This window comes from Triticum urartu, chromosome 3 (genome assembly GCF_003073215.2).
Source record: "Triticum urartu cultivar G1812 chromosome 3, Tu2.1, whole genome shotgun sequence".
Lineage (NCBI taxonomy): Eukaryota > Viridiplantae > Streptophyta > Magnoliopsida > Poales > Poaceae > Triticum > Triticum urartu.
In genome coordinates this window covers 382,735,719-382,803,108 of record NC_053024.1, presented here as the reverse complement: position 1 = coordinate 382,803,108, position 67,390 = coordinate 382,735,719, and the positions used below count along the sequence as shown (strand labels likewise).

Genomic DNA, 67,390 nt, shown 5'->3' with positions numbered 1-67,390 from the left:
ATGATGTATTACGGAACGAGTAAAGAGACTTGCCGGTAACGAGATTGAACTAGGTATTGAGATACCGACGATCAAATCTCGGGCAAGTAACATACCGATGACAAAGGGAACAACGTATGTTGTTATGCGGTCTGACCGATAAAAGATCTTCGTAGAATATGTAGGAGCCAATATGAGCATCCAGGTTCCGCTATTCGTTATTGACCGGAGACGTGTCTCGGTCATGTCTACATTGTTCTCGAACCCATAGGGTCCGCACGCTTAACGTTGCGATGACAGTTTCATTATGAGTTTATATATTTTGATGTACCGAAGGTTGTTCAGAGTCCCGGATATGATCACGGACATGACGAGGAGTCTTGAAATGGTCGAGACATAAAGATCGATATATTGGACGGCTATATTTGGACACCGGAAGTGTTTCGGGTGATTTCGGAGAAAACCGGAGTGCCGGAAGGGTTACCGGAACCCCCCGGGGAAGTATTGGGCCTTAGTGGGCCTTAGGGGAGAGAGAGGGCAGCAGCCCAGGAGGTGGCGCGCCCCCTCCCATGTGGAGTCCGAATTGGACTAGGGGAGGGGGGCGCGGCCCCTCTTTCCCTCTCCCTCTCCCTCTCTTTCCTTCCCCCTTCCCTCTTCCTAGTTGGACTAGGAAAGGGGAGTCCTACTCCTACTAGGAGGAGGACTCCCCCCTCCTTGGCGCGCCTCAAGGGCCGGCCGGCCTCCCCCCTTGCTCCTTTATATACAGGGGCAGGGGGCACCTCTAGACACACAAGTTGATCTTCGTGATCGTTTTCTTAGCCGTGTGCGGTGCCCCCCCCCCCCTCCACCATAATCCTCGATAATATTGTAGCGGTGCTTAGGCGAAGCCCTGCGATGGTAGAACATCAAGATCATCACCACGCCGTCGTGCTGACGGAACTCTTCCCCGACACTTTTCTGGATCGGAGTCCGGGGATCGTCATCGAGCTGAACGTGTGCTAGAACTCGGAGGTGTCGTAGTTTTGGTGCCTGATCGGTCGGGCCGTGAAGACGTACGACTACATCAACCGTGTTGTGCTAACGCTTCCGCTTCCGGTCTACGAGGGTACGTAGATAACACTCTCCCCTCTCGTTGCTATGCATCACCATGATCTTGCATGTGCGTAGGAATTTTTTTGAAATTTCTACGTTCCCCAGTAGTATGTAATATTGAGAAGAAATGGAAGGGTACGAGTACCTCTTCGAAATTGTGGCACCGTCATTAAGCCACGTTTCGAGGGGGAGAATTGAAAGACTTATTAAAAATGACGTACTCCTTCCATTAGACTTCTCTGATGCAGACAAATGCATTGACTGTATAAAAGGCAAATACGCAAAAACGATTAAGAAAGGAGCAGTAAGAGCCACGGGAGTCCTTGAACTCATACACACTGACATATGTGGACCCCTTAATGTTAAGTCTATGGATGGTTTTGATTCGTTCATTACCTTCACAGACAACTTTTCTCGATACGGATATATTTGTCCTATATGTGATCGATCGGAAGCTTTGGACAAATTCAAAGTGTTCAAAGCCGAAGTTGAGAACCAACTAAACGCTAAAATAAAAGTTGTACGATCAGATCACGGGGGAGAGTATTATGGTAGGCATACCCCTTATGGGCAAATTCTAGGACCTTTTGCTAAGTTTCTCTCTGAGAATGGAATTGTTGCCCAGTATTCAATGCCTGGTGAACCTCAACAAAATGGCGTGGCTGAACGCCAAAACCGCACACTTATGGACATGGTGCGAAGCATGCTCAGTCATGCAAGTTTACCAGTCAGCCTATGGATGGAGGCATTAAAGATGGCCGCACATGTGCTAAATCTCGCTCCTACTAAAGCAGCACCGAACACACCTTACGAGATGTGGACGGGAAAGAAACCGAGCTTGAATTACTTACGTGTATGGGGCTGTCCCGCTGAGGCTAGAATTTTCAATCCACAACTTTAGAAATTAGATCCAAAGACAGTTAGTTGTTTCTTCATTGGATACCCTCATAGGGGAAAAGGGATATCATTTCTATTGTCCTGGTCACACCACCAAGTATGTGGAGACTCGACAAGCAGTATTTTTTGAGGATAATGAAGCCACCGAAATAAGGGAGATCAATCTTGAGGAGAAATGGGTGTGTGTTCCATCCCCGAATATCCAAGAGATTGTTTTGCCACTACAAAGTGTAGTGACGTCTCATGCTAATCCTCAATCTAGTACTTCAGGTCCTGAGGCTGATGGTGATCCTGAAACTAATGTCAATCTAGAAGGTGAAGAGGATCACCAGTCGGGTAATGAAGATGACCCTCAGAACAATGATGCTCCTCCACCACCTCCTCCTATGGGCAGGCCACGCCGTGAGAGAAAGAAAGCCATATCAGATGATTATATCACATACTTGCTTGAGGATATGAATAATCTGGGAAAGGTGGAGGATCCAACCTCTTATAAGGAAGCCATTAAAAGCGAAAATTCGTCCAAGTGGTTGGTTGCCATGGAAGACGAGTTGAAGTCTATGGGCTCAAACGATGTTTGGGACTTAGTAGAAGTTCCCAATGGAGCTAAGAAAGTAGGCTGCAAGTGGGTCTACAAAACCAAGTATGATTCCAAAGGGAATGACGAACGGTTCAAGGCAAGGCTAGTGGCAAAAGGGTATACACAGAGAGAAGGCATTGATTATAAGCAAACCTTCTCTCATGTGTCAACCAAGGATTCTTTTAGAATCATAATGGCATTAGTATCTCATTACGACCTAGAACTACACCAAATGGATGTTAAACGGCATTTATGAATGGAGACTTAAAAGAAAACGTTTACATGTCTCAGCCAGAAGGCTTTGTTGTGGAAGGAAAGGAACATTTAGCATGTTTTCTAAAGAAATCAATTTATGGCTTGAAGCAAGCTTCAAGAGAGTGGTACCTCAAGTTTGATAAAATTATCAAAACTTTTGGTTTCACCGAAAACGCTGTGGACAACTGCATATACGTTAAGTTTAAAGGCAGTAGGTTCACATTTTTAGTCCTATACGTTGATGACATATTGTTGGCATGTAGCAATAAGGATACGCTGCATGAGACCAAGAATTTTCTGTCATCCAGTTTTGATATGAAAGATCTTGGTGAAGCCACGTATGTCCTCGGCATCGAGATTCACCGAGATAGGTCCAGAGGAACGTTAGGACTATCTCAAAAGGAATACTTTGAGAGAGTACTAAAAAAATTCAATATGCATAAGTGCTCACCCTCACCTGCTCCTATAGTTAAGGGCGATAAGTTTGGGACATTTCAATGTCCGAGGAACCAGTGTGAAACTAATCAGATGAAGTCGGTTCCTTATGCTTCAGCTGTCGGAAGTATCATGTATGCTCAAGTGTGTACACGCCCAGATTTATGTTTTATAACCGGGATGCTTGGCAGATACCAATCTAATCCAAGACCGGACCACTGGAAGGCCGCAAAGAAAATCTTGCGTTATATGCAAGGAACTAAGGATTTCATGCTTACATATAAAAGAACTGATAACCTAGAAATTATTGGTTATTCAGACTCTGATTTTGCCGGTGTGTGGATAGTAAGAGATCCATGTCAGGTTATATATTCACACTCGCGGGAGGAGCTATATCATGGAAAAGCTCCAAACAAACGTTAACTGCTGGATCTAAGATGCAAGCAGAATTTGTAGCATGTTATGAGGCCACCGGGCAGGCTGTATGGCTAAGGAATTTTATTCCCGGACTTAAAGTGGTTGACAGCATATCTAAACCAATTTTATTGTACTGCGATAATGAACCCGCAGTTTTCTATACGAGTAACAACAGGTCAAGTAGTGTTGCCAGACACATTGACATAAAGTATTGTGTTGTGAAAGATAGAATCCAGGATCAGACAATTGATGTTAAACATATAAGAACGAAGCATATGCTTGCAGATCCGCTAACAAAAGGCTTACCACCCAGTATTTTTCGTGAGCATGTTGCCGGCATGGGATTACTGGAAGCCTTATGATTCTGGAATAAGAGGACCATTACAATAAACCACTCCCCAATTACCAAAACTTTTTCCATTTCGAAATAGGCAGGTGTGCTATAAGTGTTGAGGTTCTAAGGCGTTTCGAGCTGTTGTAACACCTCACTTTGGTACATCATTCTTATGTAGAATGGGCAAATGAAGTTAAGCCTAACGATCAAGGGGGAGAATGTTGGTTTTGATCTGACGGCTTAACAGGTAGTTAGATCTATTAGTCTAACAGGAAAAAAATTAAGGGGATAACGATAAGTGAAGGGGTCCACGTACCAACGTACGTGAGCCTTGATCAGAACTAACGCGTCCTGGTCAGGGGCGCCCAAAAACCAACTCAGGTTTTGGGTCCCCTGTCGCCAGCGCCATATAAAAGGATAAGGGAGAGAGCTGGCCATCTGCAAGATCACAATTCACGTAAAGTTTACTCTCCTCCCGATATTCTCACCCCATCCGATCAGGGGAAGCGTTGCGGCGACGGGAAGACCCAAGCCAGCCGCCGCTACTGTCCCCGGCAAGTGCTGGTGGCGTCCTGAAGGAAACAGGACGTCAAGGAGAACCTCTGCTTTGACTACATCACGCCTGCACCGAGCAGGCGATCATGTCCACTCCCGTGACATGTAAAGGATCCCTAAACCCTTCTCTGTTCATATCAATCAGGTGTTCTAGTTGCAATCAATTCCTACTAATGGCATCCTATAGATGCATAATTAATCCAATAACGAGGAGTAGAAATTATTTATACAAGATCGCATGGCGTGACGGAGCCATGGGAGTTGGGAAGGCACACGGAGCGAACCACTCCCATCCGCCATCCGGGCCGGCAATCGACTCCGCCACTGGGGCACGCTGCCCTCGCCACATCCACGTGACCCCGCGATGACGGACAGCAACCCAGCCCAGTGTTGCTACTACCTATCTTTGGATGGTTGCGTGGAGCGCAGTAATTACCAAAAGCTGTAGGGATGGCAGTTTTGCCCATGAGTATGGGTACTCGCGGGTACCCTACCCGAAAACAGTGGGTATGGGTAACACTTGGAGATATTTTGTACCCACGGGTATAGGTACCCATTACCCGCAAAATATATGGGTAGGGCATGGGTAAAAAACTGTGCCCATGGGTAACCCAATGGATACCTAGAAAAAAAAATGAAAATAACTCCTATAACATGTGGGGTTAACATCCAACTCATATGGTCCTGCCCTAAATCTCCTATTCCTTAAACAAGTCATAGCTCAAAGGCTCATAATCATCTACTCTCCACTCCTCCTACGTCCTATGTGACTCCTCAAGAAGATAAAATATTGACTCTTCACTACCAGACTCTTGTCGAACTCTCGATCCAGCGATCCCCAATTCACACCACCGCATTCCACCGCATAGGTCTTCCACCAACCGTTGCGCATACTCCTCTGATGCCTCCAAGAGGCCACCCATCGAAGGAGGCCGCATCCGTACTATACTACTCTACCATGATCACTTTAATTTTGAACTCATTTCTCTACCTCTTAAAAATTTGAATGCTACATATTGTACTCAATGGATACCCATTGAGTATAAGATACCCGATGGGTATGGGCATGGGTCTCAGTTTATACCCATGGGTACTGAAGTGGGTGGGTATAGAAAGTTTCTGCGGGTATGGATTTGGGTAGAAAGAGGTTGTATCCACCCATATCCTACCCATTGTCATCCCTAAAAAGCTGCGCGTACTATGACATGGCTAAGCTGAAGCTGAAGATGGTAGTACGATGGAGCAGGTGTCGCTATTCTTCATCTGCATCAGTGTTACATCGCTGTTACAGGTCATGCTCTAGTCTCCTCTGATTAACCCAATGAGTGCTTGCTCGTTTCCTGTTATCATGATCACTTATCTTTTTTCCTTTTCTTTTTTGGGGGATTATGATCACTTATCTATGCGCTGGCTGGTTCTACATCGATCACATTGTCAGGGTTACGAAGCAATGGTCCTCTCGCAGGCATCAGCCTCAAGTGACGGATGCTCAACGGTGAGGTGTCACAGCACACGTGGCAATGTATACATATGCAGCAGGGTATGCATGGCTTGCAAGCATCAACCTCCTCAGCGATCATCAAAACCCCAAATTCCTTTCCTCGTTTCCTGGATGTATAGTTACATACGACTCACTTTTGTACAAGTCGGCGCACGCAAACCTAACCAATCACTCCAAACCCAAACACGAGGGGAAAGAAAACCAATTTTCATGTGCCCCAAAATCTCGAGTCAAAACTGTGGTATGTATGTATGTATCATGCGCTATGTACAACACCACAACAATAAAAAGGCGTGTTGATCATCAGTTCTATTTCTCCCAGTCAGGCTTCAAACGAGGAGTAATTGTCTCCTTGCTCAGTGGCGGCGGATCCATATCTGCTATGTCAACGTGCACCATCAACCTGACAATGTGATCCACGGAGAACGGTATGCTACACCAAGAAATAAACGGCGATTTCTGAAGGAATAAGGAGAACAAATTTTAGCATTCCAAACGGAGCTGCTGGAAAAAAAAGCGTGGGAGGGTGATGCTTGAAACTTGAAATCGTCGTCTAGGATCGACAGGGTAGGCCGAAATTTTCCAATAGCCTTTATATTATGCTCCTTCCGTTCCTAAATATTTGTCTTTTTAAAAATTTTAATAAATGACTACATACGAAGCAAAATGAATGAATCTACACCCTAAAATATGTCTATATACATCCGTATATGGTAATCCATTTGAAATCTCTAAAAAGACAAATATTTAAAACGAAGGGAGTAGAAAAATGTGTTTTAAATTAAAAATTAATAAATGTATATGAACATTTTTATGGTTGGCTCACCCTGACCTGTTGAGCTAAGACATACCGGGCAGAAATCATCAGTGATCTCTTTGAGAGACTTGATGTGTTTCTCTTCAAGTATTAAAAGTGTGACGGCCTATAGAATATGCTTCGGCTCAATCTTCTTTCAAGAAGTCTTTGAGCCTGCTTAGATGCTTGAGACTTCTTAAAACATGAATACTATGAATCCAAATTACAATGATTATTCAAGTCATCGAATAAAACTAATAATTCAATACAACAATTATTTCGAATACAACAACGATATTGATCACACATGAATTAAATGAAATGAATGTAAAAATTGGCCGGTGCCTTTGCCAATGGTGCCCAATGCCTTTGGCCATGCCTCTGCCAATGGTGCTTAATGGTCAAACCTCGCCGTCTCTTGCGCTTTCGATTCTCCACCTTCTTCACAGCTAGGACCGCCACGACCATCTGCTGACGATGGCGCTCGAGCTGTGACGCCCGGATGATTAGCTACAGTAAATCCCACGTTAATGATGCCACGTCACCTCGGTTATTGTTGTTAATCTCGCGTTAGTTTGAAACCGATTCAAATTCAAGTTTGAATTAAAGTCAAACGATAAAAGTTCGCAAACATACCAAACTAAAATGTTCCAAGTGTGGCACATATTCCATAATTAAATATGGTGGTGAACCAACATTTCTGTATAATGTTTTAGTACCCTATTATAATTAAAACAGTGAATAAAAACAATTATTAAATGCTTTAATTACTAAGCAACACTAAACTATTAAATTAAAGTGCCAAATTAAGTGTGGCAGAAGCCTAATTATAAATAATAATTTAGGGGTAGCATTATATTTTAAAAATCTAAAAATTAAAATGAAACTAAAAGAAAATAGTAAAGGTTAAAACAAACAAACAAAAAGACCCCCCTTGGCCAACCGACCCAACAGACCGGCCCAGACAGCCACCCGGCTAGCCCACTACCCCCAGGCCTATATCCCCGGTGCCCCCCCCCCGAAACCGTAACTTCCCCCACCCCCACGATCCCACTCCCCCTCTGCTCCCCCCGAATCTGGATCGGGGATGGGGCACCCGACGCCGATGCCCCGGCTCGTCCCCGCCGTCTCGCCGTTCACCGGGCCACCCACCGGACCCCCCTGTCCTCCTGTCCTCTCCGTCTTCCACTCATCACCGAGCCGCACCCGCTCGTCGTCGTCGTGTGCCACCACCGCCGCCTGGAGGCCCCGCCGTCGCCGACCATCGTCGCCGCTCGGATCACCCGCCGCCTCACCGTCCTCCTCCTCGTCTCCTCCTCGCCGGACCACCCCGCGCACGCTGCCCGAACCCTACGGCCCTAGTGAGCGCCTCCCCCCTCTCCTCCTCTTTCCCCTGTCCCCGTGTGCGACGCGCCCACGCGTCTGTCGTCGCGACCGTCCAGCCGCCTGATCCATGCTGCTGTCACCGCAGACCGCCACCCCATCTGCTTCCCGAAACCGCGCCCATCGCGGACCTCTGGCCGCGAACGGCTACGCCCAGCCACGCCTTCACGCGCGCCCTGGCTGCCCTGTGCGCACCTTGGCCGCGCGCCTCGCCCGCCTGTGCTTCCCCAGCTCTACACGCACCCGCAGTCGTCAGCGTGCACGCCACCGAACCTCCTCGTCGCTCGCCGCTTCCCTCGCGGTGCCGTTCGGGTCCGTCCCGCTCGGCCTCCGCCTTCCTGCCGCCGGCCCCGCCTCGGGCTGCCGTGCCCGCTGCCGCCCAGGCTCGGCCTTCGCTCGGGCGCCCGCATGCCCCAGCCACCGAGCGGGCTGGTGCCCGCACCCGTTTGCCAACGCCCGTTTGGCCCCTTTGGGCCATTGACAACGGGGGCCCACCCCCAGAATGGTTTTATAAAAAAAGGGTTTAAAAAATAATAATAATAAATAAAATTAATAATTAATTAATTAATTAAAGAATTAACTAACTAATTAATCCTGATTAGATTAACCTAATCAATTAACTAAACCCTAATTAACCTAACAGAGTATGACAGGTGGGTCTCATTGGACCCACACGTCAGGTTGACCAGGTCAACTGCTGATGTCATGCTGACGTCAGCAAACACTTCTGAATAATGTTGATTTAATTAATTAAATAAATCCTAAAAATAATTTAAATCTTTTAAAATTAATATAAAATAAATCGTAGCTCGGATGGAAAAACTTTATACATGAAAGTTGCTCAGAACGGCGAGACGAATCCGGATACGCAACCCGTTCGTCCGTCACGCATCCCTAGCATAGCGAACACGCAACTTTCCCCCTCCGGTTCATCTGTTCGAAAACGCGAATACTTTTCCGGATGTTTTCCCCCTTCACCGGTACCACCTCGTACCGCGTTAGGGCACACCTAGCATCACGTTTTGTCATGTCATTCATCGTCATGCATTTGTTTGCATTATATTTATTGTTTCTTCCCCCTTTACTCTCGTTAGACACCGAGACCGACACCGCTGCTACCCAGTACGACTACGATGTTAACGACCCCTCTCTCTTACCAGAGCAACCAGGCAAGCCCCCCCCCTTTGATCACCAGATATCGCCTACTCTTCTCTATAGTGCTTGCATTAGAGTAGTGTAGCATGTTACTGCTTTTCGTTATTCCTATCCTGATGCATAGCCTATCCTCGCTACTACTGTTGTTACCATTACCTGCTATCCTACTGCTTAGTATAGGATGCTAGTGTTCCATCAGTGGCCCTACACTCTTGTCCGTCTGCCATGCTATACTACTGGGTCGTGATCACTTCGGGAGGTGATCACGGGCATATACTATATACTTTACACAGTTACATTACCTGTGGTACTGTTCGGAGTTGGGGGCTGAAGGGGCAGGTGGCTCCATCCAGGTAGTGGTGGGCCTGGATTCCCGACGGCCCCCGACTGTTACTTGAGGCGGAGCGACAGGGCAGGTTTAGACCACCTAGGAGAGAGGTGGGCCTGGCCCTGGTCGGCGTTCGCGGATACATAACACGCTTAACGAGATCTTGGTATTTGATCTGAGTCTGGCCACTGGCTTATACGCACTAACCATCTACGCGGGGACAGTTATGGGCACTCGACGTCGTGGTATCAGCCGAAGTCTTCGTGACGTCAGCGACTGAGTGGCGCACGCCGAATTGGACCGTAAGCCTGCTCTTGTATTAAGGGGGCTAGTTCTGCTTCCGGCCGCGTACGTAACATGCAGGTGTGCAATGGGCGATGGGCCCAGACCCCTGCGCCATAGGATTTAGACCGGCATGCTGACCTCTCTGTTGTGCCTAGGTAGGGTTGCGACGTGTTGATCTTCCGAGGCCGGGCATGACCCAGGAAAGTGTGTCCGGCCAAATGGGATCGAGCGTGTTGGGATATGTGGTGCACCCCTGCAGGAAAGTTAATCTATTCGAATAGCCGTGATCTTCGGTAACAGGACGACTTGGAGTGGTACCTTGACCTTATGACAACTAGAACCGGATACTTAATAAAACACACCCTTTCAAGTGCTAGATACAATCGGTGATCGCTCTCTCACAGGGCGACGAGGGGAGGATCATCGGTTAGGATTATGCTATGTGATGATACTTGGAGGACTTCAGTCTACTCTCTTCTACATGCTGCAAGACGGAGGCTGCCAGAAGCGTAGTCTTTGAAAGGACTAGCTATCCCCCCTTATCCTGGCTTTCTGCAGTTCAGTCCACGTATAATAGCCTTATTCCAATTGATACCAATGCATACATATGTAGTATAGCTCCTTGCTTGCGAGTACTTTGGATGAGTACTCACGGTTGCTTTCTCCCTCTTTTCCCCTATCCCTTCTACCTGGTTGTCGCAACCAGATGTTGGAGCCCAGGAGCCAGACGCCACCTTCGACGACGACTCCTACTACACCGGAGGTGCCTACTACTACGTGCTTCCCGCTGACGACGACCAGGAGTAGTTTAGGAGGATCCCAGGTAGGAGGCATGCGTCTCTTTTGATCTGTATCCCAGTTTGTGCTAGCCTTCTTAAGGCAAACTTGTTTAACTTATGTCTGTACTCAGATATTGTTTGCTTCCGCTGACTCGTCTATGATCGAGCTCTTGTATTCGAGCCCTCGAGGCCTCTGGCTTGTAATATGATGATTGTATGACTTATTTTATTTGTAGAGTTGTGTTGTGATATCTTCCCGTGAGTCCCTGATCTTGATCGTACACGTTTGTGTGTATGATTAGTGTACGATTGAATCGGGGGCGTCACACGAGCATTGATTCCACGTCCGAGTGGTCGGACGTGGACGAATCCTCGAGCAAAAATTGCTCAAATCCATCTGGAAAACCACATCAAAGCTCGCATCAACGAAATTTCTGCGGCCGGGCTACAAGGGGAAGGAAAGGGGCTCACCGGGGCGGCGGCGACCGGTGGCGGCTCGGCGAATCCGGTGCGGGGGCCGACCGGTGGCGACTCGGCAAATCCGGGGCGGGCGCGGCTTGAGGCAGTCAATTCGGGGCGGCGGCGACTTCGCAGTGGCTCGGCTCGTCGGATCCGGGGCGGGCGACGCAATTCCGCTGGCAAGAATGGTCGGAATCGCAGGCGGCGGGCGGCCGCGGAAGGGGATGTGGGGAGCGCGCTCTGAAATGTCCCTCCCGCCAACCGCTTTCGCGGGATACAGGGCACCGACGGGGTGAGGAGGGGGGCTGTGTTTTCGCAGGTCGGAGGAGGGATTTTAACACGCTGCTCAAAAAAATTTACAGGTCGAACGCTTTTAAGATTTCTGTTCGGGTCACATTTTTCACCAAAAACCATAAACTGGCGGTTATTTTGCGGGTCAAAGGTGATATAAGGGGTCTGTTAGAGATGCTCTTAGAGCATCTCCAGCCGTTAGCCCCCCAGGAAGCTTAAAAATCGCAGGGCGAGCCGGCGCTAAAATCGGGTCTGGGGGCGATTGGGTTCCAGCCGCCCCCCACAGGTCGCCCCCAGGCGCCGATATCGGCCCATTTTTGACGCAAATGTGCCTGCTTTTCGGCCCACTTTCGGCGAAAAATCGGCCCGATATCGAGGCAAATCGACCCATATTTGTCGTGGTTCGCGCAAATTCAACAAAAGTATTTTTTTATCACATAGTTCATCACAGAAAATCAATAGAAATTAAATAGAAGACAAATCACCGAACACCTGGCGGGCGCAGTGGGCGCAGAGCTGCCGGTATACCGCCCTACGCAGCCGAAGCGCCAGAAAACTCGCCCGGAAGGTGGTGGAGAGGTTGCCGCGACGAAACTTTCTCTTTTTTCCGGCAAGGAATGGCCTATCTAGCGGTGCTGGGCGGTGGGCGGCACCGGGATCGACGGGGTGGTGGCCGAGCGTGCGGGGGTGGGGGGGAATCTAGACGATCGCCTTGACTTTTCACCTGACAGTGTGGCCTAGGCGTGTTTTCCCCTTCCGCCGAAGCCCCCGAGCGCCCCCCCCCTAGTGCGCTGGGTTCGGCCTGGGATCGCCGGGCCCAAAAACGGACCGAGCCGGCGGATTTTTTCGATGTCTTGGGGGCACGACTGGGGTATTTTTTTTTCAATGCCGGCACGAAAAAAGTCCCCAAAACGGGCCGAACCGGCGGATTTCGACGTCTTGGGGCACGACTGGGGTTTTTTTTCGACGTCGGCACGAAAAAAATCGCCTTGGGGGGCCTGTTGGGGGCACGGCGGGAGATGCTCTTACTTTCCTGCTATGATGTGTGTTGTTCTGCCATTGGCATACTTCATGTCGGGTACCTCCTGGTGGTGGGGTTGTTTGCCGGTTCTATCCGGGCTCATTACTTTTCGGGTCCAATGTGTCGGCCACATTTGGTGTGTTGTTCGTCCATGTGTCTGGCGAGTTACTTTTTACCTGAATTCTTAATCGCGCAGCTGCGCCGGATGGACATTGTGAGCGCACACGCGAGCTGTCCGATGTTTGCCCACCTGCTACGTGACAAAACTGCTAAGAAAACGGCCTCCTTCCTCCTCGCTATGTACCTGGCGTTGTCAGGTGGTGGATGTTCACTAAAGATTACCTGCATGCATGTGCTGATGTCATCCCACTTTATTTCGTCTCAATTTTTTTAAACTATAAGGCCTCTTTTGGTTCATAGGATAGGATTATCATAGGAATAGGAATTTTGTAGGAAATGAGATGGCATGTATCTCAAATCCTATGAGTAGGAATAGGAAACGAGATGTCATTTGGTTGACACCAAAGGAATTTTTTCATTGAGTCTAGGCTCATTTTTATTTTCCTATGAAGTGTGGAGGATATGAACCAATCCTATGTAGGAATATGAATCTATTCCTATGAACCAAAGGGCTTTAAAGGAAAAAAATTCTATAAGAATCCTATCCTCTAAAATTCCTATAAAATTCCTCCAAACCAAAGGAGGCCTAACTTTTGATCCGAGTGTCAAAATGAAAATTTGTTTTCACCATTAGGTTTCTCGCGACGAGATCTTCAAAACTAGATCCCATATGTATATGTTTCGATGAAATTTTTTTAAAGCAACTTTGGTTCTAGTCGAGGCAATTTTAGTACTAAACAGAAGCAACTTCCTTGCATCATGTGTACTAGTGAATTTACCTATCAAGTATATCATAGACAACATAAAAATCATGTGGGGCAAATTTTCATCGTATGTAGGCAACTGAGCATCATTCGTAGGCAACTTTAAAATTACATGGAGGCAACCTTCAATACTAAAGAAGCAACTTGCGTTCAACATATATTATGCATATTTTGCATTCAACCTTCAGCGTGTGTGTGTTGGCTAGCCAGTTCGCCGGTGTTGGCTAGTTGAGAAAGTGGGGATAGATGAGAAGTTGCATATGGGGTGATGAGAATTTCATAGAGGACGGATCAGACAATTGCCCACAAAATTACACAAGTTGTTCATAATTTTGGCATGAGTTGCCAGCAAAAACAATTTGAATCTCTGAATATAATAATGGAAAACACACATGAGTTGCTTGTTGAATATACTGGAGTTGCACAAAAACATCCTAAAAGTTGCTAACTTTTTTGTGTGATACTCGAGTGCATAACGATTTTAAAGTTATTGTTCTTGTTTGCCTCCAATAGCCCACCAATGGTGAACTTAGACTTTTCCACATGTGGTTGCTTTTTCTAGATACCAACTCAGAGTACACATGAGTTGTTTGATGAGTGCACTGTAGTTGTATAAATACACCCCAAAAGTTGCTAACTTTTTTTGTGTACCGCTCGAGTGCATAACAATCTCAAAGTTTTCTACCACAACCAGCAAGTATTCTATCATAACTAGCTTCATCTCCATATTGATAGTGCTATAGGAAACTTACTTTCTGAGGTAGCCTGTCCTAAGTTGCCTATCATGATTAGTGAGTAGTCTAACCTTATCCTATGTTGCATAGAATACCTGTTCGATATGGTAAAAAACTTAGTTTCATATATAGGCAACTTAATAACATTGACATGTAACTTTTTAATATATTTTAGGCAACTGAAATAGTAATGGCGGTCAACTGAGCATCTCTGATAGGCAACTTCATAGTGTTTCTAAGCAACTTAGAAAAAAAACAATGATAAGCAACTTCATAATATTATAGTGAACTAATTACAAAGTTAGACAACTGAGAAGCAATGGAAGGTAACTAATTACCAATAGCAGGTAACTAGACATCAATGGTAGGCCAATTTCATAGTATTGTAGGCAACTGGACATCAATGATAGCCAACTAAACATTCAGGATAGGCAACTGAGCAGCTATGGTAGCCAAGTTGTGATAATGTTAGCAAAATTCATTGATACACGTAGTGCAATGAAGTTGCTTATATGTAGCACTAAAGGTGTCTCATATTTTGTGTGATTTTCTTTTTTTTTTACACTAACCAACCTAATAGGTAGTCCTACTAGGAAAAAAAATGAAGTTGCCTTCCTATAACACTAAAGTTGTCTTCATCGGACCCAAGGTTACCTCAAAAACAAGTTCGACAAAACCTATCGATATAAGATCTAGTTTTGAAGAACTCGCCGTGAAAAACTCGGATGTGAAAACGAAACTGAATTTGAACGCTTCAATCAAAAGTTACAGTTTTTTAACTTTTTTTAACACCCAAATAAATAAACGTGCAGACAAGATTATTTTTTTTGATAGATCACATCAGACACGTCAGCTGCTCTTTCCATATTTGAAAAAGCGCTCATTCCCACCAGCAGGCGCTCAGGCGCCCGCTAGCCACGTCCTACTTTTTATGTTTTCCAGCATTGGTTCTTTTGGTTTGCTTTTTTGCAATCTACGATAGGAATGACCTATGTCGCTCGTCGTCCTATAGCGACATCTTTCGAATAAATATTTTTGCTCCGCTATCTTATCTAGGAAGATTCTCAGATTCTCTTGTTATGTGAAACTTGGCATCACACAACAGGCCTTTAGGCGTTCTCCCAGTGACAGATTCTGATGTACTCCCTCCGTCCAGAAATACTTGTCGTTGAAATGAATGCGACAAGTAATTCCGGACGAAGGGAGTAAAAACAGACGATAAACATCTAGATTCAGGGTACACCAAAAATATCAGTCATCAATGTGCAATTCCTTGTAACTATGATCTTTGTTGCAATTTACAACATGTCGAAGATTGAAATGAACGACACAAATGACTGACTAGTAGCCGTGGAAAACCTTTCCAGACGCTAAAAGGACGACGAGCTTTTCCAATAGCAGCTCGGAATCCTGACCAAGGGCATCCGACCCCTGGCATTGCAATATAAACTTGACCTCCCAACAAAAAAGGGGAGCCAAACTGAAGAAATAACCAATCGATCAAACCGAGGACCTAACAATAAATATCAAACAGATCTACCAAATAACCTGACCAGACTAGATTTGATTTGGTAGAAAGAAAAGCCACTGAGTATATACATGATTTGTGCACAGATCGAGTGGGGAAAGGAATGTGGAGGTCGCTAGCGGAAGGACCACATCCGCTTAGTCCTTTCTTTGGTGTAGGAAAGTAAATCCAGAATTCTCCCGGATCAAAGGTGGCATATCAACGTCCGTTACCTCGATTTCTGTCATTGACTTTGAGATGTCATCCACCGAGAATGGAATGCTGTGGTTTGAAGTATCATGAGCAATGTTAGACCAGGGACATTTCTGCCGTAAACTAATTATTGAACTTGGAACACGAAATAACCTTGAATCGTCATCCAACAAGAAAGAACTGCTCACTGCATTGTTCGAGTCTTCTGTCATCATTATTCTCATACTTGAGATGACCTACAACCAATTTGGTTCACTGTCAGAAACGAGAACTAGTAATGGGACATAGATAGCACCACTTGCTGACACAGTAACATATGAAACTTGAATAAACCAGTAATTACCCCTTCCTTCCCATAATATAAGAGCGTTTTTGACACATCAAGTATAACAAGCTTACCTCTGACGAAACAGTGTGGGTGCCATATTTGTCATCCCAATACATTGTACTGATTCGATATAGCTGTTGTATGCTAAGGACCTGAAAGTTTTTGAAGTATGTGTTAAGTCACAAGTCACAACTAATATATGCTTTAATGATTGCCGAAACTTAAGTGAATTCAAAGTCACTTACAGGGCACAAATCGTTGGTGATTTCTTTCAATGTTTTCTTTGGCTTTTGATGAATTACCTGATAATACAAGTACACGTCTCATTAGGTTACATACCTTTTTTACTCACAAAGTTGCAAATAGACATCTAATCAGTGTAGAACACATACAAGGAATCCAACGGCCTGCCTAATATGCTTCAACTCTTCCCAGGAAGAACCTGCATACTGTACACCACATAAAATTAGCACACAAATTAAATATCACCAAGGGAAAAAATCATCAGTACCCACCTCTTCAGTGGCATAAATGCACCACTGCTCTAACTCAGCCAATCCAGCTTTGACATATTCTCCGTTGCTAAATGAACAGCACTCACGTCGGAGGAGAAGACTGCAAGATACAGGATATCTTAAAATCCTAACGGGAAGAAGTAAAATGTACCGCCAGTAGAGCAAGAGCCATCTCTTACCTATTGAACAGCTGGACATTAATAAACGAAAATATCTGAGTGAACACCTTGCTGATTAAGAATGAAGGGACCTGGCGTATCAATAAAATACATGTTAATGCATACTCAAAAATAGTGTGTCCATTTAGGGGTTTTAGCTTGCATACATAATTGGCTTTCAAAACATTCAGGTAGTTTGTTAATATTTTCACAATACTCTGCCAATGTGCGATCAGAGTTTGTTGGGCCAAGGCATTTGCTTGAGAACGAGATCCTTTTATCAAACTTGCACGAGATGTTCTTGGTGCCTGCACAATAAGTAAAAGTAAAAAATAAACCCTGAAGTTCACTGTTTTTCTGCGAAATAAGAGAAATTATAGTGCCAATAAATCATACCTGGATGCAAAGACCAAGCAATGGAGATATCTCTTTCTTCAGATTGTCTCTAATCATTCCATATATCTTCTCGAGGAAAGCTGTAAGTTGTTGCTTGAAAAGCAGAGCAGGATACTTGGCTTCAACTTGACGAAGATCACCTAGTCCTCCAATCAAGCGGCTACCAAGAAAAGGTCGCGCAGCACTTTGTGGTGAAGCTCGAATTCCCTTGTGTATTCAGAAACAACAAAATTAAGATTTGTTCAGACTATAAAATCAGCGAGGGCAGGATAAAGATGTTTTACCGAAAAAACCCTCCCAAACGATGCAGCAGTTGACCTTCGCCTCTGAGGAGTGAGTCCAGCTGCTCCAGTCGTTTTCAGTGTCCGTTGCAGAAGTAGGAGTAATGTGGATGAATTGGAGAGCCAATACGCTAACTTGTCGTTATTGTCCTGGACCTTTGGAAAGGAACAATTCGAACATGACTACATAGCAGTACACATAGAGAATAAATGAAAAAGGAATATATAAACCTATGTTGTTGCAGCATTTTAGATTTTAATTTTTATTATTGCCCCTTCTATTTATATGTGTTATTCAAGGTCTATCATGAAGGCCTAAGATATCAGTTCATTAAATCAAACTAAACAAAATGTGAGTATTTCTCCCAGAAAGAAGGGTTCTTAAAGAAACACGAGATAGGTATGACCTACCTCTATAGCAGAGCCTATTGTTTGAATAATACGGTCAAAAACACCAGTTCTTTCAACTTCAAATGATCTCCAGTGCAGAAGACACCTGTATATAACACAAGCTGCAATAGCCCTACCACTGGAGAATCCCAAATCTTGTGATACACACTTGATTAGCAGGTCTTGGTTTTCCTGGAGCATAAAATTCAAATATATATGATGTTAACCAAAAAATATTTATGATGAAAAAGAAATCTCATTAGAAACATAAATGATACAATTTCAGGATCAAAGAAGAAAAAAAGGTACATAACTCGGGAAGATTAAACAAAGAAAGGAGTGGTCAACAAGTAGCACACCTGTTGCTTCTCGTTAAGTGATTTTTGAGGCTTCTCCTCAGCCTCAAGCTCTTTGCGATTCAGTGAGATGGGGGTTACATCCTGCACAAAGATATTAACATAGGAAAGTTATTTATTATAGCAGTTACTTTTTGAAGTATAAGTCATCTATATGGTTATGTTCTTTCCACTTACTGGTGAAGATTTTACCTCCCCATTCGGAGCATTCACAATCTCCGGAGTTCTCAGCTGACAAAGTCAGTTAATTTGAAATATTATGTCATTTTGATGAAAATAAGAGTATATTTGTACAGAATGCAAGTGCCAGGGATATGACATACTTGGAAAGGAGACTTGGGATAGGCAGCTAATGCTTTCGCAGTAGGAGAAATTGCAACAGCCTGTTGACGAAGCACCTTGTTCTCTGACTCCATGTTAGTTGCTTTCTCTTCCAGCCTGATTACGTTTTCAAGACAATACTATTAAATAGTTATGCAGAATAAAACAAACACTACTGAACCACTAAACAGAAATCATCCTTAACAAGCAAAACATCAAAATACAGCCAAATGAATCAACAATAACTGGTAGTTCTATTTCGATTGTACCTCTGGGCAGTGTCCTGAAGTTGCTCAATCTTTTTCTCTGCGCCTTCGAATTTCTTCATTAGTTCTTCATTTCTCCGTTCAGCTTCAGCATGTTCTTTCTTTGCAGTCTCTGTGGCTTGCCTTTCAGTTTGCAGCAAAGCCTGTAAAATCAAGATACAGCGTAACTTTGACTTTGTCATACAATAACATGATTTCCGATTCCAACCCTGCATCGCCCTTTAGTGCAGAGGCCACGGGGTAATAAAAGCTTCCATTAACTTCAAAATGAACTCACATGTCAATGTTGTCAATGAAAAATGTCGTAACATATGATGACCATGTTTCCAAAACATTAGGGTAAACATACGCGGTATGTTTTACATGGACTGATTCTCCATAATTGTTCAAGACCAACAGACCAAGTACCCGATAAAATAAAACAACCGCATGAGAAGTGTAGAAATAATTCAGTTGACACCATACCTTCAGTTGATCAACTTCAGCTGTTAGCGAGTTAACTTTTTCAGTGTCTTCGACCAATACAGGAGTCTCTTTGATTACTGGAGGTGCTTCTTCAATTGCCTTTCTCGCTGCTTCTCTTTCCTTAGTGGCCATGGTCTTTGCTTCTTCAACTTGAAGCTGTAGGTCATGCAATGTTTCTTGCAGCTTAGCAATTTCCTGAGCTTTTGCTTCCTCAAGGTCAGTCTGCACAAAGGAACATTAAACATAAATCACATGTTACAATGCTCAAATAGGGTCATTGGTACTATGACCGAAATGAACAAATCACAGGTACCCTTAATCGCTTCTCCAGTCCTAAGCGCCATGTTAACTCTTCAACGCGCTTCTCAAGCTTATCTTTGGCCTCTTTGAGGGCTCCAGTTTCTCTTGCGGCCTGCAGATGATTCATGGATAACACAAAAATGACATATGGGCCATGGTAAAAGCATTGAAAGAATGCAAGCGTAAGGGGCATTACCATCTTGAGATTTCTGAGCTCTCTTCTTGCAAGCCTTTGTCTCCACGCACACTGGTAAGTAAGAACTGCTCGCTGCATATTCTTGTAATGTGAATAGTCTCTGTGGCAGCGCCATCGAGCCTGTGTTCAAAATGGAATGTTATAAGCTGCTTTTATATTAACGAGGCAGGGTAGAGAATTGTGAAGTTTTGGAAACTTGATGAACGTCAAGCCATGAAATGCTTCGTAAAAAATGAAGAATATAACTAATAGCAATTTGATCAAAACAGAGCGTACTTGGATATGGACAGCTGCTTTAGTTTCCTTTCTGAATCTGAATTCTTTGCGAGCAGACATTGCCCTTAAGCCAGTTTGCAGCGTGACTGTAGCTGCTTGCAGTAGTAAATAAGATTCGCGTGCTTTGTGACGACGCACATTTTTTTGTATTTTGACTGCTGCTGCTTCTCGCCTCATGCATTCGTACAAATTACGAACCAAGGTCCCTGAGTTACAACAGGGAAAATGAAGAGCACATGAAATCTGTAGAGTGCTACAGCAACTCCATTACAGGATATGGCACCAGCATCACTCTGCTCTACATAACCATCGGCGCCCGCGCACACACACACACACATATTATATATATAGAGAGAGAGAGAAGGGTGGTACCTCTAACAAAAGATTGTAGATGCGTTGCTGATCTTCTAACCAAAACAAACTGTTTCCGTGCAATATATGTACGCATTAGTCTCTGTATAATTCTTGCTGCTTTCCCTAACACTTCTGCCCTCCGTGCATCCAAATCAGCCATTTGTCCAGCTCTCAGGAATACCTTTGTTTTTCCTATCTGTAAGTCAACCAAATGGACCATGTAAGAATTAAGAACGGCTTGAGTCTACGTACAACTTATTTTACATGACAAAATTTCTGAAATTGAAGTAGATAATACAATCAAATCTACAGCAACAGTGTTTAGCTAAACGATGAAATGACTAGTAATGTTGAGAAAAGTGAGTTCATTCAACATGCCAACACCCATGTGCTGCAATCCACATCTGGAAGATGGATCCTTTTTCATTGATGTCAAGATGTTGCCACAGATAGGACAGTAAATAAGGATCACACATAAGAAACATCTCAGATATTGTTCTTGGAGTTCAATTTCAAAATTTTATGTAAATGAAAGAACATCGAGTCATATAAAGGGAAATTATATTTCAGTTCACCAACATCATCGTGTCGTGCTAAAATGTCCCCTGATTGAAATCCTAAGATAAATGGTAGTACTAAATATCACAAAAAGTCAGATGAAATGGGTGATGGATCCTAGTAGTAGTTCGGGTTCCATGTCCTACCTGGTAGTTCTCCAACTTCATTTTTTCCAGAATCTTTTGGCATGCAATCTTATCGTCGTTACTGGACATAAGAATGTACAAGCAAAAAACATATACTAATCAATAACTTGAAAATAGAATTAAATGACAAATAAATGAGTAGAAGGCTCTATTGTGATTTCTGTGTGAATTGCTTACCTTCCTTCTAGAAGTTCAGGGCCAAGAACACCAAAGCGATTAACAAATTCATAGAATGTTTTTCTTGTGGGGTATCCAGCACAGCTTATCCTGATAGCTTCAAGAACACCCTGCAAAGTAGGTATTAGTTCAACATATGGCAACGATAAGAATAATAAAAGAGTATACGACTCTTACTCCACATCGTAGTTGTTGTATAACATTTGTGTTCTCAAAAATGGCTGGCTTGAGGAGATTGTTTGGCTTCACACATCTAATATAATGGGGTTCAGTAGAGCTCAAGGTCTCCATGAGAGACTGAAGTTGCAGCTGAGAATCAAACAGAAAGAATGTCAACGGAAAGGAAGTCAAGAGCACTATAAGGACTAAGGAGAATCAAGATATTTACAATCTCTATTTAAAGGACTGGATCATGAGAAATTGTTACTATTTTCGAAGAGTTAACAGTTAATAAAGACTTAGGCACTCGTCATAGTCGCATAGACACTTTGAACTTTCTAATTGGCGCTACTAAATACATGCAAACCAACATTTCTGTCACTAACTCAGGAAGGGAGGAACTATGTAGGGGCGTCATCATACGCTGCAATCAAGGCAACCAAAGGATCAAGTACAACAAATGTATGAAGGGCATCTGAGCAACAATGGACATACAAGATCGTATACAATACACCAAACTTTCCGATAAACAGCACCAATGTAGTGGTACAGATATACAAATTTTAAACACACCCACATGCATTAAGTTCTAAGTGTTGTGCAGGTATAGTACTCGATTTATTAAATTACAATATTTTGATGCGCATTCCAGATTCAATATTCACAAGCTTACAAATTTTCATGCACTTAATATTTCAATATAGACCAAATTCATGACATGTACCCATAGGAGTACAGCACATACAGTTAACAGTTTCATAGTCATATGTGCTCAGCTGCTCGCAGTAGACCTGAGAAAAAGTGAACCGGCCCTTCAGGCTTGGCCCAGCCCCAGCCCAGCCCAGGCCCAGGTTTAGACCGAGCATGGGCAAAAAAATGTTGGGGACAACATCTCTATTAGCCCATCTTGGTACAGTTTTATTCATTTTTGGGTACAAGCCTGTGGGTTACCTATCCAACTGCCTTAACAAGACAGCCTGGCAGCTCAAGTGCCCCAAATCAAATCAGGCCTAAACCCAGCCAGATCAAAAATTTGACCAGCTCTAGTTCAAAGTAACATATCAAATCGCAAAAAAGTCCATCTTGCATGAAAAGGCTGTCAAATCTGCCCAAAACAACTTCATACTGCCAAGTATGACAGCTGCAAGAAATTCAGCAGGGACATGTCCAAGGTTAATACAGATGAGAGTGCAACGTGGATATCATCTTTAACAGTGACAAAGTGACAGTGGCATCCATAGGTTCTTCAGAGTCTAAGATAATCTACCGGCAACTGGTGCTTAATGAATTATACCCTAAATAGCTTCTCAAAGAAACGAGGATTTCATTTAATGCAACAAAGTGATATACACCAATAAAAATTAAATCAAGTAGAACTTCACCTTAAAACGTGACCCAATAGATGAAAATTTTGAAGACTTTGATGATTCTTCAGGGAGTGAAGGGAATAAACTAGCTACAAAAGGACATGAAGAAGCATTCAGCAAATCCTGATGTTCCGCCACTACATAATCTTTGTTCTTGTCTAAGAAATGATCAGCCTGGTATGTCACCTGTGGATGATAAAAAAAGTGCCTAATTAGTATGGTATTATATTCTATATGAGCAATCGAGCATGCTTATCGTTTGATGAAGAAAGCTCACATCGCCAGCATAATGGACAACTGTAAAGTCTGTACGTGAAAGCTTTGGTTTGACGAATCGCTTGTTATTCTTAAATGTTGTATACAGCTTCTGTGCAAATGTCTCATGTGTTGATCTGGGAAACATACTGCACATGATATTGGAAAACATTGTTAAGACACAAGATGTCACACATCAGTTACGACAACACACAATCATACTAGACATCATGGCAATTGAAGCAATCCATGTTTCAAAAAAAAAATTTGAAGCAATCCATGTTGCTTGCAAGTGGGCTGGAATGGCAACTGGAAGTTCCAAAACATACCATGCTTCATCCAGAAGCGCAATCAATCCACCTTTCTGAAAATAGCAGAAAACATGTTACTGTTATTGTATATAACAAAATATACAGAATACTTGTAATACCAATATGTCCATTCTAGTGTTCATGATCAATACTAATGGTTGTTTAGCCACCCCTTAGCTCATCATAGAATTACAAGCGTCACAACTTGTTCAAAGCTCCCAGGGCCAGTGCCAGGAATGCTGGAGATACTAGGACCATCATGCAAAAAGCTCAACAATTCAAAGAAACCCAAGGTACATGTCCCACTCCTTTCTCTCTCTTCAATAACCCCTATTTCCTAACAGTGGCATCTAAAATAGGAATTGATGTGGATCCTAAAGAGATTAATGTAGTTAGTTTACCTATTCCCAACAATCTGAATCCTGACAGGAATGTTGGTCCTAACTCAGGATTCCCCCCCCCCCCCCCCCCCAAAGAGTAGTGTGGATAGTGGGGTGGACCATAATAGTAGTTTAGACTCTGATAATCTGTGGAACTTGGTCTGTAACCACAAACGGGGCAAGCACCCCAGGACCAAGATTTTGTCATGAATGCCATCTTCTGGAATGTGAGGGGCATCACTGCTCCAGGGAGGAAAACTCTTATTGTAGAAACTATTAGGAAAAATCAAGCCTCTATCCTGGGTTTCCAGGAAACCAAAAAAGAGGACTTCTCTGATTCCTACCTTAAATCCTTAGTGGGCAGTAGAAATTTCTCTTGGCACCACCTCCCATCAAAAGGCTCTGCTGGAGGCATTCTGATGGGAGTGGATGCAGACATTTTTGAGATCATCTCTTGGTCTCACCTTGATTTCTCTGTTAGTTGTGTCCTTAAGCTAAAAAGTAATGATACTACTTTTAGAATCATCACTGTATATGGGCCACCCTATGAAGAGGGAAAAGAGCCCTTTATTTCTGAGCTCCATTCCCTGTTCATAGAGTGCCCCTACCCTACTCTGATTGGGGGTGATTTTAATTTGGTTAGGTTTGCTACAGAGACAAGCAATGGTGTGGTCAACCACAGATGGTGTGACAACTTTAATGCTTGGATAGAAATCTGGAGTCTCCTGGAAATTAAATTGCCTAGTAGAAAATTCACCTGGGCCAACAACCAGGTGGACTTGATCATGTCCACAATAGATAGACTGTTCTGTAATACTGAGATGGACAAAATCTTTCCATTAGCCTCCTGTAATGCTTTACCCAGATGTGGCAGTGATCATGCCCCCATTATTTGGGAATCAGGGGTGGAGCAAACACCAAAAAGTAGTAGCTATAAGATGGAAAAATGGTGGTTAATTAGGGAGGACTTCTCCAATCTAATCACCAAGATATGGAATGAGCCTACCTCTAGAACCAACCCTATGGACAATTGGCAGGATAAGATTAGGAAGCTAAGAGTGACCAAGGGTTGGAGTTCCAATGAGGAGGCTCAACTTAGGAGATACAAGAAAATCCTTCTTGAAGAATATGATAAGCTAGATATAAAATCTAAGACCACAGTTCTGTCTGATGCTGAGTTTTCTAGGCTCAAATTTACCCATAGTGAGCTCCAGAAAATCTGGCTTCAGGAAGAAATTAAGGCAAAACAGAGATCTAGAGATAGGGACATCAAGGAAGGTGATAGGAATACTGAGTACTTCCATGCAGTGGCAAACCAAAGGAGGAGGAAAACTACCATCCACTCCTTGGATGGCCCACAGGGGCCAGTCACTGATACAAAGGGGATGCTGGACATTGCCTGTAGCTTCTATAAAGATTTATTCAAACTGGAAGAAAGAGATGGATATCATTTAAACCCATCTTTCTTCTCTGATGAGGAAAAAGTTAATACTGTTGAGAATGAAAACCTAGAAGCCCCTTTCTCTAAAGAGGAAATTAAAAGAGCTGTCTCTGAATCATACTCAGATGGGGCCCCTGGCCCAAATGGTATTCCCTTTTTCTTTTATCAGCACTTCTAGGAGCTAATAAAAAAGACCTGGTAGCCATGTTTGAAGTTTTCCATAGAGGAGAGCTGGCTATCCACAGGCTTAATTTTGCTATGCTGACCCTGGTTCCAAAAGAAGCTGATGCTTCCAGTATAAAGAAATTTAGATCTATCCGTTTGCTCAACTGTAGCTTTAAGACTTTCACTAAAGTCCTCACTAATAGACTGGCTATGATACTGCAAAGGCTCATAGCCAGCAACCAATCTGCCTTGTTGAAAGGTAAGATATATCTTAGAAAGTGTGGTCACAGCACATGAAGTGCTGCACTCCATCCACTCTAGTAAGAGGCGGGGCCTAGTCCTTAAGTTAGATTATGAAAAATCTTATAATAAGGTGAATTTAGAATTCCTTTGAAGAATTACTTAGAAAAAGAGGCTTTGGAGATAAATGGATCTACTGGATTCTGCAGGTCACTAGAGGGGGCTCAGTGGGGGTCAAACTGAACAACACTGAGAGTGATTTCTTCCTTACTGGAAAAGGTTTGAGGCAGGGGGGCCCCATTTCCCCCCTGCTATTCAACCTGGTAGTTGATGCACTCACTAGGATGTTAATGAAAGCAGCAGATCATAGATGGATAGAAGGACTGTGTCCTGAGATCTGTCCTCGAGGGATTATATGTCTTCAGTATGCTGATGACACCATCCTGTTCTTGGATAAGAACCTGGAGCACACTAGGAATCTAAAGATGGTTATGTCTTGTTTTGAGAAGATCTCTGGCATGAGAATCAACTGTAGCAAGAGTGAGCTCATCCCTATTAATATGGAGGGGTCTGAGGTAGGGGGGTTCCTTGATACACTAGAATGTGCTGAGGGTTCTTTCCCAATTAAGTACCTTGGTATACCTCTACACTATGATAAACTTAGGAAAGAAGACATCCAACCACTGATTGATAAGATCATGAAAAGGATTGCTGGATGGAGAGGAAAACTACTTTCTTACAAAGGAAGAATTGTCCTCATCCAAGCTTGTCTAGCTAGCATACCTATATACTTGTTGTCTTTCTTTAAATTCCCTAAATGGGCCATAGATCTTATAAATACTCAAATGGCAAACTGTCTGTGGAATGATTTTGAAGGCTGCAGGAAGTTGCACTTGGCTAACTGGAAAATGGCCTGCATGAAAAAAGAATTTGGGGGGCTTGGAATCCCAAATCTCCAAGATATTAACCTTTGCCTTCTAGGACCTTGGGTCAAAAGATATTATGAAGGGGAAGGGAAGCCTTGGAAAATGATGGTAGACCAGAAATATATGAGGGCAAAACTAACCTCTTTGCTCCTAACACCTCCACTAATCTCTAGGTTTTGGAAGGGAGTCAAATCCATCATCCAAACTTTGAAGTTTGGGTATAGATGGAAAGTAGGAGTAGGGGATAAAATCAGGTTCTGGGAGGACACTTGGTTTGGCACATCCCCCCTAGCAGTTCAATTCTGGCACATCTACATGATTTGCAACGAGCAAACCAAAAGTGTCAAGGAGATCTGGGATGGTGAAACCCTGAAACTAACTTTTAGGAGGAACTTTTACAACAAGATGATGGAACAATGGTATCAGCTGGTAGAGATTGCTAAAGAGATTAACTTCAGCAATGACCCTGATGCTCTCATTTGGCAGCTTGAGAGCAAAGGAATCTATTCTTCTAGTTCTTTGTACCATGTGATCAACTTTAGGGGGGTGCAGCCTCTGTTCCTGCCGGCGGTTTGGAAACTAGCAATGCCACCTAAGATCCATGTTTTCCTTTGGTTATTCTCTCAAAATAAGTTTATGACTAGAGACAACCTTAGGAAAAGGCACATAATCAAACCTCTAGAATGTGTGTTCTGTGCTAAACATGAGACAAATCATCACTTATTTTTTGACTGTGTTGTAGCCAAGAATATTTGGTCTTTTATCAGTCAATTTTTCCAAAAGGATTTGGGCACGAATTTTTGAGTCTGTGGCCCGCTTCTGGATTTCTAACAAAAAGCATTTAGCTTTGAATGTAGTTAGCTCTGCTGTCTTGTGGTGTTTATGGAAGTATAGGAACTCTATGATTTTCAATAACACCATTCGGACATCTATTACTCAGGTATGGGGACTGATTCACAGAATGCTCAAATTCTGGGTCATTCTGACCCCAGAAGCGAACAAAACCCAGGTGGAAACGTTTTTGGGAGCACTGATGAAGCTGCTCCAACTGTTAAACACAATATGCACTATGTCACGTATGGAGTGCATTGTCAGGCATGGAGGAGTCCAAGACTTGGCGCAGGATCTAGGATAGATAGTTGGTTCGGTTTACATGTAATTCTATCTCCTTATCTCCTGTAACTACTTCTATCTCTTGTTCTCCAAGTTGTACACCTCCTGTAAAATCTCCAACGATGTATGCGCTTCCAGGGAGGTGCGCCCCTGTATATAACACGTAGCACGTCGCCTCAGGTCGAGGTAAGACGTTTCCGCCTGTCGCACATGGTAATCAGAGCCTCCTCTTCCAAACCCTAGCTTTCGATCTCCACCAGTGCCAGCCATGTCTTCCTCCAGTGCCACCCAATCCAATCTGAGCGGTCAGGTCACGGAGAAGCTCTCCCGGACGAACTACGTCCTGTGGCGTACCCAAATCACGCCGCAGTTGAGGGGAGCCGGCCTCTATGGCTACGTCGACGGCACCCAGCCGGGGCCGTCCCGCCTTCTCGTCACCAAGGACAAGGACGGGAAGGAGTCCCGAGCTCAATCCTCTCCATCCCATCTGGGTAAAGGGAGGACCAGCAGGTTCTAGGCTACCTGCTCAACAACCTCACCAAAGAGGTGCTCATCGCGGTCACCGCGGTCACCACCGCGCACGCTCTCTGGACAACACTCGCAGGTATGTTTTCGTCGCAGTCCTTGAGCCACGTCAACAACATCCGCACTGCCTTGATCAATGCGCAGAAAGGGAACCAATCGGTGGCCGCCTACTTCGCCGCCATGCGTGGCCTTGCTGATGAGCTCGCTGCGGCTGGCAAGCCCATCCAGGACGATGAGCTGATCTCGTATCTGCTTCACGGACTGGACATGGACTACCAGCCGCTCGTGTCTGCCCTGGATGCCCGCGTCACGCCGGTGTCCCTCGATGAGCTCTACGCCATGCTGAGCAACTTCGACCAACGCGTCGCCCAGTACCACAGTGCTGGCGGCGGGTTCAAGTCTTCGGCGAACGCAGCCACCCGCGGACGTGGTGGGTACTCCGCCCGTCACCGCGGTCCTCCTCGCGCCAAGGGCAAGCACAGCAGCGGCAACACCAACAACTCTGGCTCCCGTGGCGGTCGCCCCAACTCCACCAACAACAGGGGTCGCCGCGGCGGCTCCAGCCGTTCGCGGCCCGACGCCGTTCGCTGCCAAATCTGCGGCAAACCAGGACACACTGCCAAAGATTGTTGGTATCGTTTTGAGGAAGATGACGCCTCCTCTGAAGATGATGACAAAGTTGTTGCTGCCGCTAAAGGATCCTATGGTGTTGACACCAACTGGTACCTTGATAGTGGCGCAACCAATCATCTCACGGGGGAGCTGGAGAAGGTGACTCTCCGTGAAAAGTATCGCAGGAAGGACCAGATTCATACGGCCAGTGGTGCAGGTATGAACATACGTCACATTGGTCTCTCGGTTATACGTGCCCCTTCTCGTAAAATTCATCTTCGCAAAATTTTGCATGTTCCTAGTGCCAACAAAAATCTCCTATCCGTTCATCGCATTACCATCGACAATCATGTCTTTATTGAATTCCATCCTTTTTTCTTTTTGATAAAGGATCAGGCCACGAAGAAGGTACTATATCGAGGTAGATGCGTTCGAGGGCTTTACCCATTGATTCCGGAGCTTAGGAGATTCAATAAACAAGCCTATGGTGTTGTCAAACTTTCTTCAACACGTTGGCACGATCGTTTAGGGCATGCTTCTTTTTCTCTTGTTGAACGTTTGCTTAGGAAAAATAAGCTCCCGTTGTTGGTGAGCGGAATGTTGAAACTATTTGTGATTCTTGCCAAAGAGCAAAATGTCATCAATTACCTTATCCTATTTCTACAAGTGTCTCTACTCAACCATTGCAATTAATTTTCTCCGATGTTTGGGGTCCTGCCCCTAGCTCCTGTTGGTAGACACACGTACTATGTAGTTTCATTGATGACTATAGCAAATTTTCTTGGATCTATCTTCTTAAGAAACGATCCGACGTTTTTCAAGTGTTCAAAAACTTCAAGCATTTGTTGAACGCAAGTTTGATAGCAAGATCATTGCTGTCCAATCCGACTGGGGAGGGGAATACGAGAAATTAAATTCCTTCTTCCAAACACTTGGCATTTCACATCATGTGTCATTGCCCTCATGCTCACCAACAAAACGGTTCTGCCGAACGCAAGCATAGGCATATAGTTGAAGTTGGTCTAGCTCTTTTAGCCGGTGCTTCCATGCCTCTCAAGTTTTGGGATGAAGCATTTCTCACCACTGTTCATATCATTAATATGCTCCCAAGTCGTGTCATAAACAATGAAACCCCCATAGAACGGCTTCTTCATGTCAAGCCCAACTACACATCTCTACGTGTCTTCGGTTGTGCATGTTGGCCCAACCTCCGTCCTTACAACTCCCGCAAACTCATGTTCCGATCTAAACAATGTGTTTTCCTTGGCTATAGTGCCCAACACAAAGGGGTTAAGTGTCTAGATGTTTCCACCGGGCGCGTTTATATTTCCCGTGATGTTGTGTTTGATGAGAATAAATTTCCCTTTGCTGATCTTCATCCCAACGCCGGTGCTTTACTCCGTAAAGAAATCCTCCTTCTACCATCTTCTCTCACCGGTCTTCATGAAGGGGAACAAAACCATGATGATCACATGTTGACTAACTCTCAAACCACTGTGCATGAGTTGTGTGATGCTGCAGAAGAAAACGGAATGCAAAATGATGAAGAAAATGACGAGCATGGGCCATATTTCATGTGCCCCGAACCAGGGAACAAATCCTCCTCGGGATCAGTCCCGTGGCAGAGGCAGAACTGCCCAGCAGATCGCCCTCGGGATCCGCCGCTGGCAGGGGGGCAAAATCTCCTCATGAATCCACGCCAGCAGCTGCGTGTGGAGCCGCCGACAGCACGCGCGCGGCGAGCGAGCCAGCGTCTGCCATGCGGCCATCAGCGATTCACGGCGGTGCCTCCATCAACCCGAGCGAATCACGCGGCGCCGCCTGTCCGCCTCAGATTGGGTCTTCGGGGGCCCGGTTCCTGGTCCAACCCCTGTGCTACAAAAGGCGCGACCCGCGCCGGCCGACAGGTGCGGGGCCCGCCTCTGGCGCAGCGGACGCTGCCTCTCCATCACGGCGTCATGATGAGCCCCGTCCGCTGGGATCCTCTGCGGAGCCGCGCCGTTGCACATCGTCGTCTACCACCACAGAAAATCCAATGGCGGGATCTGCTGCCGAATCTGCTGCTGCTTCGTCGGGATCTGCCTCGGGATCGATTCCTGCTGCACCTGCAAGTTGCGTGGGATCTTCTGTGCCACCCGTGACAGCTACTTCAACGCCAAAACGTACACGGTTGCAACAGGGAGTAATTCAACCAATTAATTATAAGCATATTACAAAATATGGTATGGTGTGCTCCACAGGTGAACCAGGTGAACCCTACACACTTGATGAAGCCCTAGCTGATGAAAATTGGAAGAAGGCCATGCATGAAGAGTACATGGCATTGAAGAGAAACAAAACATGGCATTTGGTCCCTCCACAGCAAGGTAAAAACCTCATTGATTGAAAGTGGGTGTTTAGGATCAAGAGAAAATCTGATGGCACCATTGATCGCTACAAGGCAAGACTTGTGGCAAAAGGCTTCAAGCAACGCTATGGTATTGACTATGAGGACACGTTTACTCCAGGGGTAAAAGCTGCAACCATTCGTCTTGTTTTGTCCATTGCTGTGTCCAAGGGCTTGAGTCTTAGACAGCTAGACGTACAGAACACGTTTCTTCATGGTGTTCTGGAAGAGGAAGTGTACATGAAGCAACCTCCTGGGTTTGAAAACAAACGTGCACCATTGCACGTGTGCAGACTTGACAAAGCGTTGTATGGGTTGAAGCAGGCTCCAAGGGCGTGGTATTCACGTCTCAGTCAAAAGATGCAAACTCTTGGCTTTGTTCCTTCCAAGTCTGACACTTCACTGTTCATTTATAACAAGTGCAACACTCATATCTTTGTTCTCATCTATGTTGATGATATTATTGTTACAAGCTCATCTGATGAAGCTATAACAGGATTGTTGAAGGATCTCAGTGCAGAGTTTGCTCTTAAGGATCTTGGAGACTTGCATTATTTCTTAGGGATAGAAGTGAAGAAACATGATGGTGGACTTCACTTGTCTCAAGAAAAATATGCAACTGATCTGGTAAGAAAGGCTGGTCTGCAAGGCTGTAAACCTTCACCCACTCCATTATCAAGTTCAGAAAAATTATCTCTCACAGAAGGACAAGCCTTGAGTCAGGAAGACAGCACTAAGTACAGAAGTCTTGTAGGTGCACTTCAATACCTTACTCTTACAAGACCTGATATATCATTTGTTGTTAACAAAGTCTGCCAATTTCTTCATGCACCCACTACTGTTCATTTGACTGCTGCCAAGAGAATAGTTAGATATGTCAAGAACACCCTTAATATTGGTCTCAACTTCAGCAAGTCATCATCTACACTTCTTAGTGCCTTCTCAGATTCTGACTGGGCAGGTTGTTTGGATGATAGACGTTCTACTGGAGGATTTGCAGTGTTCTTTGGCCCTAACTTAATTTCATGGTGTGCAAGGAAGCAGGCCACTGTCTCTAGGTCCAGTACTGAGGCAGAATACAAAGCATTAGCAAATGCTACAGCTGAGATCATATGGGTGCAGTCTTTATTGAGAGAGCTTGGTGTGAAAAGTAAACAAGTTCCATGCTTATGGTGTGACAATTTGGGTGCAACTTATTTGTCTGCTAATCCTGTTTTTCATGCCAGAATGAAACACATTGAAATTGATTTTCACTTTGTCAGAGAACGAGTGGCTCAAAAACAGCTTGATATTCGCTTTGTGCATTCCAAGGATCAGATTGCAGATGGATTCACCAAGGCTCTACCCACTAGAAGTTTTGAGAACTTCAAGCATAATCTCAACTTGATGAAGTTGTGATTAAGGGAGGGTGTTAAACACAATATGCACTATGTCACGTATGGAGTGCATTGTCACGCATGGAGGAGTCCAAGACTTGGCGCAGGATCTAGGATAGATAGTTGGTTCGGTTTACATGTAATTCTATCTCCTTATCTCCTGTAACTACTTCTATCTCTTGTTCTCCAAGTTGTACACCTCCTGTAAAATCTCCAACGATGTATGCGCTTCCAGGGAGCGGCCCCTGTATATAACACGTAGCACGTCGCCTCAGGTCGAGGTAAGACGTTTCGGCCTGTCGCACACCAACAACCCTTGATGATCTTGAGTCTTGAGTGGCTGAAATTGAAGAACACAAGGTTTGATGGTGGCGCAAGCTGGAGTAGCCTTAAGATCTCAGAAGACGGAGACTTCCACTCCCCCGCCAAAAAGAGAGACACCAACGACAAGACCATGGTGCACAGCCCCATGTCCACCCTCGCAATCTGCTGGTCACCCCAAGCTGCTCTGGCGCCTCCGCTCAAGTTCAGGAGGGGCGGCGGTGCGATCGCAATGTGATTCGTCTACCACACTGGGCGCGGTCGGAAAACCTGGGCGCTAGGAGCCTGGTCTCCTCCGGCTAGTTTACTTCTTTGCTTTCCTTTTAGTCATTCGGCTTCGCTGATGTGCGGGGTCTGTAATAAATTTAAACCCTCTGAACGTTAGCTGGGATGTAAGAAAACAGACTCTGTATGGTTTCATTCTTGTTAATGGAACCGGGGAGAGGCCTCCCTGTTCATCCAAAAACAACTTGTTAGTTTGTAAAGGCCAATATGGCTACTTTATTTATTTATTTATATCAACGTAAGCTCCTTCACTCCACTACGTTAGAAAGTTATGAGCATCACAGAACAAGTCAATTTAGCACTAAGCCTCTTCAAAATTTTAAGCACAAACTCTCACCAATCCATTATATAACCCTTAGCTCTTTTCACAGTAAGTTTCACTCCTTGACTTTAAAACCAGACAAAACACTCTAAACTCCTAGTAACGTTACCCATTTTGCCCATTTTAGCAGATGTGACATCTATGATAGCATCCATGTCAGAATATGTTACAACATCATAAGGCAAATCGCTTCCTTGATGCTTCATTCCCCTGGGCTCCCACCCAAATTTCACTCTCTCTACCTCCCCCTTCCAACATAGCCAGCCACTGCTGTCCTCTCCTACCCGCACTCCTCCTGCCTCACCCTCCTCCAACCCTCTTTCCCTCCCTCTACATGCCCAAGTACCTATGCCTACAGTTGCCCCCTCCTGTGCCCCTACATCAAAGGCTATTGCACTGGCAGCTAAACCATCTGTGGAACCAGCCAATGGGTGGAACGTAAACGGTATTAAGGGGTAAGAGTGTTGTTCAAAATCCAAGGCGCTTATCGATCTTCTGAGAATCAAACAATCACACAAGCACAACGACACCAACATTTGTTAACGCGGTACGCCTAACATCAGCTACATCCCCGGGGCATGACTACCGGCGCTCCTTCCAATTGATACCGCATATCGGTCACCCAGACACCAGCACATGCCGCCGACTCCCCCGCATACTCGTGTTATTATGTTGGCATAGGTTACATTACATTATATAGGAGCCTAGGATATAAGTGTCCTACTCGAACATGACTCCATAACCCTATCCACACACCATATGACTCAAAGTCCAGCTGTAACATAACTCACACTAAATTCGACACATATTTAACAGGTGTACTTTGTCCAGTTTTAGAATCAAGGGGTGAAACTTAGACTTTGCGAAGAGTTGAGTGTAGAACAAACTAGCCAACTCCCAGATGGAGGAGCCCAAAGGGGTTCCAAATGACAGAACAAAAGTTCCTCTTTTAGTCTAAATTAAGCTATTTTAAGTCATGTTTGTGAAAAGACACATAGAGCAGAAGCAAAACGTCAAGTGCTATCTGTTTATCGTTTACCGAAGCACAATAAATTAGGTCATTCTCCTAAGGACTTCTCATTATTTACAGTGATGAACCGATGATGACAGGATCAGAAACGATATAACCCCAAAGGGTAGGGATGTAAACTGGGTCCTGTTTAAGCCCACTTATTGGTCTAACAGTTCAATAAAGTATTTTTCGGTGAAAATGAACTATCAGGCTAACTAGAAGCTAACTAAACGGGCCTTGTGGCGCCGTTATTGCGCCATTTAAATCCCTACCCAGGGGAACAAACCATCACCTCCCCAACCACCAATTACAGAATGAGAAGGGCTTCTGAAGAATTTCATCCTTTCTTTAATTGACACTCGATCCACCAACTTCACAGGGGAAAACATAAACAACCTAGACAGTTCAATTTTCAGTCTCTATTTGGCTTTCAAAGTCACATCATAACTACCTTGCATTTTATGTAACCTGTCATAGTACGAAAAATATGAAGAAATAAGCACCTTCTCAATCAAGTCTAGCACATCTTGATTATCAACAAACTCTATGTAACTCCAGTTTATCTCCTCCCTAGTATATTCCTCTTGCTCCATTTTGAACACATGCTGCAAGACAGCATCACATGTTAAATCATGGACAGGAAATATCTATAGAGTAACAACTATGGTCAAAACCAAATTCATGAAGTACCTGATTAAAATGTTGCTGCAGCTTTTCATTTGTATAATTGATGCATAACTGTTCAAAACTGTTCAGATGACCATTTGTTTTAGCACATTCTGTGAATTGGATCGTTCATAAAGTTCAAAAGTTGGAAAAACACTAACCTGTTAATTTTGAAACTCTCGAATCCATAGATATCAAGAACACCAATCAGTTGTTTAGAGTTTGGGTCTTGTCCAATGGAGACATTAATTTTTTCCACGATCCTGTGCATACAGGATCACAGTTAAAATGTAAAATGTCAAGATTGAGAAGTAAAAAGGTAAATCTAATTAGAGTTTTCTGCCAGAGGATCATTACCAATCAAACAATCGGGAGTATATTGTTTTGGCTAATGCATCTCTGCTAGCAAGTGCCGACTCAGGATCAAGTGTTCTAGTAATTATTTCTTCAGGAGTAACTATTTCTCGTGTTATCAGTGCCTTCTCCAAATTATTGCAATCACACCTGCAAGAAACTTAGCAGTCAGCATTTTGGTTTATGGTCACAATGAACATATAGAAAATAGAAGGTACAAAACAGTATTTGAAGGGAGATAATTTACTCACTCCAATAGCTCTGATGCAGTGTTAAGGTGAAACCTCGAGTTATCATCCTGAATCACAGATGAATCAACTTCTTTTCCCTTGGCGAAATTTATATTTCCAATATGAAGTACAGCTGCTACAACCCGGAATATAGCTTCCTGTAAAATAAATTAACAATGATGTCGGTCCTTATTCCTAAAACTAGCATTTTAATAGCTTTAATATAACACGAAACAAACCTGTTCTTCCTCATTGATTCCAACTATGTCCATGGCCCTCCGTGTTGCTAAATACTCTTCCGCGTCATTAATTCCTTCAACCTCAATACAGCTTGACTGATTGAGGTAGTGAAAAGATCTAGCATCAGCCAACTTATACCTTTGGGTATCCTGCAAATTACAGAAAGCCGTATTAAGAAGTGGACCTTTTGTACTACATTAAATTCCATATCCAAAAGGCAAATAATCAGATAGTAACAGTGAGTCAATGTGAAAACCTACCTCAGGTGGTGCCGCACAAAGAAAATAGAAGCAATGATAATTTCTTTCCGGAGTATTTATTTGGCATACGCGGGATCTTTCCAGCAAGTAAGTTCTTATAGCAGCTCCCGAGATTCGTCCAGTCTTGTCAAATTGGATCTCCACAAACTTGCCAAAGCGACTTCACCATGAATTACAAACAAATGAGAATGCCAAACAATCAGCTGGTGATATTCAAATAAAGGGAAGAAACAAATCTACCGAAGGAAAATAAAAGAAAAAGAATCATGCAAACCATTACCTCGAGTTATTGTTCCTCACAGTTTTTGCGTTACCAAAAGCTTCAAGGACTGGATTTGACTGAAATATTATTGGATATAAGACAATCAACCAATGCATATGTTTTCCATTTGAAAGCTACAATTTGTAAGCAAATAAGGAGAAGAGTTGAACGCCCTTGCCTCTAGAACTTGTTGCTCTACAGTTCGCCCTTCTACTCCAGATCGTCCACCTAAGTGTGCTAGATATCTCATAAGCATCTTTGTTGTTTCAGTCTTGCCAGCACCACTTTCACCACTGACTAAAATAGAGTTGTTTTTCCCTTCATTTATCATTTCCCTGGTTTCCCACATTAATAAATCACATAAGGGTAATGCAGGGGTATTGATACTGGATCATGCATGGTTATCTATATGAATACTATACAGCAGGAATTCACCTATAAGCAACGTCAGCAATTGCAAAGACGTGTGGACTCAGCTCCCCAAAATCTGCACCCTTGTATTGTTCCATCATGTGGGTATCATAAAGATGCGGTAATCTTTGAAACGGATTTACCGCAATCAAAATGCTACCAGTGTAAGTCTGTGAATGCAAAAGAATGGTTATTATTTGCATTGCAAGTTATGCAATTGATTAAACGCATGACATTTACCCAAGAGATAATGAACTCACATATATTTCATTCAGTTCATAACGCGTAGCAAGATTCTGTAGAACCCCAGGCTCGTGTAAGTATGATAATCTTGTCATATCATCCACTCCTCCTGGTGGAGCTTCCATATCCTTGGGAAAAACTTTTGATCTGTCTGTAGTAACCTGTGCAAAAGCATTGTAATGTAATTCACAATCCATTTCCTGTCAAAAAGATAAAACCGAAAGCCCTAGCCATAACATGTGTAAAATAGTGAACAGTCAACAGCACCGTGAAGTTCTTTTTGCAGCCTAATACCCCTTTTCTAGATTAAAACAGAGCAGGATAATACCATTCAGGGAGGTTATGAATAATATACTAAGAAAACTATGTCTTCATAATATGAATTCACATTCATAACAAGATAAAGATCTACAGAATGCATAAGAAATTGAGAAGACTACCTTTTTCCCATTTGATGTCTGCACATGAACTTCATTGTTTTTTATGCTGACAACCTCGCCATCTATCCATGCTAGAGTTGGATCCTCCACCCAAACATGAGAACCAACAATGATGTTAGCTGGAGTTCCCTGCAAAACGAAATGATGCAGTAATCAGAGTGATGTCAATGCATAGCAGAATTATGAGTATCCTGAGATTTAATGGGTAATCTACTCTGCCTTCCGCACTCGTGCCAGTGAATTGTGGCATATCTTGTTGAATTGACATACATGTTTGGTGAGAGATGGATAAGAAAATAATATGTTGTACTCCTCACTATTTCTCTCACGGGGGTGGGTAGCTACAAATTACCCGCCTATTTTGAACATGCAGGGTGGGGAGTATTAGATTCATGCACCAACCAGTACACTCACTTTTAAGCTGTTAAGGGAAGGTGAGCAATATATTCATACTTAAACACTCTCTATAGTGTCTAGGCTCCTCCAAATTTATGTAGTCATCCAAGCTGAGGATACAATTATATTTCCCTAGAATTCATGGTTCTAACGTGGACTCAAACTGGGACACTGCTATTTTCTCATACAATTGTGCCAGCGGGACCTCAAACTCAGGACCTCGATATTGAGTTTCATGCACCGAACATTTTACCTACAAGCTTAGCTGCTATGGGAAGGTGGCAATATTCATACTTCAACAGGTTATTTCGTTGGGGACAGATTCTAACTATGTAGATTAATTATATTTTGATATCAAGGGTATTACGTGTAAAACAAATACAAACACACATTAATTGGTTGAGACACTTCAAATGTAGGAGATAAACAACTTTAGTTTGAGCTTCGCTAATGGATATCAGTTCAAAGCTCGACCGTCCATTTTACGGAGACAATAGAACCTAAAAGCACATAACCCCCAAAATGCGCATTGACATATGAAAAGTATGGCTCCATTTCCAGCACCAACATCAATTGCACACATAGAGAAGTGCCATATAAGGTAAAACATTAGAACTTGTTTCGCACTAACGTATCATAAGAGGGGTGGGGGTACTTTATTCCGCATCCATCACATTACTGCTGAAGAAACTTTGCTGCAAATGAGAGCTAGGGTAATAACTGATGGCATCTGTGTCGTTCGTGGGAGATGGCCTTTTGGCTATGAAGTGAACTAAGAATAGCAAGGCCCTGACTAATTGCAGCAAATAATTCACCACCCAAAAATACTAGCTAGCTACACAGATTTTAGTGAAAACAAGCTCCTTCGGAAGTGGCTCACTAAGCAAGTTAGCAAAGACTAAAAATAGGGTCAGGGTAAGCTCAATACTTGTAAGTCTACTGTGGGCAATGGCACATCATGTTACCCAAAAAAAAAAGGAAAAAGCACTAGGCTAGTAAACCTATCAATTTGGATGCCCGAATCCTCCAGAACTCATCCAAGGCTTTGGGACAAATCTAAAACTTGGAACCCTAGTAAAATATGATTCGATCCGCAGGCACTTGAAGCAAAGCACACGGCACCTAAGCTAGTAATTGGGAAAGCAAAATTAGTCCAAACAAGTATACGATCCGGAACAGTACCATGCGCAGATCAGGCTAGGATCGGAGGGGACCACGAATTCCTCAGCTCCGGTAGAGGGATCCCGCCGCCCGAGTGGTCGGCGGCCGTCAGGTCTGCCAATTGGACTGGCTCCGCCCGGCCGCCTCCCCGCTTCGTCACCTACCCCTTTGCTAGCTGGTGGCTGTAACTTGTCGGCTTCCTCCGCCCCTTATCCCTTCTCTTGTATGCGATTCACGCAGTTGGCTTCGTGATTGCTAGGACCGCGAGTGGCTTCGCCCTCGGCGATGACGGCGCGACGGCTTCGTGCGTCGCCGTCGCGACGGCGAGTTGGGGAGGGAGAGGGAGGGCAGAAATGGTAATTACGCGCTGTTCTAGTTTTCTTCCGTTTGAAACAACCGAGGAATTCTGCTCTTGGTCCTAAAATCCGCTGTTTCCGGACGGCTAGGCAGTTAAATGTTTGCATTTCATTGCTTCAAGGGCCTGTAGTTTAGTCAATTTTCTTCAAGGCCCTTGTAGCATTTACATTTTCATCCTCTAGAAAACTGAGTGTTACCATACTCCCTCCGTCGAGTGAAAAGTGATTATGGGGGAAGTAAATAATGCATTGAAAACATGCAAGCCACCATCTCTCTCCTCTTTAATTACCCAACCCCAAATGAATTAAACGAGTGTAGAAATTAAGGAGACCATGTATAGAATGTTATTGGTCTTGATTACCGTGTGATGACAGAGAAATGTTTTTTTCTACTTTAAAGTGCATTGCAAAGATAGAAGTATACTCTTTTGTGGACAAATTTTCAAGTCAAATATACACTATTTACCGGATGGAGGAAGTATATTGTTTCTAGCCTCTAAATCTCGTATATTGTTTACGTGTAACACCCTGTAACTCTCTCTTCCAATCTCAATGAAAGCAGTCTTCACTGCCTTGGTCAAAAACTTGTTATATGAACATAATCATTTGATCAGAGGGGTCTGAGTGAGGATACATGCAACTTGCATGTGCCACCTACTGTTTTCTAACGATTCCTTGGTATTCACATTAGTATCGGAAAGGGGGCAAAGAGACTGCAGAAGATACTGAAGATTTATAAAAAGGGTTCATGTCTGCTAGTAAACAAGGAGAAGTGAGTGTATTTTATAGTGACAATTACACATCTGATATGAAGGAAAAAATACTTGGGTCTGCCAACCTCTTTGAGAAGATATACTGATGATCAATTTGAACTCATCGTTGCAAAGATAAAAAAATAAAGATTGGGGTTGCTTGAGATTACTTAGTAGTGCGGGCCGAGAGGTGATGATTAAGTCGGTCTTTCAAGCAATTCCAACGTATTCAATGAGTTGTTTTATGTTGCCTAAAAAACGAGTAAGAAAATAACAGCTCCAGATGGTAAGGTTTCGGTGGGGAGGCGATGAAACTAAACAAAAAATGCTAAACCAAAGGGGGCATGAGTTTCAAAAATTTCTAATTATTCACTCAAGCCATGTTAGCCAAACAAGGATGGAGGTTGATGAAAGAACCCGATTCAGTATGTGCAAGGCTGTTGCGGGGCAAATATTTCCATCAAGGAGACTTCATATCAACTAGAAGCGGGAGGAACATCTCTCTGCATGAAGGTTTATAATCATGATAGGGAAGCCTTCGGGACGGCTTAATCAATAGGGTGAGAGATGGCTCAACAACTCATTACTGAGAAGACCCATGGATCCTTGACAATTATAGTAAGAAGCCCATTCTAAATCTCACGGATGCTACCATCATGATGATGAAAGAATTCTTAGATGAAGCATTGAATTGGATCGAGAGAAGATTCTTGTAAACTTCATGAGGCTCGATGTGGATGCCATATGTGAGATTCTAGTAGAGATGTTCGTAATGATTTTGGTCATGGGAGCCAGAAAAAGGAGGGTGGTTTTATGTTCATTTTACGTACATACTATTGTTTACAGCTAAACAACAAGGGATCAAGCCACCACGCCTACAATTGAACACAGCTACTAAAAGCTCTTATTGTGTATGGGAGTGCCAACAAAATACACGGTTTTTGTTGGAGAGTTATGCATGATGTAATTCCATATCGAGAGATTATACGTGATTGTCGCCATATTGAGAGAAAATTCCCTTATGTGAAATATGTGGTGGTAAAGAGAGGATACTGCTTGTACGGTTTGAATGTACTTGGGAGAAAGTGTCCTGGCATGAGTTAAAGAACATAAACATCCAAGGTTTACATCATGAGACTTGGCCAATTGATTTAATTGAGGGGGAAGCAAGTAATGGAGGAGGCATGTATGATTTTATGTGGATGTTGGGCAGTGTGGACTGAAAGAAACGTCAGAAGGCATATAGAGATAGGGTGGTCAGCGTCAATAACAGTTAAATCGACTATTGACACAGTCGTTGATCCAATGAAATCCACAACTGAAAGCATAAGGATTAACCGATGCAACTAAAAATGGAAACCTCCTCATGAAGATATGGTGAAAATGAAGGTTGATACTAGCTTTAGGGACACATGCGATCATTGGGGGTACGGGTGTGGTTGTTCGAAATAGAGACCTAATGTGGACACAAGCTCACTATAGTATGAGCACATTGCTAATCCAAGGGTGATGGAAGCGTATGCTATTGGTGATGGAATTCGCCTTGCCACATATTTGAGGCTACAACTAGTCATGTTAAAGAGTGATGTGCAAGAGGTCGTCCGAGTGCTAAATGTCAGAAAGTTTCAAAGGACATAGCTAGCACCCATATGCCAAGAGATTCTAGAATTAAGTCAGAGATCTGATCATTTTGAGCTGGTCCATGTCGGATGCCAAGCTAATTTTTTCATAAAGAATGCTTTTATCATTTCAAAATGTAGCATCAAGTTGATACAAAAAAATTATGAGTAACACCCGGCCTCTTCATAATTAGGATGCACATAGCCAAATATCAAAAGTCTGACAATAGGAAATGTAACAAAATCAACAAATCAGCAACAGCAGTCCTATATACCGACATTATGCCTATGTCAGAAGTGTTGGTGGATCGTTCCGGAGGTTATGCTGTCACCCTTGGGAAAAACCCTATGTAGTCGCATGCTTCAAGTTGCTACACATCGTCTTAAACACCGATTGGTGCTATGATCGTTGTAGCGTAGACTACGTATGAAGCGAGTGTCGGACATCTTTGTGCCGAACATCCAGATGAGAATAGGTGAAGATGCCTTTGGATTAATATATTCCAACTTCCCCATCTAAATGTATCTCGAATGATGTATTGTCCATAAGTAATAAGGAATGAAAGGTTTGTGATTTTCAAAAAAGGTGAAAAAGGACACATTACGTGACACAATGACTTTTCGACTATCTACTAAAAGGTGTGCCCGTCTCTGACGAGGGAAGGATGACGGCGGTGGCGCGCCTTCGGCTCGCTTCAGCGCTTGTAGCTATCGCCAAGTGGTCTATGAATCTGGATGCATTTTTTATTATTTCTAATATTCGTTGTACTGTCATGATTGAATATGAATAGATTGAAAGATTCTCATAAAAAGAAAAGAAAAAGGCAACATATTATTAAATGCAAATTCTATTTTTCTACCGATAAATTGTCTTGTCCGTTACGGCCCCTCTACAGTATTTTCAATTTCACGTAACAATGCTTTTGAACGTAATTCATTTGTGTACACATTTAGTGTTCTTTTGCGAGAAACTTCAAATCTATTCATCTTCAATCAAAGCGTACAAAAAACAATATAGGTAATAAAAATTACAACCATATTCGTAGACCACCTAACGACGACTACAAACACTGTAGCAACTCGAAGGCGCGTTGTCGTCATCGCCCCTCCCTCACTGGAGCCAGGCAAACCTTATTGTAGTAGATAGTCGGGAAGTTGTCGTGCTAAGGCTCCATAGGACCAACACACTAGAGCAGCAACCATCACCAATGAAGAAAGTTGTAGATCAGAAGGATCAAACATGTAAACACTCAAACAAAGAAGAATGAAGACCGGATCCAAACAGACCCACCGAAGACCAGCACCGACCGAATCCCACGAAATTCGATGGAGACACACCTCACGCGCCCTCCAACGATGCTAGACGCACCATCGGGGTGTGGGTAGAGCATGTGAGACATTATTCCTAATAACGGACATCGACGCCGCCACATAGTCCCAACCAAGACACTGAATCTAACAAGAACGAGAAGAGGGTCCCTCCCGCCGGCGGAGGGGGGGGCGAGATCCTCCCCACCTCCATGGCTCAGAGGCCATCGGAGATGGGACGGACCGTCCGGCGATGCCGAAGGGAGGAGAAGGGGCTTTTCTTGTGGATGAGGAAAGAGATATGCTTTTGAGGTTCGAGGTCCTATTTTTATTTTTCCACAACTAGTGTTTCAACCACTAATACTTATCATGATAAGGAAATTATTTTCTTCTCGAGAATGACATACAAAAAGCGATATATACTATAATTCTCATTGGAAGAAAAAAAAACTAGTTCCACCATGTGGTTCGATCTTTGGCACTAATATCCAAAGGTGGCAAAGCAAAAGAATAAAACGAAACAAAGGTTGGGTGACAATAGTTGCACTTTTGTGATCAGCTTCCCAAAGGCAATGGGTGCTATATTTTGCTATCGGCGGCTGCGTGCTGCATTGCTTTCCCCATCACAAGATTTCCTACCCGCATATCATGTGGCACAGGTTGCCCGTGCGGCAGGAAAGAAAAAAGACGATGCCGGTTTGGATGGTGGAGCTGGAGCTAGTTTTGAGGTTAGAGCATCTACACCTGGGCGGCTTAAACCCGTCTCAAACGTCCGGGCGGACGATCCGATCAGTGACCGTGTAGAATAGTATTATGCAACTCTCGATATTCATTGGCTTCATATGCACATGTATATATAGTACAAGGGGTAGCCATATCCTCAACTATACACAGGGAGGAAGGCTTGTGGTACAAGTAATACACATGCAAAACACATATACTCAACACCACCCTGCAGTCGAAGCGACGCCATTGGTGAAACTCCTCGAAAGACGTCGTAGGGAAGCCCTTAATCATGATATCTGCAAGTTGTCGGGAAGTGGACACACGTAAGACACGTATATGACCAAGAGCCACCTGTTCCCGAACAAAAATGAATATCAAGCTCAATGTTCTTAGTACGACGATGATGGACCGGGTTGGCGGAGAGGTAGATGGTGGGGATGTTGTCACAATAGACCACCATGGCCCTGTCGTCAGGACACGAGAGCTCAAGAAGGCGTCGGTGAAGCCAGGAGCACTCGGCGACGACATTAGCCACCGCGCGATACTCAGCCTCAACACTAGAGCGAGAGACCATATGATGCCGCTTGGATGATCACGAAATAAGTGATGGACCAAGGAAGACACAATATCCCAAAGTGGAACATTGTGTATCAGGGCAGCTGGCCCAGTCGGCATCGGAGTAGGTAGTGATGTCGGTAGGAGTGGAGGCGGACATCGTGATGCCAAGATCCATTGTGTCGTGGATATACCAAAGAACCCGCTTCTTCGAAGTCCAGTGAACCACGCTCTTTTTTCAACACATCTCGTAGACCAAGTTATTCGATCCTCGCGTATGTTTTCTACATACCAACCTGAGTCTCAGGGGCTAGTGGGATCAACAGTTTTTTCATACTATGAATGAGGAGAAAATCGATCCTCAAGTTGTTTTTTTGTACACGACGGTTTTTGTCACTCTGACCAGCAGTCTATCATCTTCCTCTAAAAACTACACCTCGGAACTGACTATCAGAAAATTCAAATGCTAGTCCATGGAGCGCCTCAGGCTTGGAGGGCGAGGGGCACCTCGAGGGCTATTGGCTATCCTATCATACTAAAATACATAAAGAGTATGATGACATACCTCCATGCCTCCAACAAAGCCGATGAGCATGTCCAGAACTCCATCCTCGAGGAAATTGAATCTGTCCCGAACGGTATGGAGACATGTTCGCTGGTCGAGCATTAGTGTCGCACTGTTCAAATCTGCCTCTGCATCTCAGTACCACATCATCGACTAGGCTTCGGAGGCCGTCATTGGTACATAGGTGGCCTGCTTTGGTATGATGACCACGTGGGGATTGGTTGTAGTCACCAAGGAGGGAGGAGGGGTGGTGCCCTAGGTGCTCAGCCCGATGGCCGTCATCTCAAGAGCGCCGGATTGGAGGAGGTAGGTGGGATGTCCTACTCCTCCTCACGACTAACCGGAGAGTGTGATTCTCTCTGGATATTCTCTTTGTCACCTACCGCGGAGGTATCTACCTCAGCAATGAGAGTGTGGCTCCCACCGCCCACGTCGGAAGCGAGCGGTGAAAGTATTGTGTTGTCCCCCGTGAATCCGAGTTGTCGCGAGTGAAGGAGCTTGCGCCACGGGCGTGGCGATAAGGACCCCCTTATGGGTACAATGGTGGAGTCCAACTATAGGCTGGCCACATCGGCCTCAAAGGGCTGAGGCGCTATGCTAATGGCAAAAGGTCGTATACAAACCTGAAAAAGGGTCGAACCTTTCAAACAACCAGGGCGACTTATAGTTCCGGCTCAGGCCTTGGTAGAGAAGGGCCGTCCTCAGGCCAGGTGGTGGCCACAGGCTCCTGTGTCTAGGCAAGGGACGGAACGACAATCACCTTGGTTGGGCTCGTTGTCTGGTGCTATTGCCTCTTCGGTGTCTCTCCAACTAATGGAGTCAAATCTAGGAGATCTAGGGTAGGGGTACCGAGCTAGTAGCCTTAGCACGATGGTAACAGGGACACAGGTTTTACCCAAGTTTGGGCTCTCTCGAAGAGATAATACCCTACGTCATGCTTTGATTGTATTGATTTGGACGGACTACAAGTTACAAGTCGGTCTATCGCGAGATCATCATGTGTGTATGGGAATTGGCGTCTATGGTCCTAACCCCTCGACTTATATAGATATCGAGGGTGCCTAGGGTTACACATAGGTCGGTTACATCCAAGTATAAATGTGCCAAACATAGCCTCTAAGTCTTGGAGTATGTGCCAAGTCTTCGAAAGATTCCATCTTGGTACTCCTAGGCATGATGAATGTGGCCCACTGGTTGACAGTCTTTGGTGGTCCTCGACCCGGGCATGATGAATGTGGCCCACTGGTTGACAGTCTTTGGTGGTCCTCGGCCCGACCTGTATGTCTGGGAGCCAACATGGTTAGCACCCCCTATTCTAGGACACCATTAGTAGCTCGTGAACCGGTCTTCAAGTCGAGGATTCTTCTCAGTCGTCGGCCTTGCAAGCTGGTTCAATAAGTATTTATCTGTTGCCGAGGAGTTTCTCATACCACAAGTTTGCGAGGATCCGCTTAACATATCCTTGCTTGCCTACCGTTAAAAGATTCTGATTATATTCGATGAGAGCCTTAGATCCAAGGGTTCTTTCCTGCATAGAGCAACCTTAACGGCGAAGCTTTCCCGCGCCTGGACAAGTAGGATGATTCAGTCATACTCTGACAGCCTTGACCAATCTGAACCTCCACCGCACACCGTAGAGTCATGCAGTCTTTTCAGACGTCATCATAGCATGCTGGTGCAGCTCGAGGCCACTGCCATTGGCACATGTAATCAATAAAGAGATCGTGCTTTAGATTTGTAGCAGCATTATCAATAGACTCATCGATTTGCGCACGCTTAACGCATGTCGCATGGGGAACTTGTGAAATTACTGCCACGCGGTACGCCCATTCCACATTTTCACTCGCCCTAAAAGGCTAAAGTAGAAGGTGAAAGTGCTAGTTATCGACTAGAGGGAGGGTGAATAGGCAATTTTTATGGAAGTCTTCAAGACATGAAATGTCTTCGAAGACAAGCAAGCAAAAAACACCTACACAGTATGCGGCAGAAGATAAACTACACTAGAAAGGCTATAGTCAAGGGAACATTGCAAGGTAAGCACGAGGACAAATAGCTGCTAGGTAGACAAGATCAGAATAGGAAGATAGTGTGAAGCCAAATGAGCAATCAGGGAGATTATCTTCACACATTGAAGTCAAACAGGGTAAGCAAGCAAGGACTTCACAAAGCTAAACAAAAGTTAAAGGGTGAAGGGATAGAACCAGTAGCTTGTCGAAGACAAGAATTTGGTAGACCAGTTCCGGTTGCTGTCACAACTGTACATCTGGTTAGGGAGGCTGAGACTGAACTCAGAAGACCGCATCTTCACCTTATTCCCCTTGAGCTAAGGACACTTAGTCCTTGCCCAATCACTCTGGCAAGTCTTTAAGGTAAACTTCCAAACCTTCACAGACTTCGTTCACCAGCGATCCGCAATGACTCTTGGATCTTCAGAACGTGACGCCTAACCGACTGGAAGATACACAGTCTTCAAGTGTAATAAGTCTTCAGATCACACGGACAGAAATACTTCAGTGATGCCTAACACTCTTTGGCTCTGGGTATTTTGTGCTTTGTCCTCGCAAGGTTTCTCTCTCAAAGGCTTTGGAGGTGGGTTGCACTCAAACGACAAAGCCGTGCACTAACTCTGAGCAGCCACCAATTTATGGTGTAGGGGGTGGGCTATTTATAGCCAGGAGGCAACCCGACATGATATGTCCGAAATGACCCTGGGTCACTAAGGAACTGACACGTGTCCAATGGTCGGATTTCAAACACATGCGGCAGCCTGGCTTGGGCTACAAGCAAAGCTGACTCATCCAACTCTGGATAAGATTTTCTCTCATAGTCTTCACTCGAAGACATAGGATTTGGGTTGAGCATCACATCAGTTTTCTGACTTTGTTCACTTGGACCCCACTTAATAGTTCGGTGGTTCCTATGACTCAAGAAATAAGAAAATGAAACTACGAAAGAAACTATGTCTTCGCACTCCATTGTCTTCAAGTGAATGTCTTCACACACTAGTACATAGAGGTGCTATACAAACGGTTTTTAACCCCTTTCTGCGACGGTGTTTCAATCCGTCGCCAAGTGAGTGACTGCGACAGGGGGGGTCAAAAAATACAATTATACAGGCCAAACCGTTTCAGTCAATCCAAGTAATACGTTTCCGTTAGTATGTACATCCCACACAGTTAATCCAAGAAATACATTTCCGTTCGTATATACATCCCACACAGTCACTCCAAGGAAAACATTTTCGTTCGCAGGTACATCACACACAATTTTCCCCATTAAATCGTTTGTGATAGCGTTGCCATTGCACAGGATATTAACAATTTTATCGTTTGTATTATTGAATGCATCACACACGGTGCATAGAAGAAACTGTGTGGCAAATGTTGTCCATCACACAAACTTTTTGTGTGGTAACGTTTGCACAAGATGGCCTAACGCAAACAGTTTTCAAGGGGATGTCGTGTGTGATTGTTCATTGATCCAACACGATTTATTTCTAGAAACTGTGTGCGTTGCCTGAGGTCATCATCCATGGTGTTTTCTCAATAACCGTTTGCAATACAAAAAGCAGGCTAATTGTTCTATTATTAATAATTCATTTATTAATCTAATTGACATTTCATATTAAGCACACAATATATTTCATTTTCATATTAAGGAAGCAGGATTTCGTAATTGAAATACATCAGCATACAACATCATATAGCTTCAGCACTCAGCTACCACATTACACAACTGCACCAGCACCAAGTTTCACATGCAACATCTATAACCTTTCAAAACTAGCATCATAGATGGTACATAGACAGATGAATCTCATCTGGAAAACTGCTGAAGTGGAAGGCGAACATTGAGCCTTCATTGACGTTGAAGGTCTTTGCAACTTTAGGCCAGTGCATGTGGATGATTGACCGTCCATCCTTCATCCTCTTCAGGAACACTTCAATATTGAACCGTGGGTGTTGTATGAATACCTTCCTCGCCTCCTAACCATACAGGTGGTTTGAGAGGTAATCATTAGTGAACTGTTTTGGAAAGGCCTGAAAACAAGGATGTGCATAAATATCTTCTCTATATTGGAAATGGGGCAAAAGAATAAAAAAGGCAAGGTATAATAGTTAGTACCATCCTGTAGTGAACTGATGTCTTCTTCATTGTGCAGACAAAGATCTTGTTGTTTTTTGTCGCTAATTTCTTTATCCTAACAATCTTTCTGAGTTTCTTGACTTGACTGATACTCATGGACAACTCATTTCCCCATATGCAAAAGGGGTCGAACAGTGGGTCAAAACCTCTGACAGCAGGACCTACATGTGCATGACCAAATTGTTAAAACCCTAAATATTAGAATGGTTCCTGCAATTGCACAATAATGTGCTATTAGACAAAGGACCATGCATGCGCAAACCTCGATTGTAAACCTTAGTGCTTCCCGTTGTTTCCCTGCAACACATATAAGGTAGTTAGTGATCACATTAAGTGAGGGTTCAATTGCTATCAGTAAAATATATTGATGAAAAATAAGCACATTGCAGATTCATCAGATTAATTCAAGTCACATGGAAAACTCATTTATCCAAACCAAGCATGATTAAGAACTAGGAAACACAGCAATTGTATATGTTTCTCATGTATTAAGTGCAACCAAATTCGATTTATTCCTCACATGCACAACAATACAAAATTCTACCCACGATAATTGGACATCGCATTGTAGAATTGAACCAAGCAGTTAACTAAACACCACAACAAATGAACCAAAAATTAATTGAACACCACATTGCACAATATAACACACTCCTAATAGAAGATCAGACAGTTAAGTAAACCAAGCATGATTAACATCTTGGAAATATAGCATTTGTATTTGTTTCTCATGTACTCAGTACAACCAAATTTGATTTATTTCTCACATTATATACAATAATAGAATGCACCCACAACAATTGAATACCGCATTGCAGAATTGAACCAAACAATTAACTAAAGACCACAACAAATGAACCAAACGTTAACTGAGCACCACATTGCACAATGTATAACATACTAGAAGATCATATGGTTAACCAAACCAATCATGTTTGACAACTTGGAAATATAGCAATTGTATTTGTTTCTCATGTATTTTGTAAAGATAAATTCAATTTATTTCCCACATGGAAGACAATATAAAATTGCACCCTGAAGAATTGAACATCACATTTGCAGAATTGAACCAAACAGTTAACTAAACATGACAACTAATTAACCAAACAATTAATAAGTGAGCACCACATTGCACGACATATAGAACATATACACTAGAGCAACAGATTGTATGGTAAAGTATATAGGACAATTCACTAGAATTTTTTAAGGAAAGGTAGGAGCAGCACATGTGATGGGTAAACCGAGCATGCTTAACCGGCGTAGCTAGAAAACCGAACATAGGTCCTTATAGTGAGCTAATAAGACAAGCCACTCCTCATCGTCAGAGATATCGATGATGATTGGCTCCTTGGACATGGAAGAGGGCAAGGCCTCCACATCGTGGGTGCCCTCGTCGTAGTGGTGAGTTGCCTGAGCCGCTCCGGGCACCAACCTGCTGGCTCTCGAGTTGAGGTAAGCACGTGCTCGCTAAGAAAACACCTCATAGTCTTCGTCGAATGCATCGACGATGACCTCGAGAAAACGCCATGAACTATCATTTAAAGCAGCCAACCGCGTCGCGGCGTTGGCCCGCGAGGTGTGGATGGTGGCCTTGACAGCGAGGTGCTCCTCCAAGATCTGGGGTAGGCACGGATGGTAGCCATCGCGACCTCATATGCGCGTGCGCCCGCGATTTGCTTCTCCGCTGCCAAATTCTCCTTGAGCTCCTGGCTATACTGCGTGCACGATGGCTTAGGGCGGCACTTATTTGGGGGAGGGGTCGGTGATTTGGGTGGAAGGTGTCGCGTCGGCGGTCGGGGAATGTGGGATGTGGAAGGAGGAAGAGGAGGAGGAGGATGGGGGTCGGATGTGGATTACCTGCTTGGATCGATGAGGCCGAGCAGCATGAAGGAGGGTCACCGGCGAGGAGACAGCGTTGCAAGCAAGGAGTGAAGATTTCAACTTGGAAAGGAAGGTGGAAACAAGAGAAATGTGGCTTTTGGTAAGGGGAGGGGGCGAGAAGGTAGATATTTCTGCGGAGGCCGAAAATTTTGAATCGGTTCAGCGAAAAAAGTGGCGTGCAAAGTGTCATCAGACACGGTCCCTTATTCAGCACTATGTACGATATGTGAACATCACAAATGATTCATATAGCTTAACCTGTGTGTGATGAGTTTAACGTGAAATTTTTTTGGTTCCAATATCCCTGGTTACAGTGGTCATCCACGTCTTTGCTTAATTTGGGTACACAAAGGAGACTACAACACACCCACACTTCTTAATCGAGCAAGTTCAATAATTAAACATAGCTAGCAGACCTAAACATTACTCTAACAAATTAAAGACCAACCCTCTTAATTAAACAAACAAAGAGTACTACTATGGCTAGTGCTCTTCGATCTCCGTCGCCTCCTCCATGTCTAGCTCGCGCCCGATGATCTCCTGGGGAAGGGGCTCCATGGCATCCATTGCACCATACTCGGCAAGCATCTCGCCATCCGCATCCTACATCTCTTTGGAAAAGGCCGCCACAAGCTAGGTGTAGGCGGCCGCGATCTGGGCTTGGACGGGCTCCATCATGGCAAGGTATGCCGCAGAGGAACGCACAGCTGCTCGAACGCTCTCGGCGATTGCCAACTCTTCGGTCGTGGGTTGCCGACGGTTGTCGGGCAAGCTTCGTTCGATTTGTGCTGTGACTGCTGAGGGAGTCCTGATACGTCTCCAACGTATCTACTTTTCCAAACACTTTTGCCCTTGTTTTGGACTCTAACTTGCATGATTTGAATGGAACTAACCCGGACTGACGATGTATTCAGCAGAATTGCCATGGTGTTATTTTTGTGCAGAAATAAAAGTCTTGGAATGACCTGAAACTTCACGGAGAATATTTTTGGAATTTATAAAAAATACTGGCGAAAGAATCAACACCAGGGGGCCCACACCCTGTCCACGAGGGTGGAGGGCGCGCCCCTACCTTGTGGGCCCCTTGAGGCTCCACCGACGTGAACTCCAACTCTATATATTCATGTTTGGGGATAAAAAATCAAAGAGAAGGATGCATCGCATTTTACAATATGGAGCCGCCGCCAAGCCCTAATCTCTCTCGGGATGGCTAATTTGGAGTCCATTCAGGGCTCCGGAGAGGGGAATCCGTCGTCATTGTCATCATCAACCTTCCTCCACCACCAATTTCATGATGTTCACCGCTGTGCGTGAGTAATTCCATCGTAGGCTTGCTGGACGGTAATGGGTTGGATGAGATTTATCATGTAATCGAGTTAGTTTTGTTAGGGTTTGATCCCTAGTATCCACTATGTTTTGAGATTGATGTTGCTATGACTTTGCTATGCTTAATGCTTGTCACTAGGGCCTGAGTGCCATGATTTCAGATCTGAACCTATTATGTTTTCATGAATATATGTGAGTTCTTGATCCTATTTTGCAAGTCAATAGTCACCTACTATGTGTTATGATCCGGTAACCCCGAAGTGACAATAATCGGGACCACTCTGGTGATGACCGTAGTTTAAGGAGTTCATGTATTCACTAAGTGTTAATGCTTTGGTCCGGTACTCTATTAAAAGGAGGCCTTAATATCCCTTAGTTTCCAATAGGACCCCACTGCCACGGGTGGGTAGGACAAAAGATGTCATGCAAGTTCTTTTCCATAAGCACCTATGACTATATTCGGAATACATGCCTACATTACATTGATGAACTGGAGCTAGGTCTGTGTCACCCTATGTTATAACTGTTGCATGAGGAATCGCATCCGACATAATTATCCATCACTGATCCAATGCCTATGAGCTTTTCACATATTGATCTTTGCTTAGTTACTTTTTCGTTGCCACTACTACAATCACTACAAAACTATTACTGTTACTTTTGCCACCGTTACCGCTACTTCCATATTACTTTGCTACTAAATACTTTGCTGCAGATATTAAGTCTTTCAGGTGCGGTTGAATTGACAACTCAACTGTTAATACTTGAGAATATTCTTTGGCTCCCCTTGTGTCGAATCAACAAATTTGGGTTGAATACTCTACCCTCGAAAATTGTTGCGATCCCCTATACTTGTGGGTTATCAAGACTATTTTCTGGCGCCGTTGCCGGGGAGCATAGCTATATTCTTTGAGTCACTTGGGATTTATATCTGCTGATCACTATGAGGAACTTGAAAGACGAAAAAACCAAGATTTATCCCTCAACTATGAGGGGAGGCAAGGAACTACCATCTAGCTCTGCATTTGATTCACCTTCTGTTTTGAGTAAACTTGCAACACCTACACCCTGCTATTGATTCTGATATGTCGCATGTTATTGATGATGCCACTTCTGCTATGCATGATGCTTATGATGAAACTACTTCTATGCTTGATAATACTGTGCCATTAGGTGAATTTGTTGATGAACAACTTGCTAGGATTAGAGAGAATGAAATTATTGAAACTGATAATATTGATGAAAGTGATGATGAAGATTCTCCCCTAGATATGAATTGCCTGATGTACCTGAGGGTTATTGTCGGTGTCAAAACCGGCGGATCTCGGGTAGGGGGTCCCGAACTGTGCATCTAGGCCGGATGGTAATAGGAGGCAGGGGACACAATGTTTTACCCAGGTTCGGGCCCTCTTGATGGAGGTAAAATCCTACGTCCTGCTTGATGAATATTGATGATATGGGTAGTACAAGAGTAGATCTACCATGAGATCAGAGAGGCTAAACCCTAGAAGCTAACCTATGGTATGATTGTATGTTGTCGTTGTTGTGTCATACGGACTAAAACTCTCCGGTTTATATAGACACCGGAGAGGGTTAGGGTTACACAAGGTCGGTTACAAAGGAGGAGATATCCATATCCGCATTGCCTAGCTTGCCTTCCACGCCAAGTAGAGTCCCATCCGGACACGAGACGAAGTCTTCAATCTTGTATCTTCATAGTCTAACAGTCCGGCCAAAGGATATAGTCCGGCTGTCCGGAGACCCCCTAATCCAGGACTCCCTCAGTAGCCCCTGAACTAGGCTTCAATGACGATGAGTCCGGCGCGCAGTATTATCTTCGGCATTGCAAGGCGGGTTCCTCCTCCGAATACACCACGGAAGAATTTGAATACAAGGATAGTGTCCGACCCTACAAAATAAGTTCCACATACCACCGTAGAGAGAATAATATTTCCGCAAATCTAATTTGCTGACTTGTTTTGGCAGCATGACGTTATGTCATGGCCCGGTGATTATTCGAACCGTTTCCTTAAACTAGCCACGCACATAACGCGAGGTAGTTTTTTGACACGTCTTGTCAAAGCAGAGATCGTGTCCCCTTATTACGGGATTCTCATCAATACGGGCGTGGGTAACCCAACCGCACCATCGATTACGACGCTTGGGGGATAAGCGAGTCTTACTAGGCTAGTGGGGGGCGCATAGTTTCGTCCGCCCATATAAAGGGATAAGGATTCACCTTTTCATCCACGCCTTCCTCCTCCTTTGCTCATCCATTTTCGCACACTCGAGCTCTAGCGCCCAAGTCCGCACTTCCCACCTCAACCTTCCCCCACCATGTCCGGAGCGGGAGGCAGGTGGATGGTCTCCTCCGTCACGGAGGGAGACATCAAGAAGCCAAGGAGAGTTGGATACCTGCCCGACGACATCGCGCACCGGCTCCCAGATGAGGGGCAGCTCATCCCCCCCCGGGCCCCATGAGAGGGTAGTGTTCCTTACCCATTTCCTCCGTGGACTGGGATTCCCTCTCCATCCATTCGTCCGGGGGCTCATGTTCTACTATGGCCTGGATTTCCACGATCTGGCCCCGAATTTCATTCTCAATATCTCGGCGTTTATCGTCGTGTGCGAGGCCTTCCTCCGCATCAAGCCCCACTTCGGTTTATGGCTGAAGACCTTCAATGTCAAGCCGAAGGTTGTGGGCGGCCGCCAGGCGGAGTGCGGAGGCACCATGGTGGGCAAGATGCCCAACGTTACATGGCTCGAGGGCTCCTTTGTGGAAACCATAAAGGGGTGGCAATCGGGGTGGTTCTACATCACCGAGCCGCGTGACCCTGCATGGGCAGTGGCCCCCAAGTTCTGATCTGGCATCCCCACGCGGCTCACCTCCTGGAAAGAGAAGGGTCTGTCCTGGGGTAGTTCGGGAGAGTTGACCGGACTCCAAACATGTATTCAAAACATGGTGAACAAGAAGCTCAAACTCGTCAACGTGGTCCAGGTCATGCTCCACCGCCGGATCCTCCCATGCCAATAACGAGACTTCAACTTGTGGGAGTTTGACCCGGCGCAGCACCAAACTCTGAACAGGCTCTTCGACACAACTCATGAAGATGCCTGGAGGGTGCTGTTCAAAAGTGCCGAGGTCCCCCCTCCCATTACTGAGGATCGCGGATTCAGCGCGAAGCACCAAGCCAGTGCGGTAAGCTATTTTACCTTTCACAGGATACTTATCTTTTATAGATTGACTCCATGCGGGATCTAAACTCCCGTACCTTTGACAGGACTGGCAGGAGACGGCCGGACAGATCGATTGTCCGGCTCCTTTGCCCGAAGGCCCAGCGGACGCTCTTCTGGCGAAGATGCTGACTCCGGCTCCTTATACGGTGCCGGAGAAGACCAAGAAGGCCAAGGGAACCCGAAAGAGTTCCCGACGCCAGGCGTCATCGGACTCACCGTCCGATGACTGCGGCGCACTCCTCCCCCGAAGACGAGGAAGAATAAGAAGATGCTCCCCCTCCAGCTGGGGGAGATAAGAAAAGGAAGGCCGCCCCAACTGGGGGGGCCGAAGGGTCCAAGAAGGGAAGGACTCTCCTTCCGGACAGTTCTACCGCCGCCGACGAAGGCGAAGACGAGTGGTTGCCCAGGGCCAAGCCCCTGGGGAGATCGTAAGTATTCGGATACCAGAGTAACTCATAGCATTCCTTTGTCGCACTACTTTCCCTAACGCCGAACATAATTATGCAGGCCACCACGAGCCAGTATCGATGTATCATCGGACGACTCCCTGGGCTCGTCGGACATGGATAGCGATCCAGTCCCGACCGCCACCTCCCCTCATCCTGCTGACGATGCCGAGGTGCTGTCTCAAGAGGCACCGGGTCGAGGCGAGACAGTCCTGGAGGCGCCTCAAGGCGACCTTCCGGACTTTGGGAGCCGAGGGGACGGGGCCCCTCAGAGCTCCGAGTTCGGCCCTCAACCGAACACCGCGCCGGAACCTCCAGTGGTTCCGGGCTCGGGCAGGCGGCCTCCTTCCAAGAGGGGCAAGACGCCTGTGTCGGTGACCTCTGTCCATTCAGAGGCACCGGACAATCTGCTGGAAGCGCTTCGCAGCGCTTCCATCGACGAGGAGCACCATAATCCCTACTCATAGGGTCCCCGAGTAGCCGATTACCCGATAAATCGTTCGATTAATTGATTAAATGGCCGATTAACTTGCCGATTAGCCTATTAATCCCCTACTCACCAGCCGACCGAGCAGCTACGAGTTAACGATTTCCTCAACAATGCTATTATGAGTGCGGTGGTCCAGAAGGTTCAGTCCGCCAAGAGCGGATTGACTGAAGCCTGTGCGAGCCTTCTAACAGGCTTTGAGGTAAGTGTTTTTAGAATATAGGAAAAATATTACCGCATAGACAGTAGCCCCTGATGCTTTGTTCGGTGTTCACAAAGAAAAGCCGAACAGAGGATCAAATAATATCGCAGGAGTCTAATATAAGTATGTCAATACGCGTATGCAGGCTTCGCTGCTGGCGTCTGCCGCACTGACTGCGGAGGTTGCCATACTGAAGCAGGACCTCGAGGGGTCCAGGAAAGAGCTCGACCTTGCCAAGAGGCAGCTCGAGGAGAACAAGGGTAAGTAATACCATGTCTATAGATATGTATATATAAAAAAAGACGCGATTGCAAAATGACAGGATCATCGTATATTTGCCAGAGGCCACGACCGAGGTGGCGACCCTGAAGCAAGCGCTAACCAAGGCCGAAGGTAAAGCGGCCAAGGAGCGCACCGAGCGGGAAAAACAAGAGGCTCGGATGGGCGAGGTGCAGCAAGAGCTCCAAGCTCTCGTGACGAAGCACGAGGCGTTGGAGCTTGACTCGAAGACGCGAGAGTCTGAGCTTGCCGCGGCCCTCGAGGGCGTAAAAAGTGCCAAGGCCGAAGCCCAAAAGGCCCTCCAGGAGATTGACGCAATGAAGAAGATAACGGCGGGTAAGGCATTCTATATGCAGAGCAAGCATGTAAAAGTAAATTACCGATTACTTACCCGGATTCGGAGCTCTCCAGGAGCATTCGCAGATTTGCCCCGCAGCATGTCGGATGCCGCACAATTTTACCAGGCCGAGGAGGGAAGCTCAACGGAGAAGCTGTTCTGGTCTCAGTATACTGGGACCGAACACCCGATGCCTTTGAGCGACCAGCTAAAGCAGCTGGTCGAGCTGCACAAGGCGGCCGAACAGGCCATGAAGGGCCTTATAGTCCGGCTGTGGCCTGGCGACGCCCTTCCGAACAGCTACTTCGGCCTGGTGAGGCGGCTTGTAGATGCCTGCCCACGGCTGGAGGTCGTCAAGCGGTCCGTCTGCATCGAAGGTGCATGCCGGGCTTTCGCCCGTGTGAAGGTGTAGTGGGCCAAGCTAGACGCCATGAAGTTGATCAAGGAAGGGCCGCCGTAGGGCAAGGAGCATCGCACCCCCGAAATTTATTATGAGGGTGTCCTGAAGGGTGCCCGTCTTGTGGCGGACGAATGTTCAAAGGATGTAATATTTGAGTAAACTTGCTCGTGTGATCCTGTATGATGAAAACTTGTTTCATATGCGCTATGCAACGCTTGTGTGAATTTAAAATATTACCTTCTGTTTGGTTGTTTATCCAATCTAAGAGATGGCTAGTCCTCGGCTTCTGCCCCCATGCCACGAGTGCTGGGGTGTTCGGGATAAACCTGAGCACTCTTGTTCCCATGTTTGGGTCCTTCGAGGGAGGTGCTCAGCACAACGAACAAGGCAACCGGACTAATAATGCTTTATCACTCTCACTTAGCCATAGAATTCTATAATTTTAAATTTCGGCGAAGCCCCTGGTATTCGGAAGGCCGAATTCAGGGCGCGATACACGCCTTTAAGCTGGACAGGGCCGGCCCCTCGCCCTAAGCGGCATAAGTCTTTAGGGACTCGAAAACCTCGCCGAACAGCGACCAGTCTCTCACCTTATCATGACAGTCAGTTTTAGCTTTCTCTACTGAGGTGCTCAGCCCGGCAAAACCGGGGCACAATCACAGTAGTTCTCCTAGCGCTACCTTAGCCGATAGAGCGGAACATAAGGTACCAAAACATAGGAGTCGGGCAAACCCAACATTTGACCAAAGACATGATTCAGAGCTGATGCATATAATGCTATAAGTTCGGGGTGCCGCACTTGTGAAAGTGTTCGGACTTTTCACACCATATTGTGGGGTACGTAAGCCCCTGGTGTATTGCCCGTACCAAAGTGTACGGTTGCAAGGCGTCGTTAATGAACACACACACACACACATATATATATATATAACAAGAATGCAATAATAGTCATGATGGTATGCATTGTTTATTCAAAAAGGTGTGTTAAAGCAGAATGATACAGATAGTGCGATAAGCAAATAGTGGGACTATGTCCCTTCTAAGGGCAAGCTGAGGAATAGTATTAAATCAAATATTTCGCTCGTTATTGTAATCCACCTGGGAATTCCGTGGTGTGATGTTGCTTTCTGCCTCCTTGGTTGCTGCATCATGTGTTCGGCAATAGTGCTGCCGGACAGGGTTTCCAGAGATTAAGGTCCTGAAAAAAGAGAAAAATAACCAAACGGGAAGCCCCTAGTGTGGTTTAAGCCGCGTCTTGGGGCGTGCCGCAGTGTGCCCCCCTCTCCACCTGTGCCCATGGTATTTTTAATGCGTAATTATGTACGCGTGGCCCGAGCTTCACCATTTGGATGGGATTGGGGTGGGGGCCGCATTGCTACGTGAGCTCAGATCACGCCAGACGGTCTATCTGCCGATTGCTCCGAGCGCGCTTGAAGGTGTCCGGGTTTTGAACCGCCGAACTGGTGGATTGCCTTGAGAGGCTGTTTTGCGCTTCTGCTGCGAGGGCCGCAGTGTGCTCCTCTGTTCGGAGAGAGCGCTCTGTGTTTCCATTGACTGTAATAACCCCGCGAGGTCCTGGCATCTTGAGCTTGAGGTATGCATAATGCGGTATCGCATTGAATTTCGCAAATGCGGTTCGCCCGAGCAGTGCATGATAACCACTACGGAACGGGACTATATCGAAGATTAACTCTTCTCTTCGGAAGTTATCCGGAGATCTGAAGACCACTTCCAGTGTAATTGAGCCTGTGCAATGGGCCTCTACGCCTGGAATGACGCCCTTGAAGGTCGTTTTTGTGGGTTTGATCCTTGAGGGGTCTATACCCATTTTGCACACGGTGTCCTGATAAAGCAGGTTCAGGCTGCTGCCGCCATCCATAAGGACTCGAGTGAGGCGAAATCCGTCAATGATTGGGTCCAGAACCAGTGCGACGAATCCGCCATGACGGATACTAGTGGGATGGTCCCTGCGATCGAAAGTGATCGGATAGGAGGACCACGGGTTGAACTTTGGGGCGACTGGCTCCAACGCATATACGTCCTTGAGCGCACGCTTCCGCTCCCTCTTGGGGATGTGGGTTGCGTATATCATGTTCACCGTCCTCACTTGTGGGGGAAACCTCTTCTGTCCTCCGGTGTGTGGCTGCCGGGGCTCCTCCTCGTCATCGCTATGTGGCCCCTTGTCCTTGTTTTCGACAATTAACTTGCCGGCCTACTTGAACACCCAACAATCCCTGTTGGTGTGATTGGCTGGCTTTTCTATGGTGCCGTGTATTTGGCACGAGCGATCGAGTATACGGTCCAAGCTGGACGGTCCCGGCGTACTTTGTTTGAATGGCTTTTTCCGCTGACCGGAGCCTTTGAATCCAGCATTGACTCCCGTATCCTCATTATTATCGCTGTTAATGCGGAGCTTATGTTTGTTGCGACGTGACCTGCTATTGCCGTCCTTGGTATCCGAAGTACCATGGTTCTTTGATATGTTATTACTACGAGCCAGCCAGCTGTCTTCTCCCGCATAAAACCGGGTCATGAGTGTCGTGAGGGCTGCCATAGATTTCGGCTTTTCCTGGCCAAGGTGCCGGGCTAGCCATTCGTCGCGGATGTTGTGTTTGAAAGCCGCTAGAGCCTCTGCATCTGGACAGTCGACAATTTGATTTTTCTTTGTTAGGAACCGAGTCCAGAATTGCCTGGCTGATTCTTCTGGCTGTTGAATTATGTGGCTCAAGTCATCGGCATCTGGTGGCTGCACATAAGTGCCCTGGAAGTTGTCGAGGAATGCGGCTTCCAGATCTTCCCAATAGCTGATGGACTCGGCTGGCAAGCTGTTAAGCCAATGCCGCGCTGGTCCCTTGAGCTTTAGTGGGAGGTATTTGATGGCGTGTAAGTCGTCACCGTGGGCCATGTGGTGTTAAACAAGAGAACTTCAATGTTTATGTTGGTAGACAATTGAAACGTAATGCTTATATGATTGAACACTTGAGTAATTATATGTCTAGAGTTAAAGGTGAACTTAAACTTATTAGTAAACATGCTTCTATGGTTACCACTCAAGTAGAACAAGTGCTTAAAGCACAAGATGATTTGCTCAATGAATTAAATAATAAGAAAAATTATAATGCTATTAGAGTTGTGATTAGAGGGGGTAAAATGACTCAGGAACCTTTGTATCCTGAGGGCCACCCTAAGAGAGTTGATCAAGATTCTTAGAGAACTAATATTGATACACCTAGTACTTCTAAAAAGAAGAAAAAGAAAATGATAGGACTTTGCATGCTTCTAGTGAACCTGTTGTTGACACACCTGAGAATCCCAATGATATTTCTATTTCTGATGCTGAAACACAATCTGGTAATGAACATGAACCTAGTGATAATGTTAATGATGATGTTCATGTTGATGCTCAACCTAGCAATAACAATGATGTAGAGATTGAACCCGCTGTTGATCTTGATAACCCACAATCAAAGAAACAACGTTATGATAAGACAGACTTTGTTGCTAGGAAGCACGGTAAAGAAAGAAAACCATGGGTTCAGAAACCCATGCCTTTTCCTCCTAAACCATCCAAGAAAAAGGATGATGAGGATTTTGAGCGCTTTGTTGAAATGATTAGACCTATATTTTTGCGTATGCGTTTGACTGATATGCTTAAAATGAATCCTTATGCTAAGTATATGAAAGATATTGTTACAAATAAAAGAAATATACCGGAAGCTGAAATTCCACCATGCTTGCTAATTATACTTTTAAAGGTGGAATACCTAAGAAACTAGGAGATCCAGGAGTACCAACTATACCATGCTCCATTAAAAGAAACTATGTTAAAACTGCTTTATGTGATCTTGGAGCCCGTGTTAGTGTTATGCCTCTTTCTTTATATCGTAGACTTGATTTGAATAAGTTGACACCTACTGAAATATCTCTGCAAATGGTGGATAAATCAACTGCTATACCTGTCGATATTTGTGAGGATGTGCCCGTTGTGGTTGCAAACGTTACTATTTTAACAGAATTTGTTATTCTTGACATTCCCGAGGACGATAGTATGTCGATTATCCTTGGTAGACCCTTTTTGAATACTGCAGGGGCTGTTATTGATTGCAACAAAGGCAATGCCACTTTTCATGTTAATGGTAATGAGCATACAGCACACTTTCCGAGGAAACAACCTCAAGTCAACAGTATCAATTCTATTGGAAAAACTTCAACAATTACTATTGGAGGTTTCGAATTCCCTCTTCCTACTATCAAGAATAAATATGATATTCTTATTGTTGGGGACATGCATATCCCCGTTGAGGTAACTTCGTGTTATTCGAAAATTCTCCGGTTTCATGTTATTCGGAAAGAGTTTGTTTACAAGACTTGATCAACCTTGTTAGTGGATTCCTTTTGATGAGCATGAGATGGATGAAGTTAGAGAGCACAATCCTCTGTACCCTCCTTTTACTTTCTGTTATTTAGATTAAATAAAGCAAAAATAGTTTTTTCTGTCTGTTTTCTGAATTATCCTTGCAATAAAAAATACCCTGAAAATAAAAATTCTCCAGATGTCCTGAAAATAATATATGATTTTTTGTAGAATATTTAAGAATATCTGGCACTAAGAACACACCAGGGGGCCACACCACCTGGCCACGAGGGTCCAGGGTGCGCCCCCTGCCTCGTGGACCCCACATGGCCCCCCTCCACTTATTCCAGCACCCACACACTTCGTCTTCCTCCAGAAAAAATCCTCCCATAGCTCGAACTCGTGTTCTAGCTCATCTTGTTGCCATTTTCGATCTCCTTGCTCAAAGCTCCATTCACAAAACTGCTTTGGGGGATCGTTCTTCGGTATTTGACTCCTCCAATGGTCCAAATAGTTTTTGTTCTAGTGCTTTATTTGTTGCAAATTTTTGCTGCTTAGGTGACCCTATTCTTGAGCTTGCATGTCAAATTTATATGGGCCAAAGTAGTTTTAATGCATAATATAGCCTCTAGGCACTCGTGGGAGTAGTTGCTATCAATCTTGTTGAGTTTGGTTCACTTTTATTTTGAGTCACTAAAAATTTCAGAAAATTTTCAGAGAAAGAAAATGATGAAGAGATTGTTGAGGGGCTCTTCGAGCCGAAGCTCGAAGGATAAGCAAAGTGAAGAGAATAAGAAGCCCAAATATAATCTCCCTTGCACTGCGGAGGTTCGGCCGTGCGAATGGCCTTGTGATGAGTTCTTGAGAGTAGTTGGGATTTATGAGGACTTTTATTATTTGGCTGAGAATGCAGGCCTCATCAATTTCCTCCGCGACCAGCGCGAATAGTATCTCCTACTCACTAATATTTTCGTGCAAATTTTTTACTTTCATGCTAAGAAATCACCACCTTCACTGGAATTTCACTTATATGATGAGGTTGAGGAGATGTCACTATATGATTTTTGTCGGGTCTGTAAGATACCCTTTGCAGGCAGCATAGAGGAACCACATCGTAATGATGTAGAGGGGTTTATTGACACGATTGATGTAGGGGAAATGAGGAAAGTTTCCGATGCAAGAATTACTAGCATACATTTTCATGTTCTACGTTACTTTGCAATATTTGCTAGTAGATTCTTAATTGGTCGCGGGAACAGTGGAAATCTCAGTGCTCCTGTCGGCGTCCTGGGAATGGGGGTCGCCAGACTTGCCTGCCTACGGCTCACGGCGTGGTTCCACCAGCGGCCCTGTACGGCCCATCTTCACCAGCAAACACTCAAGACCCTCGCGAGGGGCCAAGCCTCACAAGGCGGACGACGCAAGACCTCCTCGGGGGCGGCCTCACCAGACTGGCTCGCGAGGGGTGGAGAGATCAAGGCAAGGGGAGCCTCGCGGGGTTCCTGTGACGCAAGCCATGACGACCAGGGCCAGGCGGGTGCCAGCGCGCGTAGTGTCCTTGTTTCCTCTTTGGTGCTAAAGAGGCAAGCGCAGGCGCGGAGTCTCGAGGCTTCAAGAAAAGGTTTCCATATCGGTGCAACAAGACCAAGACCAGCAGGACGGTAGGACGGAGGTCACCGTGGAGACCAAGATGGCGTCATCACCGGAGCCTTTGGCAGGCGAAGACCATCTTTTGTGAGGATAGCTTGTACTAGTCGTCCCCCTTCAAACTGGCCGTTGTGGGATCCCTTCCCGCCTAATATTTGGGAAGAGGACCCGGGCCTCTATATATAGGACTAGCCACCACCGTAGGCAGGAGATCTCATCTTGGACCGGATCCATTCCACCAAGGACACACACAGACTCACCAAGCACAAGAGCACCTCTCCTCAGGAGGTTGCTCTTCTCTTGTAACTGTTCATCCTCAGCCCAAGAGGCAATCCACCACACCACACTGGAGTAGGGTATTACACCACATCGGTGGCCCGAACCAGTATAAATCTTGTATCCCTTGTTCTGCGGGTTCGACGCGCTGAGCCTTGAGATCGCGGTGAGGGCGAGAGCAAGAAGGAGGAAAGATCTTCGTGCGCACCCCAGTGTTCGAACCTCAAGGATTTTGCCGGAACCCGAAATCCGACATTTGGCGCGCCAGGTAGGGGTGCGCCGAAGCCCCGCCTCTCCGCTTGCCTCGTCCAGCTCCATGGCAGACGCCACCCCTCTGGTTAAGCTAGTGGGCGCCTGCAGATGCACCGCGGCCGTCCAGGGCTTCACCCACATCTTGCGACAGGTGCGGCGGCCGCGCAAGTTCAAGCCAGAGATGCCACCCCGCTACAATGGTGCGGCAGATCTGGCGGCCTTCCTACAGGTGTATGAGAAGGCCATCCTTGAAACCGGAGGCGACGACTAGGTCATGGCCAACTGGTTCCTCCTCACCTTGGCCGGCGCGCCATGCGCCTGGCTGCTCAGCTTGCCAGGATCTTCGATGGCCTCCTGGGAGGAGCTGCGCGGTCTCTTCGTCACGCACTTCGCGACACCAGCGCCCCTCGTCGTCGCGGCCCTCCTTGGCGGCTCGCAAGCACCACCCTCGGACCGCCACACCAAGCTGTTCTTTCACCAGGTTGGCGTCGCCTCCACACGGCAAGGGGCTCCCCCAGGTTGGGCGGCGCCCAAGGCCGACCTCTCCTTCGACACGAGAGATCACCCTGCCACCACCATCGGCTCGGGCGTGCTCCCTATGCTGTGCACGTCCACCATCTGTAGTGTAGCTGTCACCAAGACCCTCAACGATGGCGGCACCGGTCTCAACATGCTCTATGTGGAGGCTTTTAGCCTTCTTCATGTACCACTCCAATGACTCCGACCCAGCAAGCCCTTCTCCAGGGTCAGCGGCGGCTCCACCATCCCCTTGGGGCAGACACGCCTTCCTGTGACTTTCGGCACCCGCGATAACTACTGTACCGAGTAGATCGACTTCAACATCGCTCGCATCGGCCTCCCGTACAACGCCATCCTCGGATACCCGGCTCTGGCTCAGTTTATGGCGGTGAGCCATCCGGCCTACAACCTCATGAAGATGCCCGGGAGTAAGGACATCCTCACCATAGTTGGGGATACCAAGGAGGCTCTAGCAGCTCTCAAGTGTGCCTTCAAAACCGCCGCGGTAGCGCGACCGGCCAACGATACCACCCCTGGGGTTAAGGAGGCCGCACTAGTAAAGAAGAAGCAATTGTTCACTCAAGATTGGGCCAAAACCAAGCAGGTGCCGGTCGAGGAAGATGGGTCCTTAGGAGCCACCTTCACCATAGGCGCCAACCTTGACCCAGATCAAGAGGAGGCATTAGTGAGGTTCCTGCACGTGAACAAGGATGTATTCGCTTGGGAACCCAAGCAGCGAGTGGGGGTCCCAAGAGGGGTGATCGAGCATCACTTGAGGGTGTGCCCCAGTGTGCACCCCGTGAAGCAGAAGGCGCGGCGACAATCCACAGAGAAGTAGTCCTTCATCGTCCAGGAAACCCGCAAGCTGGAGGCAGCGGGTGTCATTCGTGAGGTTCGTTACCCCGAGTGGCTAGCAAACCCCGTCGTCATACCGAAGAAAGGTGGGAAGGAGTGCATGTGTGTTGACTTCACCAACCTTAAGAAGGCTTGTCCCCAAGACCCGTTCCCGCGCATCGACCCGATCGTCGACCACCGTCGAATGCGACCTGCTGTGCTTCCTGGACGCGTTTTAAGGCTATCACTAGATCAAGATGGCAGTAGAGGATGTGGAGAAGACGACCTTCATGACCCCGTGTGGGGTGTAGTGCTACACTTGCATGCCATTCGGCCTGCACAACGCAGGCGCAACCTTCCAACGGTTGATGCACATCGCCCTGGGCCGGCAGCTCGGGAGGAACGCAGAGGCCTACGTCGACGACATTGTGGTAAAATCTCAGGAGGCAAGGACTTTGATTCAAGACCTGGAGGAGACCTTCACAAGCCTGTGTCAGGTAGACCTGCGGCTCAACCCAGAAAAGTGCATGTTCGGTGTCCTCTCTGGCAAGCTGCTGGGCTTCCTCGTGTCCCACAGGGGGATCGAGGCCAACCTAGAGAAGGTCAAGGCGATTGAGGGAGTCCTGGTTTAGGGGGTGTCCAGATAGCCGGACTATACCTTCGGCCGGACTCCTGGACTATGAAGATACAATATTGAAGACTTCGTCCTATGTCCGGAAGGGACTTTCCTTGGCGTGGAAGGCAAGCTTGGCGATACGGATATGTAGATCTCCTACCATTGTAACCGACTCTGTGTAACCCTAGCCCTCTCCGGTGTCTATATAAACCGAAAGGTTTTAGTCCATAGGACGAACAACAATCATACCATAGGCTAGCTTCTAGGGTTTAGCCTCTCTGATCTCGTGGTAGATCTACTCTTGTACTACCCATATCATCAATATTAATCAAGGAGGACATAGGGTTTTACCTCCATCAAGAGGGCCCGAACCTGGGTAAAACATCGTTTCCCCTGCCTCCTATTACCATCCGGCCTAGACGCACAGTTCGGGACCCCCTACCCGAGATCCACCGGTTTTGACACCGACATTGGTGCTTTCATTGAGAGTTCCTCTGTGTCGTCACTTTTAGGCCTGATGGCTTCTCCGATCATCAACAGCGATGCGATCCAGGGTGAGACTTTTCTCCCCGGACAGATCTTCGTATTCGGCGGCTTTGCACCGTGGGCCAATTCGCTTGGTCATCTGGATCAGATCGAAAGCTACGCCCCTGGCCATCAGGTCAGATTTGGAAGTTTGAACTACACGGCTGACATCCGCGGAGACTTGATCTTCGACGGATTCGAGCCATAGCCGAGCGCGCCGCACTGTCACGATGGGCATGATCTAGCTCTGCCGCCAAACAGTGCCCTGGAGGCTGCACCTGTGTCCGCTCCGACCCCTAGCTTGGAGCTGATCACACCAATCGAGGATGGGTGGTTAGACACCGCCTCGGGGGCTGCAATCTCTACGGTGATCGAGCCGAACACCAGCCCTATTCTCTGTAAAGCCCGTGACTCCAAGGAGCCGGACTCCTCTCCTGACTCCAAGCCCTCCGCGCCCCTATCGATCGAACCCAATTGGGCGCCGATCATGGAGTTCACCGCCGCAGACATCTTTTAGCAC

At 45.4% G+C, this 67,390-nt stretch overlaps 1 protein-coding gene across 2 annotated transcripts; it reads right to left on the bottom strand.

Moving 5' to 3' along the window:
• Window positions 1-15,398: 15,398 nt before the first annotated feature.
• On the bottom strand, window positions 15,399-39,648 carry LOC125544045 (myosin-17-like). Of its 2 annotated transcripts, none has more exons than XM_048707582.1 (39): window positions 39,244-39,648; window positions 37,666-37,794; window positions 37,243-37,386; window positions 37,007-37,152; window positions 36,750-36,906; window positions 36,590-36,648; window positions 36,310-36,469; window positions 36,049-36,198; window positions 35,831-35,967; window positions 35,583-35,729; window positions 35,387-35,488; window positions 35,250-35,307; window positions 35,063-35,164; window positions 23,474-23,508; window positions 23,167-23,293; window positions 22,905-23,075; window positions 21,541-21,672; window positions 21,364-21,473; window positions 21,187-21,247; window positions 20,501-20,678; window positions 20,129-20,334; window positions 19,853-19,972; window positions 19,670-19,768; window positions 19,357-19,578; window positions 18,895-19,034; window positions 18,628-18,742; window positions 18,482-18,535; window positions 18,308-18,388; window positions 17,970-18,140; window positions 17,562-17,714; window positions 17,278-17,484; window positions 17,049-17,189; window positions 16,903-16,973; window positions 16,724-16,823; window positions 16,601-16,657; window positions 16,454-16,510; window positions 16,280-16,360; window positions 16,034-16,116; window positions 15,399-15,949 (listed from the first exon to the last, which is right to left on the bottom strand). In XM_048707582.1, the coding sequence occupies exons 1-39, from the start codon at window positions 39,244-39,246 to the stop codon at window positions 15,826-15,828; spliced, it is 4,590 nt and encodes a 1,529-aa protein (XP_048563539.1). In that variant the 5' UTR covers window positions 39,247-39,648; the 3' UTR covers window positions 15,399-15,825. The 2 variants fall into 2 exon arrangements, with proteins under 2 accessions (XP_048563539.1, XP_048563540.1); XM_048707583.1 differs by having other exon boundaries at window positions 18,497-18,535.
• Between the last annotated feature and the right edge of the window lie 27,742 nt (window positions 39,649-67,390).

What these genes read in the sequence shown, in the direction of transcription:
- LOC125544045 (XM_048707582.1), bottom strand. An exon ending in ATTGCTGACGTTGCTTATAG is followed by an intron (nt 36,907 to 37,006) that starts GTGAATTCCTGC and finishes GTGGGAAACCAG; the next exon opens with GGAAATGATAAATGAAGGGA. An exon ending in CTGAAGTTGATCAACTGAAG is followed by an intron (nt 19,035 to 19,356) that starts GTATGGTGTCAA and finishes TTGATTTTACAG; the next exon opens with GCTTTGCTGCAAACTGAAAG.